The following is a 71,257-nucleotide window of genomic DNA, read 5'->3' as shown; positions in this document are numbered from 1 at the left end:
ATAGCAGGGCTATATTCTGCGAAAAAAAAATTGAGTTAGATTCCTTATATGTTGGAATAAGAAGGGAAAGATGAAAGGGCTGATGTAGTTTAAGTACCAATGGAGGGGAGAAAGGAACCAACAAGGATCAAAGCAAAAACTAATGAACCAGAAAGTCAGTCTACATTTATACTCACACTGCTAAGGAGAACAGCAGCCACTCTCTGCCTGAAGCCTGAGCCCTTGATGCCAAATGGTTTCCATGGCAATGGCAAAGAGATGAAGCTAACACACACTCTAAGGCATGAGAATGAGACATAAGTACAGATCAGATAGTAACAGAACTGTAAGGGACATACATACACTTGACACTCTGGCAACCGGTTTGAAGACGTGGAGGAAATGAGTTCAGCAGAGTCTCTTAAAGGGGGACACTGAGGTGGCATTCCTTGGGTGTGTGACCTCGGGCCAATTACAGCTTCCCTGTGCCAGGCCTCCCATGTGTATAATGTTCATATCATTGGTGGCTGTGAAACCTGCAATGTGCTCGGAACAGTCCGTGCCATGCAGCAAAGCCGCAGTACGGGTAGGTGGTGTAATTAGATTCTCTGAGTACAGCAAACTGTCTGTTTACAAGAAAGGAACCCGGATTACCAGTCACCTCACATGTGAGGTGAACTCTTGATGACTTGAAATTAGAAAGTGGAGCAGCCAAAATCTTTCAGGAAAACCAGAGAATTGGAGGAACAATTTAGGGGCAGAGAGGACCCTCCTAACCTAAGCTGGAACAACAAAAATAGTGTGTTTGAGTATATAAATATTCACCTCAGAAGACACCACAAAGTCCCTCACACACGAGAGCGTGAGGCCAGCAGGGGCTGTGGAGGCGGGGACACTACTGACAGATGCAAAGTGACAGCGTGCGTGGGAAAGTCCTACCCGGACTGCCACACAGGACAACACACCCCGGATCCAAGCCTCAGACTCTCGGGGTCAGCCGTAGTGGGACAACATCCGGCAACGCCACGGAGAATTAAAAATGAAAACACTCCCAGGAAACCCTTACATAAGCGTAAAATCTCCAGTAAGTTCAAGGCCTTTGGTAGAACCTTTGCCTTTGCAAACTGGTCTTCCACGAATTGGAGACACAATATACATTGCACGCGGTTAATACTCATAGGAGCGGTGCATTCTTGTCATCTGATGTTTCTGGAACAATTGTCCCCACACTCCAGAGTATAGAAAAGTGTGTATGAGAGCACCTCATTGTTTTCTCTGTGTATCTGCTGAGCCATGGCACTACCAGCTGTGCCCATCAGGTTACCACAGTGTTACCAGCTGTGCTGGCCAGGTTTGTTATTCTCACAAGGTGCCTGGGGTAACTCAGCTTGTGAAGAGACTTGACTTTGGCTCGTGCCCTACCTCTGAGGTTTCGGTCCTTGGTTAGCTGGCCCTGTTACTTTGGGTCGGTGGCTGCAGAGTATGCAGGGAGCATGTGGTAGAAGCAGCTGCTCAGATCATGGTGGAAAACAGAAGAGGAAGGAAGGAGGGGTGGGCTTATAATAGCTCCTTGAAAGGCATACGGATGCCAGGGAACACTTTCTTAAATCGCACAATCACACCACCACAGAGGCATTCCCCAGACCATCGTAAACAAGACATCCCCTTCCAGTCTCCTTACTTTTTGTTTGTTTGTTTATGGTATGTGTATGGATGTTTTGCCTACATGTATATCTGTTTGCCACAAGTGCCCCTGGTGCCTGTGGAGATCAGAGGAGCGTATCAGATCCCATGGAACTGGAATTAGATACAGTTGTGAGCCACCATATGGGCGCTGGGAATTGAACCTTGGTCCTCTGCAACAGCAGCCAATACTCCTAACCACTGAGCCATCTCTCCAGCTCCTGGGCCATTTCTCCAGTCCCCCAGAGGCCTTACAACTCTCCTCATGTCACGTGTTTTCATTTTTAGTGTATTATATAAGCATTGGGAGTGGAGGGTGGGGATGGACAGGGGTGTATTTATGAGATGTTGAGCCAAGTAAGTGTGAAAGCAAGGCTGAGCCAAAACATCTTATCATGGGTGTGTGTCTCTATGAAATCTCATCTGTGTAGCTGGGGAGAAATAAAGCTTGACGCGTCTTCCTGCTGGAGCAGGTTGGCTTGCAGTGATATGAGTGCGCTCATTGTATTGGTTATGATCTGAAGGAAACCTAAACCCAGAGAGATCATTAGGGCTGCCAATTCAAGTGTGCCCTGGCATGGCTTCCGGTGTCGGGCTGTGACTCAGGTAGGCTCTGCCTGGGCTGGGCGGGCATTCCTGCTGCTCGGTGGCAGGTGCCTAATGCACAGTGACTTTCATTTTGCTGCACCCTGCCCAGAAGGCTAGCTTAACCCAGGAAGTCCTGGCACTGCCCTTTCCAGCCCTCTGCTGTGTTTTCTGCCCCATTGGGCTAGGCTTTGACTTTCTTGGGGAGCCATGACCTACTGCTAATGGGAACTCCAAGGGATGGTGCGGGTTGGGAAACTCTGTAGCATACTTGGAGCAGCCCTCTCCTCCCTCTTTCCCCTCATCCTGCAAACCTACAATTTCTCCCAGCCCAAGGCAGCAAGGCAGTAGACAGTGGAAAGAGAGGAGGCCTCTGGGTCTTCTCTTGTTTCCACAGGCAGTGTGGATCCAGGCGGGAAAGTTCTGCCTCGTACAGCCAGTTCTGATGATTTGTACAGGGCTGACTGACGTGGGTTGGCCACCTGTGGGTTCCAGTTCTTCATTCACAGAGTCAATCAAACTCAGATGCAAAGATAATTGAAAAAAACTGTACCAAACGTGTACTGTCTTTATTGTTTATTTATGTATTTTTTTTAGACAGGGTCTTTCTATGTAGCCCTGGCTGTTGTAGAACTCACTATGAAGACCAAGTTGGTCTGGAACTCACAGATATCCACCTGTCCTTGCCTCCCAAGTACTAGGATCAAAGGCCAAATATTGTTATTGTTGTTCCCTAAGCCATATAGCATAGCAACTGTTACACAGCCTTGGCACTAGGCATTACTGTTGTGGGACATTTGATGGCACTGCCACACTCTGAGACTGTTAATAAAGTTAACCTTGTATCGGGGGTGAAGTCAGTGACTAGGTGACCAAAATTAGCCATAGCAAGGTCAGGACTATGAATAGAGAAGAGGAACAGGAAACAGAAAATTAGAGATTTTGAGCTCTTTGATCTGAGAAGGACAGCTGGTTGCTCCTCCGCTGCTTCTTGGATCTATCAGGATTTTACCCCAGTATTTGACTCCCAAATTTTTATTGATAATAGAACAATTTAGATAAATGCTTCACATAACAAATAATCTAGGGATAATTTAAAGTGTGCATGAGGCTTTTTGTAGGTTGCCTATAGCACTGTGCTCTTTATAAAAGAGATGAACGTGTGTGGGTTTGGTTATCAAGTAGAGTCCTGGTACCAGTTCTCTGGGGGTACCTATGGGATTACTGTGTTAACTGAATGATTAAAATCAATGTTTCCTCACAGCTCAACCCTAGACATTAAAAGTTGTTGAGCATTCATACACACACACACACACACACACACACACACACACACACACACTCACACACAAGCAAGCATACAGGGCTGCAGGCCTTAGTTGTTGACTGGGATCCCACCTGCTGACTGCAGAACTGGAGGGGACTTAGGAGAGTTCAGCCCAGACTGGAAGTCCCATGGGGCTGAATGAAGCCCATCTCTGCCACCCTCATCACCTTCATTCCAGTCCCAGCAGTCAGTCTCCTAGTTCAGCAAGTTCCACTACGGGTGCCTCAGCTGGAAGCTTCTATGGGAAGGACCCCTGCTCGGCTGGAAGGTGCTCCCAGCAACCTTGGGGTGTAGGAGGACCCTAGGGGAAACTGTCCTTCTCGTCCCACACATCGAGGATACACACACATAAGGACTGCACTTCACTGTTCACACCGATTGGGACCCCTGAGTGAGGTCACACCGTCAGGTCACACGCTGAGTGAGGTCACAACGTCAGGTCACACCGTCAGGCTCCTACTACACTGTTATTCTCCCTGTGCTCTCCATCGTGGCCTCTCTGCAAAGATGGTGCAGTGTGCAGCCCTCACTTAAGGACAACACTGATGCCCAAGTGTGGAACAACTCCACAAATCATAAAATCATAAACTGGGTTTGAGCAGGGAAGGCCTTAGCTTCCATCTCCAGCTCTGAAAAAAAAAAGTAAATAAAAACGTCAAAGAAAAAAATTAAAGTCATGAGAATATAATTCACACACCATGATGGTTGGAATAGGAATGCTGCCCATAGGCCCATATATTTAAATCCTTAGTCATCCAAGAGAGGCACTACTTGAGAAGAATTGGGCATGACCTTGTAGGAGTAGGTGTGGCCTTGTTGGAGGAGGTATGACATTGGGGTTGGGTTCTGAGATTGTAAAAGTCCAAGCCAGGTCTGTTTCTTCCTGCTCTCTGGATCAAGAACTTCTGCTACTTCTTCAGCCATGAAGGTACACCATGTCTGCCTGTGTACCACCATGCTTCCTACCATGATGATAATGGACTATACTTCTGAAACTGCAAGCCAGCCCCAATTAAATGCTTTCATTGATAAGAGTTACCTTGGTCATGGTGTCTTTAACAGCAATAGAACACTGACTAAGACATCCCCAATTTACTTGTTTATAGTATGTAATGTATTTTTTCAGTTTGAAAAATAATACCACAATCCACCCATCAACTCTCTCTCCCCTCTCTCTGATGTTTTAAGACAATGACTCTGTATAGGAGAGTTTTATGTTAATTTGACACAAGCTAAAGTAATTTGATAAGAGGAGCTTCAACTAAGAAAATGCTTCCAGAAGATCAGGCTTTAGGTAAGCCTTGCAGCATTTTTTTTAATTAGTGATTTATTAGGGAGAGTTCAGCCCTTGTAGGTAGGACCATCCCTGAGGTGGTGGTCCTGGGTTCCTTAAGAAGACAGGCTGAGCAATCCATGGGGAGCAAGCCAGTAAGCAGCTCCCCTCCATGGCCTCTGCATCAGCTCCTGCCTCCAGGTTCCTGCCCTGCTTGAGTTCCTGCCCTCACTGCTTTTAATGATGAACTGTTGTATGGGAGTGTGAGCAGAATGAACCCTTTCCTCCCCAAGTTGCTTGTTGGTCATGGTGCTTCATCACAGCAATAGAAACCCTCACTAAGACACACTTTAGTTCTCTATATAGTACTTGGCTGGCCTGGAACTTTCTATGAAAAGGCAAGGCTGGCCTCTAGCTTGCAGGGACCCTCCTGCCCTAAATTCTGGGGTTGCATCAGGATATATGTTTAAACACATGCCCATTAGCAGTCACCCTCTTTGTCTCTATGCCTCTGCAGGGTCTGTCAATCACTTCTCTCTTTTCTGTCTCTGTGAATTTGTTTTTCTGAGCATTTCCTGTAAGGGAACCAAGAAGCATCTGGATTCTTTCACTCGATGCTGCATCTTAAAGTTCGTTTGTGGCGGGCTTGTGTCCATCCTTCATTCCCTTTTGTGGCTGTGTGTTCATTTCAGGGCTATGTCAAAGCTGTTAGCTTATTGACTGTCAGGCATTTGGGTGGTTCCCACTTTGGGCATCAGGAGAAACTGCCCTGTGAACTTTCCTGTGTAGGTTGTCTGTGGACTTCTCATTTCTCTGGTGTGTATCTCAGAAATGGGACGGGTGGGTCGTCAGATAACTGCCTATGCTGTGCTCAGAGAAACAGCCACATCGTTTTCCAGAGGGGCTGTACCACCTTACATTCCCCGTCACAATGCAAGGGGCTCCCATCTGCCCACATTCTCACCCACACTTCCCACTCTACCCTTCTGCACTCTGCCTGCTGAGTCTTTGGTACCAGAGCCTCTCACCCTGCTTGCCTGTGGAGGGACAGCCAGTGGATCTCTGCATGGACAGAGTTACCTTTCTCATTGCTGGTGCAAAGTTCCTAAGAAACTCGGGGGAGAAGGATGAATTTTGCCTCATTGATAGAGGGATTTTGCCTCATCCTTGAAGAGAAGGGGTGGCGGGAATGACATCGTCTGTGGTCAGGGAAGGTGGTATAGTCACATGTGGTTAGACCTGGAAGACGAGAACTAGACAGGACCGGAGGTGAGTACAACCTTCAAAGGGTGGTCCCTCATGGCTTACATCTCCCAGATAGGCCGCAGGTCCTAAAATGCCCATAATCTCCCCAAAGTGTGATGAAGGCCAAATATTCAAACACATGAACCTGTGGAGGGCTTTTGCACTCAAACCATAACAGCAGACCCAGAATGGGGGCTACTGCATCCCACTAATTTTGAAAACCATGGGTCCTTTACCCATGAAGACAGGGGAGGAGCAATGCCAAAGTGACTGCCCGCTCAGCCACGGCTTGGTGTGGGGCCTTGCCAACACTGGCCTCTGCAGTACTTGTGGTTTTCCCTCAAACAAGCAGTAGCTGAGTTTTCACTTAGCTGGGTACCTGCCAAGCCACTGTGTTTGCCCCACTGTATATGGGTGGCTAGAATTAGCATTAGCCCCACTATTCACAGATACTCTCTGCCTCTCCTGGTGCATCAGAGATGCTTTCCTGTCTGCCTTAAAGCATCAAATGTCTGTGGGGTGCCTTGGGATTTTGTCACAGATTTTGCTGACTTTTTCTGATTCCAGGGTTTTTCTAACTCATGGCTGATGCCCATATATACAGATAGTCCTCTGGATATAGCAGGCTAACAAACCAACATGAGCTTAAAATATTATATATTATATATTATAAGTCAGGTCTGGGGAGTGTAACCTAGGGATTGGTGTTTGCCATGAGAGGTAGCCAGGGGTCAAGCCTTCAAGAGCTCACAGATTGGATTTTCTCCCAGAGAGCAACAAAAGGACAGCAATTAATGTCAAGTGGGAGGAGAGGCATACTCAAGCCTTCGTCAACAAAAGTCCATCTAGTGTGGTTGGAAGAGGTGTCATGGGAAGTGAGAGTGATCAGGAAGATCAGGCAAGTGGTAGCCCAGGAGCCAGACCAGGACAGGCCAAGCTGGAACCAGGTATTGAGAATGGATTATCAGGGCTTGCAAATGCTAACACTGAAGAGCAGGGGTTACACCCCAAGTTATCCCAGAACCGAAGCGTCCTTCTGTATAATGCTAGAGACTAGGAAAGTGCTCTACTGTCGAGCCACACTCCAGCCCTAAGACAAAAGTCTTAACCAAAAAAAATATGAAACAGCCTTGGAGACCTTGTTCTTCACTGATTTAAAGGCCTCCGAGACAACCTGACCTGTGCCAAAGAGTAGCAAGGTATCACTGCCTTTACTCACAACAGAAGCAAAAACAATGGCTAGATGTGTCTGCCTGACAAGACACTTGCTGGTCCCTATATTGTGACCTAGCCCAGTCCACAGGGCTCTGGGGCTTGGAGTGTGGTCCCCCTCCTCACCTCCTCAAGGCCATAGACACATCACCCTATATCAGTGGCAATCTTCAGATGACACACTCACTACTCTGCCTCCTGTATCTTGCCTTGGCCTGCTGTTCTGCCTGAAAGCCCCTCTCCACCCGGGGAGTCTGTCATCTCAGATTCATAGGCACACCCCATCACTATTTCATATTATTTTGAAATATTTTATTTATTTCACCATTCAACAGATGTTTACCAAGCATCCGGTTCATGGAATTCCAATGGCTAGTGGATCCAGCTCTGTTTGGTGGGGGTGGGACAGAGAGGGAGACACGTTGTAGTTAGTGCAAGTACTGCTGTGTGTCAATTAACGATGAGTGTGTGTTTTCAGCAGGCAGTTTTGCCTTTGTGTGAACATCTTAAAACACACTCAAACAGACCTAGCTGGTGCAGACCTACTACGCGACTTAGCCACTGCTCCCAGGGCCACCACAAACAAAACAACACAAGCAAGGTCAAGAAGAGGAAGTGACGTAGGAATCGTGGTGTGCATGGGGCAGCTGCTGGCCTCATGTGGCACACAGTTTTACGTCTCCCTTTTCTTTTCTTGTTATTTCAAAGGAAAGCACTTTGAATTAATGATAAAGTGTATAGAAAGTGCAATAGCCATTAACAGTCATTGGTGAGCATCAGGTCTTAGGGACCGTAATGCCTGTGTTATGATTTGCTACAGCTGCTGCTATGGCACAAGGCCGCCAGACAATAGAAATTTTCAACTCCATTATAATATTATTACCCATAACTGTAGACACAGCATTCCTGGAGGAAAAGACTGAAGAGGATGGTTGTGGAGAGGCCGCTAGTTAGTTCCCAACTGCTCACCCCAGAAATATTCACATAAAAACTATATTATTTAAGTTACTGCTTGGCCCATTAGCTCTAGCTTCTTATTGACTAACTCTTACATATTAATTTAACCCATCTCCATTATTTTATATTTTACCATGAGGCTCATGCCCTACCGGTAAGGTCCCAGCATCTGTCTCTGGTGGGGCTACACGGCTTCTCTCTGACCTTGCCATTCTTTTTCCCAGCATTCAGTTTAGTTTTCCCCACCTAGCTCTGTGCTTCCCTGCTCTACTATAGACTCAAAGCAGTTCTTTATTCATTAATGGTAATCACAGTATACAGAGGGGACTCCCACATCACCTCCCTGTTTCTGTTTAAATAAAAAAGAAGGTTTTAACTTTAGCATAGTAAGATTACATATAACAAAGCAGTTGTTAAGCAAGAATTACAGTTAGAATATTTATATCTATTTTATCTATTATAATAACTAAGGAAAACTATATATTCCTAAACACCATCAGAGACTTCCAGAAAGATATAATATTACCTAAGAAAACAGGAGGTACATTGTAAGCAACTTCCAAATCTCTAGAATTGACAGAGACATCTTGCTGCCTGGACAGTCACCCAAAGTTCTTCTGTACCATTGGGGCATCCAACTTTAGCCTACAGTCCCATAGTATCCAGCAGACATTTCCATAAAGCAGGAAATTTCAAAGACAGTTCTGCCTATATTGGCAATTTGTCAGTCACTATCTTCTGTGTCCTGCAGAATGTCCAGTAGACTCTTTCATGAAGCAGGAACCCTGAAAAACGGGCTCACCTTTAGGCAAGTTCAGCAGTTATTTCTCTGTGGGTCCTGCATGTCCAGTTCATCAAGCAGTACAGGCAAGAGCAGTTTCTTGCCCAAATGGCTAACCAACTCCATAAGGAGCCTCTTCAATGCCCATCTTCCTCTTGAAGTAGCTTGGTGCTGCCAAGAGCACATGTGTCTCATGGTCATGAAAAGTCCTAAGTTCTTAAAAAAATTTTTAAATGCCATATTCTGTAGTCTTTGAAAGATTTGAGGAATCCCAATCCATCTGGAATACATCTCTATACATCTAGAAAATCTAACTAACATGACTACAAGCTTGACTATTATAGGCAACTCTCTGTTTACCTATATTTCTTAATTATACATTACATTTTTAGATGAGCTATACAAATACAATATCTTAATTAAGAGTAGAAATATACATATAACAAAATTGACCTAAAATTTGTATCAATAGAGCAAGATCCATACCAATGCAAATCTCTATAGCATATCCCCATTTAAGTGTAAAGAAACATTTTTAAACAATATTTGGAAATATGAGAGTAGTTCTTCTTCAAACTGCTTCCTGCTGTTTATTGAGCAAAATATTTTGGGGGTGTTCACAGTGATCTTCCAGGCAGTCTTGGTCCATCAAACCACATTAGTCTAGAAGCAATCCACAGGTTTTCATCCTCTCTGGAAACAAAGAAGAACCCCTTTTCCAAAGCAGCATATCCTTAGACCCATATTTTGAATTTAAGATACCTTTAAAATATATATGTTAGCTTAGCTTAGCAGCCCATACAATGAAATGTCTCTCTGTACTTAGCTCTTTCACAGTGAAAAAATTCAAAGAAAACACAATAATATACATAATCCAGACTCTGTGTATTTTTCATCTTTAAGTGGCTTGTTTTTACTCTATTACTTTTTAATGTTTACTTTACTCTTTTAAACTATGACTGTCTATATTCTGTCTCAATAAAGAGTTTACCTTTTTTTTTTTAAACCATTTTTCTCTCCCAAGCCTACATACATTTATCCAACACTGTGACCCATTTAGAGGTCTTTTACATCTGGATTTGTTTTTATTGCATATCTGACCAGAAGTGCTTTTTAAAATGCTAAACCCTTCTTATGAACTTAATGGTGCCATTGCTCGGGGGAAATAGCAATGCTTGCCCTGCCTGCTTGCCCCGCCCAGTCCAGCATGGCAGAGCTGCTCACCCCCCCCAAGAGCCATGCACAGTGCCCCATCTCTAGGCACACAGCTAGTTCATGTTGCCACCAAGCAGCCATAGCACATTGCTTATAAACCCCATTCAAATTCTCGGTCTTCTGAAAGAGCCAGAGGTTGCATTGGCAGCATGGCCCAGGAAGCCAGCATTTCAAAACAGTGCCGCTTTTTTTCTGCTACTGCTGAATCAGGAAAACCTTTCTTAAAAGAGCTGCAGGTGCCGCCAGCAGGCAAAGCCCATTCAGGGAAAAAAAATGTAGCTAAACTTTGTTTTTTAGTGTCTAGAATTCCTTTGCAAGGCCTCTCAGGTTTTAAGGGGATTTTAGTTGGCCACGTGGGTGCCCATTTGTAATAAGGAGGCCACTAGCTAGTTCCTGGCTGCTCACCCCTGAAATATTCACACAGGAACTATATTATTTAGGTCACTGCTTGGCCCATTAGCTCTAGCTTCTTATTGGCTAACTCTTACATATTAATTTAACCCATCTCCAGTATTTTATATTTTCCCCACCTAGCTCTGTTCTTCCCTGCTCTGCTATATGCTCAAAGCAGTTCTTTGTTCATTAATGGTAATTACAGCATACAGAGGGGAATACCACATCAGAGGACAAAGTAGTGCTATTTGATATGACATTGTAGCAGAGTCATGGAGTGTGCAGATTCGGGAGAGACTAAGAGCACAGCCTTTGTGTCTCACAGCCATGGTGGGGACCTGTTTTCCTCCGAACGAACACCAGGTGCATAAGGGGGCAAGGTAGCCTGGTAGCGAGGGGCACTGAGAAGCCCTGGTCACAGTGAAGGAGTGGGATGTGGCTGACTGTGGTGGTCTGTGTGAACCTACACCCGCACAGTGTGGTGCAGGCCAGGGGCTCAGAGAACACTGCTTAAACACAGAGGAAGGGATGTTCAGCTTCTATCCTCCCTGGGGGACCACAGAGAGAAAATTCCTGGTAGTTCTGACAGGCCCTGGCAACATTCTCCTCTAATCTTTGAGAGAACAGATCCACATACTAGTACGGACCCTGTAGAAATCTCCAACCAGCCTGTTTTGAGTCTGTGCCTCAGTGGAACCCTCGTCCCTTGTATATGGCAGTGACAGAGGAATGTGTTTTTGACATGTATTCTCTGGTGCTGAGCACACACTGCGAGACTGTAGCTCACCCGCTGTAGACCTTACATAACAGGGGACTCATGGAACAGCATCTGGCAAAAGCATGAGCTTTATGCCAGGCTGAATCACTCAGTGGCCCCCACGCCCAGGGCAAACAGGCTCTTCTGAGGGTTGGCTAAAAGCCCATACAAGCTTTCACAGGCCCATCTTGCAGTTCAGAGCAGAACAAAACAAACAGCCTGAGACCTAATCTTCAAAACCTGTGTGGAGGAGAGATCCGGATTATGCTGCACCCACGTTTGAATATTGTTTTAGCTCATCACGCGAACTTCCTGGGCAAGGACTAGCGGGACCAAGTGGGAAGGAAGGAGGGTACTTAAATGTGTCCTCTCTTGGCTCTTGCTCACTCCAGGGATCCCAGCTGCTGGAGAAGGCTGTGTAGAAGGTAATCTTCCTCATCCTCCTTACTTCGTCTCTAGGTGGGAACATGGGCCTTGAGAATCCAAGGCTTTCATCTATTTTGAGGACAATGGGTCCAGACCCTGCCAGGCCAACATTTCCTGATTGGGTGCATTGAATGTCCAGCATCAGATTCCTGGAACTCTATCATCTGCAACACTGGGCCAAGAAAGTCCCAGAGACCCACAAAACACAGAAAGAGAGGTGGCCTTTGGGTGAGAGATCTTGGTGTACACAGTCAAGCTTCTCTGCCTCCTAGAAAGGCGGCAGGGCTGCATAGCTGAGTACGTGTCTTGGAGAGAGATGCTTGTGAGGTCAAAGGCTGACTTCAGTGCCTGTTACCTGTGAGGACAGAGGAGGCATGTTGAGACGTCTTCAGTCTTACTGTCCTCAGCTGTGGAACAAATGCTTAACTGACCTTTCTTTGTGAGCGCTATTATGGTGCATTTAAAAATTAATCTCTCCCTCTCTTTGTCTCTCCCTGTGTCTCTTTTTCTCTCTTTTCCGTGTGTGTGTGTGTGTGTGTGTGTGTGTGTGTGTGTGTGTGCGTGCGCGCCATGGCATATGTGTGGGCCAGTAGACAGCTCTGATTGCTTGGTCCCCACCTTGTTCAAGGCAGGGTCTCTACTCTTTGTTGTTGACTGTTATCCAGGTATACCAGATAGCCGGTCTATGAGATTCCAGGGATACTCCTCTCTGTCTCCCATCTTTCAGCAGGGATTGTGATATTTCAGAAATGTGCTACGACATCTGGCTTTCTATTGGTTCTTGGCATCCAAACTCAGGTCCTGATGCCTTCAAAGCAAGTCCTTTACCCACTGAGCCATCTCAGCAGCTCTACTATGGAGATTTTATGAGAACTGAGGGGCGAGTGAAGGATTGCTGAGAGTGGGGTGTGTCTAGAAGGAAGGTGTAACCCCCAAAGTGGGGTGGTTCTGAGAGAGGAAACCTAGTTCGTGTCCCACTCAGGTGCCAGGTGCAGCATCAAATGGCTTTCATGGATCTGTCAGTAACTCTGAATAGCCCCGGGATTAACTGGCTCACAGAGGAGACCCAGAGACCTAGCTTCTTAAAGACCATTTAATTTTGGGAGATGACATTGAGGGGTGATCTCAGCCCAGCCCATTCACGTGAGGCTCTTCCCTTCCTTGGTCCCCTACCTTGGTGATTTGTGGCAGAGGCCATGTGACTCTGGTTAGACCACAAGAGTAAGAAGAAAAGTACTATCTTGCTGCAGGGTTGCTTGGGTGAAGCTGTGGCCAGCAGGAAGAACTGGTCTACAGGCTGAGTCTACAGATCCCTACCCAGGGGTCCCAATGAAGGAGTTACCCGGCCTCCTGGTGGAGAAGGAACAGAGCATGGCATGTCCAGATCTGAAGCCTGGATGCCAACAGGGTGCCTCTCCCTAGGGAAGAAGTATAAGGGTCGACACCTATGGGTGAGGGTGGTGGGAGGAATCTGAATGCAAAATCAGGCAGGTTCATGCACCCATATCCAACATCATTAAATACTGTATTCATGTAATAGTATATGGGGGAAGGGCTTAGCAGGGGAACTTGCTGTATTTCTGTACAATGAGAATAACTTCCTCCACACCCCAGTGTTAAATGTTATACAGTGCTGGGCCAAATATCTCTGGAAGGAGGGTGAGGGATTGGCAGAAATGACAGCTTCTTGGGAGGAGAAGGCAAAGGGCTTTAATCTGTGTCCTCTTTTGTTCAGTTTTGCACCATGACCATGTATTCTCCACTCAAAGATCGACAAACATTCAGGAAAACAAGATCACTGCAAAATGTCAAGTGCCATAAAAATGAAAAGCCACATCGCTGCAGCTGGGGTGCGGTTCAGTGGTAGAAGCACAGGTCCCCGGACAGGGAAAGACAGAGGGAAGGGGGTGGGGAATGACCAATTATTTCACTCCCTCAGTAGCTCCCCTCCCCTCGCTTTTCTTTCTCTCATGCATGCATACATACCCCACCTGTTGTTTGGGAAACATGTTTCTTTCTTCCCCATGGCACATGTGTGACAGGCAGAGCCTTGGTGAATGTGCTTGGTAGTTTTCTATCTTATGTCTAAACAATCCACCACGTGATGCCATCAGTGCTAGGCTATTCCCAGTATGTTTGTCACATGCAAACAGTAGGTACTTTCTTGTTGCTTAGGGAGCTGCGGTTACTAGAATCTCCTGCACAGAACTTCAGTGTTACAAATACTTACTTTTTAAAATCTTTAATTATCTCTTTTGCTCTGCAAAGATTTATTTTTATTATTTTTTATTATGTGTATGGGTTTCTCTAAAATCTTTAATTATCTCTTTTGCTCTGTAAAGATTTATTTTTATTATTTTTTATTATGTGTATGGGTCTCTCTCTCTCTCTCTCTCTCTCTCTCTCTCTCTCTCTCTGTGTGTGTGTATGTGTGTGTGTGTATAAATGCTTACAAAGGCATTAGAACCCCCTGGAACTGGAGTTACAGGTGAGGGAGGGGCTGGGAATCAAATGTGAGTCTTTTGGGTGAGCACTGCATGCTCTTAACTGCTGAGCCATTTCCCCAACCCCTACAAATATTTTCAAGAGGCCTTTGCTGGATATGGTGTGGCCCCCAAGAGCCACACCAATTTGCGAGTTTTTTTATTGTACTGGAAGCAAGAATCACCTCTGCAATTTTGCACAAGAACCTGAGATACTGAAAGACCTTTGTTGGCACTGACCTATGTCATATGATGTGATGATCTAAAAGCTAAGCCTGGCTCAGCTTAGCCAGGCAACCAGCACATTCAAGCACAATGATGTAGCCAGAAAGGATATGTGTTAGTTTTTTTGGTGTTAGTTTTCCTTTAAATGGGTAAGAGGTGGAATCGTGGTCTGTATGTATTCAACCTAATCTAAGGAGTTGGTCGCAAGGCTCCTCCTCGAGTGTTTACAGGGAAGGAAGCTGTCCCAACTTGCAAGTGGTCGGACTGGAGAGATGCCAAGGAGGGTGCCCCCTTCCACCCTATGACAGGTTCTGCTTCGGATGGGTATAGTTCACTGCAGATTATTGTCATCTAACCTAGGATGTCTAAAGACATCAGAAAGGCCTAGCCATCTGAGTCAGAAAAAGGGACCTTCCAGCAGGAATGCATTTTCCAGTCTCTAGGAGAGGTCTTTATCCAAATAAAATTAACATAGTGGCGGAGCACTGAGGGTCGAGCCAGTGACAGGGAGCTGGTTCCAAAGCACAACCCAGAGCCGTGGATGTGGCCTTATTCTGCAAAATGCTCTCTCTGTACCTCCAGGTGCTATGAGCAAGATCAGTGACACTGTGAACCAGGCGCGGGATGCCTTTAACTCCGGCAAGACTCGCCCGCTGCAGTTCCGAAACCAGCAACTGGAGGCGCTGCGGCGCATGATCACTGAGCACCAAGCGGATATCATTGCTGCACTGGCCGGGGACCTACACAAGGTGAGGGGGGGGGAGGCGGCCACACAAAAAGAGACTAACAGATGTAACAGGCACGGGGACAGTGTAGGGCGTCAGTTGTACGCCGCCCAGCACTTCACTGAGGATTGCACTTATTCCCAAACGCTGCGCGTGTAGAGGCAATGTTATAGAGGGGAAAAGGAGGCTCGGAAAGGATTGGCAAAGATCGCAGGGTCGCCCTCTCCTTCCACCACCTCTAGACAGGGTCTTCTTCCCTCCACCTGTTGCTTTTCCACTATGGTCTGGCCTCTTCATCAACCCGTTTCAAGTACCTCTCCACCCCTACCCTATCCCCATCCCCATCCTATCCCACCGCCACAGCCACCTGCCTTTTCCCTCTGTCCTTGGTCCCTCCCTGTTCTACCTGGTTTGGCACACCAAGGACCAGCAAGGCCGTGCTCTCCAGAGGGATCGGACTTCACATGGCTTCTTCCTTATTCCCTTGGGTTGAGCAAGCTAGGAACCACAAGCCTTTTACTTTGAGGCCAGGACTCAGTTGCGACTGCTTCCACCTTCCCTGTGGTGCCCATCCTCTGCCCCATCAGTGCTCACTCACCTTAAGGCTTCCCACCATAAAAGACAGGAAGGAGAAAACTCACTCTTGGCTTCCCAAAATTCAGGAAAGAGATGTGTATTTGCCCCCCCCCCGTGCTCCCTCTTTCTTGTACCCCTACCATGCCAGGAGGCTCTGTTGTCCCCAGTTCCTGTCTCCCCACGCTGTAGTTCTGGCTTCTACCCTGCCACTCTCGGGCACTTCTTTCCTGGGTGGGATTTGTACCCATGTCTACTCAGCACTGTAATCTCCCAAGCTCTTTCTCAGGTTCAGGTCTCAGTGTGGTCTGTAAGTCTTCCAGACAATACATTTTCTCCCTCACCAATGACCCTCAAACCCATTCCTCAGGCCAGACCTAGTTTCATTCATTCCTTTACCAGCTCTGGGTCCTGGAGCACCCCCATCCTACAAACCTTGGGAAGAAGGGACCTTTCAGACCTAATAGCTCAATGGCCACTCTTCAGCTCAGTATCCCACCACCCTGATACGGACCCCATGTTGAACAGCCAACTTACCAGGGCAGCAGAGCCTTGGCTCTGCGGCTCACGTTCCCGTGGTGCCTCTCCCTAGAATGAGTGGACCGCCTACAGTGAGGAGATCGTGCATGTGCTGGAGGAGATTGACACCACGATTAAGAAACTCCCAGAGTGGGCTGAGGATGAGCCTGTGGCAAAGACTCCCCAAACCCAGCAGGATGAGTCCTACATCCACTCGGAGCCCCTGGGCACAGTCCTTGTCATAGGTGCTTGGAACTACCCCTTCAACCTCACCATCCAGCCCATGGTGGGTGCCATTGCTGCAGGTAAGAGTGACTGCTCCAGGAGGTTGTGGTGGCTAAACCATGTAGCCAGGCCTCCAGGATGACCTCTCCATATACCTGGGGGGTCAGGGTGGGCGTGGGGGTAAGGATTCTCTGTTAGTGTGTGACAGGAGAGGCCAGAGCTGCTCGCTCTCTAGTGTGGGCATCTCTCTGAGTGTCCTTTCTTCTTTCCTAGTCTCCCAGCACTGCTGAGGGGCAGGTGGTACGGCCCCTGAAAGCGTGTGCCAGTGTGTGTACCTGTAGCAGATGTTCCTGTGTCACCTGTGTGTGCTCCCTGCATTGTGTTCCTTCGTGTGTACCTGTGTTTCTCAGCGTGTGCCTGGGTGTTCTCACGGCATGCCCCCATGTCTAGCCTCTCCCACTGCCTTCCAAGAGTACAGATGATGTAACGGAATCTCGAGGCCTGGTCCTTGGGTAGGAAGAGTCTCGGAGGCGGTCTCCCCAGGATGACCCTGACCTTGTATTCTGCAGGAAATGCAGTAGTCCTCAAGCCCTCAGAAGTGAGTGAGAATACGGCAGACCTGCTAGCCACCCTTATCCCTCAGTACCTGGATAAGGTGAGGTGCCCTCTAGAGTTCAAGGATGACTGTGATGGGGGTCAGTTGTTTAAAGCTTGGGAGACAGGAGGTTATTAGAGCAGGTGGGAGGAGCCCAGCTTCTAACAGCAGGGAAAATGGAGTCCTTGAGCTAGGAGAATGACTTACCTGCTTGGGTACCCAAATAAGCTCAGAGCTGAAGGGCCAATCTCTTAGTGCCCACTCTGTGCGGGGAGTGAGGAGAGGCTTGATTTTTGCTGAGCCTCCTGTCTCTTTGCGGGAAGGATCTGTATCCAGTGATCAATGGGGGTATCCCCGAGACCACGGAGGTGCTTACACAGAAGTTTGACCACATCTTGTACACTGGGAGCACAGCTGTGGGGAAGATCGTTATGGCCGCCGCGGCCAAGCACCTGACCCCTGTCACCCTGGAGCTTGGAGGAAAGAGCCCTTGCTACGTGGACAAGGACTGTGATCTAGATGTGGCCTGCCGGTGAGGAGGCTTGGGCTTGGCTGGCTGCAGAGGCTTGGGCTCCTATCCACCTTTCAACACATGATGGTGCCAAAGATCTAAGTCTCTGCACCGAGTAATAAAAATGGTCCCTGCCGGGTGGTGGTGGCGCACGCCTTTAATCCCAGCACTAGGGAGGCAGAGGCAGGAGGATCTCTGTGAGTTCGAGGCCAGCCTGGTCTACAAGAGCTAGTTCCAGGACAGGAACCAAAAGCTACGGAGAAACCCTGTCTCGAAAAATCAAAAAAAAAAAAATGGTCCCTGCCCCCAAGGAGCCCATGGTTGGGGATGGGAGAAGTTGAATGGAAACCATTCATAGAAATCTTCCTAGAGGGGGGCCTCCAGAGAGAGCACTGACTCTGTGGGCATCACTAAGGGTGGTACTCCAAGGAGAAGCTTCAAGGAAAGCAAATGTGGGATACTCAGGGTTTGGAGACCTTTACCAAGCCCCGTTGCCCCTCAGCAGGAGATCCCCAACTGAGATCTGGAAAGCAGGCCCAGGAGCGCAGGGCCACTTGCTCAGAGTCCAGGATGGGACTCATGTCTGTACTAGATAGGCCTCTGGCCATCTCTGTACCCCATTAGAAGGGAAGAGGCTATGCAAGACTCTAAGAATGTGGTTAAAGGAACAGAGCTCTCACCCCAGGATAGCCTCAGAATTTCCTCCCTGACACCCGTGACATTAAACACTCTGGCTGCGGGAACCCCTGTGGTGTATGTGGGGGGCCTTCTCAGTGCCTCTGCAAGTGAGTGGTTGCTACCCACCGTGGTAGCACGCGGCCCATGGGCTGTCCTCCATCGCTCGCCCTTCAGTGCCTTGGCCCTGAGCCTGTGGCTAGTCTCAAGGGAGCGCTCATGATTAACAGACTGCATGTCCATAGGCGGATTGCCTGGGGGAAATTTATGAACGGTGGCCAGACCTGTGTGGCCCCAGACTACATCCTCTGCGACCCCTCCATTCAGAACCAAATCGTGGAGAAGCTCAAAAAGTCGCTGAAGGTGAGCATGACCCGCAGATGCGAGTCGGGAGCTGTAGCCATAGGGGGTGTATTTTGCCTCAATCAGCTTCTAGGACTTTGAGAAATACTAGGTACTTCTCTTCTACTCATGGAAGAAATGTGCTCACACACCGCAGACAACTGGGAAGGGTGCAGAGCATAACGAGGTGGGGGAGGGGCGCAACTCAGATTCCACCACCCACAGACAGTCACTGCCCAGAGGCTAGGAGATCAGGGTCATGGCAGGACCAAGACTTCCTTGAGGCCTCATCTCTTCTCAGGATTTCTATGGGGAAGATGCTAAGCAGTCCCGTGATTATGGGAGAATCATCAATGACCGTCACTTCCAGAGGGTCGTAGGCCTGATTGAGGGCCAGAAAGTAGCCCATGGAGGCACCTGGGATGCGGCTTCACGATACATAGGTGTGTGTTCTGCCTGCTTGTCGGGACTACCAGCGTCTACGGCAAGTTTACAGAAAGTGGGCACAGACACTCAGCAAGAAGTCTTTCCCAAGTGGGTCTGCAGAAAGCTCTGGGGGCCTCAGAAGAGTGGTGCTCAGAATCTGCCTTCTCTGGAGCTCCAGAGACCTCTCCCACAAGGCAGAGACAAGGCCTCCATCTTCATCTCCAGTCTGCACAAGGGAGCAGGGAATGGAGACAGCAGAGGCCCCCAAGAGTTCAAGGCAGGCCAGGCTGGGAGGAGCTCCCAGGGTCCTGGCTGGGGGCAACATCAATTGGTGTCCCTTTGGTCCCCAGTTATCAAGGAGGCTGGAGAGTTCTGGGATGGATACATGGGGTCAGCAGATGTAATGACTGTCCCTTCAGGGTTTAGATCTTGCTCCACTGTGTAGCTTAGTCTATAGAGCTCCCCATGGTCTGCCATGGTGGAGTGTGGGACTGGGGGTAGGGAGGAAGTGGGCATGAGAGGAGCACTTCAAGTCTTCACATAAGTTTGGCAGCTTCATTTGCAAAAGAATGGAAGCAGGAACTACACGTTGGCACTGGCGTGCGTGTATTGTACGTGCATGTGTGTGTTGGGGATGGGGGTGAATCAGCACAAACAGACTCTAGCTCACATCCTGCCTTAGCTCCCACCATTCTCGTGGACGTGGACCCCCAGGCCAAGGTGATGCAGGAGGAGATCTTTGGGCCGGTGATGCCCATTGTGTGTGTTCGAAGCTTGGAGGAGGCCATTAAATTCATCAACCAGCGTGAGAAACCCCTGGCGCTCTACGTGTTCTCCAACAACAACAAGGTAGGCCTAGGGTCCCCTTCCCAGTTTCCCGGCCTCTTAGGCATGGCATTCACATGCAAGGGGACTCAGAGATCCACAGGCCTGGGTTCAAGTTTGCAGCTTCCTCTTTCATTAGACATGCAGCCGTGGGCAAATCAGTTAGCCTAGCTGGACCTCGTTGGCCTTGGCTCTAAGGTTAGGACCGTTCCACCTTCCTAGAGCTGTGGATTGTAGACATTGCTACAGGCTTGTGGAACTGCTGCTGTTTCCCCATACAGCGCTGAGGATTGTGTGATATTTACAGAGGGCTGGAGACGCTGCAGGGGCTAAGGATGGCGGAGTTAGTGGCTGGGGCTCTGCTTCCATTAGTCCCTATTTTTGACGCTCCAAGACATGTTCAGAAAGAAAGGGTGGTGAGGATGCAGGACTGCAAGGTGGCTGCTTGGGTCTTCACACAGGTGATCAAGAAAATGATTGCAGAGACATCAAGTGGCGGTGTGACAGCCAATGACGTCATTGTTCACATCACTGTGCCCACTTTGCCCTTCGGGGGTGTGGGTAAGTCTGGTGCTGGGATCTTAGTCCTGGTCACTCTGGTCTTCCGTAGGGACCCCAAGCCTGGGGTCACACCACCGTTTAGTGGCATGCCTGGAATGAGACTCTTTCTGAGCACTCTTCTGCCGGGCCTAGGTGCCTAGGGGGCACTCTAAGGTTTGACTACTTCCCGTGAGGCTCAGTTAGACAGGGAGTTCATGAGGGTCGTTAGGACAAGATGGGCTGGGATCCTGGCCCTGAACAGGCCTCTCATTTAGGGAACAGTGGCATGGGAGCCTACCATGGCAAGAAAAGCTTCGAGACCTTCTCCCACCGCCGCTCCTGCCTGCTGAGGTCTCTAATGAACGAAGAAGCCCACAAGGGCAGATACCCCCCAAGCCCAGTCAAGGTGAGAGGCAAGGCCCTGGGGCATGGAAGAATATGGAGGACTACAAAGGACCAGGGCATGGGACCTTGGGTCTCATGTGGGCTTCCTGTCCTCACAGATGTCCCGGCACTAAGACAACTGTTATACCCGACTCATTTTTGCTGGCTGTCCTGTCCTTGGAAAATTGCTCTTGGAGCCTCATCTTGGCTTCTCACCCACCTGCTACCTGCATGTGCTCAACTCTCAGATGGCTCACCTCACCCCTGCACATTCTGCTGTTTGCTGGATGCAGAGATCAATAAAGCCTTCTGAAGGAAAGTCATGTGTGCAGTGCTTCTTTTTATACCCAGACCCCAAGTCCTTCAAGGGTTAATCACTCTGAGAAGCCTACAGAGAAAGCTCTCTCCCCTGACATTAACTCATGGGAGGTAGGAGGCCATGGGCTGGGGATGACGGTTAGCTTCCCCATGTCGTGTTTGGGATGCCAGCTCCATCCTGATGTCTGTGTGAAAAGAAATAAAGGAGACTGAGCCTTGATGACAAAGTGGCTCTGGAACTAGCAATACTCTTCTCAAATCACATTTGATCTGAGAATTGATCTATGAAAGGGTTCTCTCTGTGAGACAGCACAGTGGTCAGTGCCAACAGCCCCCACTGTCACAGAACCAGGCTTGTCCTACCCACCACCCAGTCCTCCAGTCACTAATTTCCAGTTCCAATCTGCTGTGGAGTCCAAAGATTCCTAGAGAGGGCTAGCCTTCAATCCGAGTCTGAGGCTTTGGGATTGTGACCTGGGCACGCCAACAATACACATTCCCTTCATCTGTGCCTTACACACACTCTCAAGACGTCCTTTGCTCCCCACAACCTTTTGATAACATTTACATGAGACACAAACACCTTCACAGCCTTTGCCCCTTTTGAGAGATCTCTCCACATACTTCTTCCTCAAAGGTCTTTCTCCCTGATTTTCCAATCCTGCTTTTTCCTAACCCCTGACCATCCAGCCAATCCACGGACTACAGACCATGAATCAGTGAACAATTGCACATCTGGCCATTTCTCCTTTCAAGTAAAATGTGTGACCGTGTGCCCTGCCCAAAGTTCTGCCCACTGGGAAGACTTCTCTTCTCTGGTATCCTTCAGGGTTGTCCCAGAAAGAAGCTGTAATGCTGCTGCTGCCCACGTCTGTGTGGTGCCTGGATATCATGCAGAACCATCAGTGCCAGGCCCTGGTCTTCTCTTCCTCAGTCAACTGATGATAAGGCACATCCCATGAAGCTATCGGTGCACACGTAGCAGCAGACAGCCTTGTAATGGGCGTAGAAACCATAGGCATTTGGGTATCTTCTTCATGTAACTTGCCTGTAACCTCAGGACCTGCACAAACCCAATCATATACGCACCATTTCCCTTCAATAATGGATTGCTGCTGTGTATCTACTATATTATGACTTGGTGGGTCAGATAATACTCAGGATGGGTGACTCAGATTGTATGGTACCTTCGTGGTCCATCGCCAAATGTTCAGTCTCCACCAGGGCCCAATAGTAGGCCAATAGGTGTCTTTCAAAGGGAGAATAGTTACTTGCAGATGATGGTAGAGTCTTGCTCCAAAAGGTCTATGATTCACAAGTCCAATTGTTCTGCTCATATATTCCTAGATGTGTGACCTCCCTCTGGACCATAGTTGACTCACTAGGGAAAACTCTTAAAGAAAATGGACTCGCTCTCCCAGCACCTATCCACTGCCAATAATTCCTCAGCTAGGGAGACATTATGCCCACTTCCCTTCTCCATGTTGGGGTTTGGTTTGCCTTGAGCTTGCTGTCACAATCTCTGTGAGTTCACACATGCTGATGCCCTGTTATGTCTGGAGGACACCATTTCCTCGTCATCATCCACAGTCTCTGGCTCTCACATTCTTGTTTTGTTTTGTTTTTCAAGGCAGGATTTCTCTGCATAACAGTCCTAACTGTCCTGGAACTCATTTTGCAGACCAGGCTGATGTCAAACTCACAGAGATCTACCTGCCTCTGCCTCCTGAGTGCTGGGATTGAAGGGGTACACCCACCATATAGTGGTGTATTGTAGCACCAGCACAACTGCAGTATCAAGTTGCAAACGAGAAGCTGAGGATCTAGAGCATGAAACCCTGCCATTCATGCTAAGAGAATGCTGTTTATTGAAGGGAGAACGTGGTCTATATATATGGACTTGCAGCACTGTGGAAAAACCCAGGGTTTGGAAGTTTATGTACTCAGTGCCGAATCAGTAAACAACTAAGCTGAACAAAGAACTTGGGGTTAGGCCAGGAGGTGCAAGATATACTTGCTAGCAATGGTCAGCAGGCAATAAACAGACATCCCGGGCAGAAGGGCCCAACAGGTCCCCCCTTTTGTATATAAATGAAGTTCTGTCTTAGATAACATAGGATTTTGGTACTTGCTTTACCTGTCTCAGAGAAGCTCATCCAGGCCTTGTGAGCCCTCTGTCTTAGGTTGATAAGCACCCCCCCCCATGTAGAACCTGTCATTGAATATTCATTTACTTTGTATGCTTAACCATGACTGTGCTGTGGGATTGCCTGTAGCTAGAGACAGCATAACTTATCACATATGAAATCGGTCCGGGGCCTGCTGCCTGCGAAACCGGCATAGGTGGAATAAAATAAATCCTACAATTCCCAGGGCCAAAAGACCCAGGGCTAAGGTGCCGCTCCCTTCCTTGATAAGCCGACTGGCAATTTGAAGGCTCTGCAAAATCTGGTCCCCAGCCAATGGGGGCACTCTGGTTTCATTAATTTGGATGATCTGTTGATTTAAATTGAGAAGACCCAATTGTATCATAGCATTTATATTGCTTGGGTGCTGAGTGCAGTAGCACCCTCACCCGATAATTTATCCACCGCGCTTGCCGTGACCACCGACTGGGAAAGGACAATGCCAGAAACAGCTGCAGAAGTCACACCGAGGGCAACGGCAGCAGCAATGGCTACAGTGGTGCCAAAGTCTCTTTTGTGCCGTCCAAGCACCGTCTTCTTCAGCCCCAGCGTTTACCGGCATGGGGACGATGCCTGGAACGCGCACCACCTATGCCGTGGTCTCTGCACCCCAGCATCCCCCCCTCCCCCCCCCCGCAGGCAGCAGTCACTGTAAGAACAATCTAAAGCATCTCTCAAAAGGGAATCATTAGTGACCACAAAAAGAATGGCGACAGGGGCTGGAGAGGTGGCTCAGCTGTTGGGAGCACTGACTGCTCTTCCCGAGGACCCGGGTTCGATTCCCAGCACCCACATGGCAGCTCACGGCTGTCTGAAGATCCAGTTCCAGGGGATCTGACGCCTTCACACCAATGCACATAAAGTGGAAGTTAAATAAACCATAAAAAAAAAGAATGGCGACAGCACACAAGGTCCAGTGGCAATACATATACATATATATTCCTACTATATCAAGTGTGTTGTGATTTTAAACTATGCTCAAAATAGTCTGATGTATTTCAGCTGCAGTGGTATTAAATGCAAATATTTTGCAGGCCACCTGCCTTACTGCATCCAGACAAGCGGAGGGTCCACTCAGAAACATACCACCAAAGGCTGGGACCACTCCAGTTTGCAGGGCTTTACGATAATGAAATGGAGGTGAATCCATGGTTTTATTTTTTTTATGGGAGGCCTAGGTCCATACCGCCAAACATCCCTGCAGCCATGGAGAAGGTAAGGGGTACTAACTACACAGTCTCCCCAAAGGAGTGGTAACTCTAAATTATAGGTTAATGGACCTGGCCAGCAGCGGGGTCCCATAATTTACTGGCCCCATAATATTCTGCAAGCCCAGGACTGAGGCATTTGTGGCATTGGGTGCAAAATCAGCAACTGACCAGTTACTTAGCATGAGACAATGATTAAGAAAAGAGGATTCAGCTCCACCCAAAAGACTACTATTCCAAATTTGAGTAAAACATAAGCTATCCTCTAATGTGAAAGTCATGTCAGTAAGATTTCCTTCTTCCAAATCCTCTGGGATAGAAACTTTTCCCAGACTAAGATTAGTTCCCACCACAGCTGGCCATCCCGTGCTTTGGATGCCCACAGGCATCAAGAATGGGGGCGTTCTTCAGAAAGGCCCAAAGTGGCTCTGTGTGGATGGTCTGGCTCAGGAACAACAGGGCCCACACAACGCTCAGGAGCCCAAATTGTGTGCTCGCCGTCCTGTGGGAAGACACAAACAGACCCTCGGCCCCACACCAGAACGGGATCTGGGCCACACCACTGTCCGGAGGAGAGGTCTTTCCAGCGAACCATTCTTTCAGACTCTATGGGTGGTTGTCAATGGCGATCGGCTGCAGACCATCCTAGAGTCCACAGTTAAAAAATTTTAAATATAAGCCGGGCGGTGGTGGTGCACGCCTTTAATCCCAGCACTCCGGAGGCAGAGGCAGGCGGATCTCTGTGAGTTCGAGGCCAGCCTGGTCTACAAGAGCTAGTTCCAGGACAGGAACCAAAAGCTACGGAGAAACCCTGTCTCGAAAATCCAAAAAAAAAAAAAATTAAATATATAAGATATAAGCTACAGAAGCATGGGGAGACAGAATGAAAGCCCCTGAGTCCCCCGTTTTTACTTTATCCAGGTAACTTTTGAGGGTATGATGGGTGCATTCCACCACAGCCTGTCCCTGCAGATTGTATGGTATGCCTGTCTTCAGGGTGATATCATATGCCTCACAAAATTGCTTAAACTCTGAGCTCGTGTAAGCAGGTCCATTATCTGTTTTGAGCTGCTTGGGCACTCCCATATATGCAAAAGCGTGGAAACAAAGGCTTTCTACATCTTTCACCTTTTCCCCGGAATGAGCAGAAGCAAATATGAGATGAGAAAATGTATCAACAGAAACATGAACATATTGTGATTTACCAAAGCTGGGTACATGGGCAACATCCATTTGCCAAATATGATTAGGCAGGAGCCCTTTAGGGTTCACTCCTGTGGTGAGCATGGGCAGAAATTCGACACAGGAAGGGCAGTCCTTAACTGTCTGGGTGGCCTGTTCTTTGGTGACTCCCAGTGTGGTGGTGCAGGGTCCCAGAGCTGAGATGGAAGCATCAGTGTAATAACTGCGCTTTATCAAATGTGGACATAGCTAGGAATGCATGTGTGCAAGAGTCAGCCAACTCATTGCCCTTGCTAAGATTGCTGGAAAACTGGGTATGAGTTCTCAGATGTCCTATAAACAGTGGGCAAGACCATTGCCACAAAAGTCCTTGTAGCTGAAGCAGGGAATCTTGGACCCTGGACATAGGGGCAATATAAGTGGCTGTTTCCAGCAGGGGAAATATTTGGGTAACATATTGACTGTCTGTGTAAATACTAAGCACTTCAGAGGGGAATAATTGTAGGGCAAGAACTAAGGCTGCAAGTTTCAGCAACCTGTGCTGATCGTGTTTCAATGAAAAGTCGCTTAACAACGGTCTGAGAGATGACTACAGTAATGCCTGAGGAGGAGCCATCTGTAAATACCACACGACCTCCTGGAGTGGGTTGAAGATTCACGATTCTGGGAAAAATAACCAGGCGCATCTTTAAAAAAGTGATTATCAAATTGACTCAATACATTGCTACAAAATATAGCCCAGTCATCACTATGCTGTTGAAGCCATAGAAGTTACTGGCTGAATAGGGGGGTAATGATTTTATCTGGCTCTTTATCAAAGATCAAGACACTAGTCTTGACTGTCTTGAATTATAAGGAGACAAGGGATTGGTGATAAGCCACAACCACCTTGGAGGGTGAAGCTTGAAAACAGAGCCATAATATGGGACCCTCCTGCCAGAAGACTCCGGTAGGTCCATAATCAGAGCTGAAAATGAGCAATTGTAAAGTTTAGAGTAATTTATATAATGTACATGAGCTTGCTGCAGCGTCTTTTCAATTAGTGTAATACATTGGCACCCTTCATCAGTCCATCTCTTGCATAACAATGAATCGGGATGTTAAAAAGCGGTTGCAATTGATCTGTAGAAAGCCCTAAACTGGGCCTTATCCAGTTAATGTCTCCCAGGAGCTTTCAGAAATCATTAAGTATTTGAAAATGGTCAAATCACAAGGTGATATTTTGGGGCTTCATACCATTTTGTAATAACGGATGCCTGAGATATTGATAAGGAAATTGGGTCTGAACCTTCTCAGGAGCAATCTGTAAATTTGCTAGGCTCAACTGATTTTGCATGTCACCAAAGGCATCTGGCACAGAGGCTTTGGTGGGTCCTGCCAGTAGAATATCATCCATGTAATGATATACAGCTGAGGGTGCTTAAGCCTAACTCTTTCAATGGCCGTGGCGACATATATCTGGCAAATAGTGGGGCTATTTGCCATCCCTTGTGGCAAGATCACCCAATGATATCTCTTATAAGGTTCTTTTAGGTTAGTAGATGGAACACTAAAAGCAAAGTGATGGCAGTCAGTGGAATACGGAGGGATAGTAAAAAAGTAATCATTTAAACCAATAACAATTAAATGCCAATCATTTGATTATTGCTATGGGTGTGAGCAATCCCGGCTAAGTAGCTCTCATAGCAATCCTAGTTTTAACAGCTCTTAAGCTCTGCAAAAAGTGCCATTTGCCAGATTTCTTCTTTATAACAAATATAGGAGTGTTCCAAGGAAATGTTGAGGGTACTATATGCCCTGCGGCCAATTGCTCTAGTACTAGCATCTGGGCAGCCTCTAATTTTTTTCCTTATTAAGGGGCCATTGCTCAACCCGGATGCTTTACTCACTTTGCCAAGAGATAGGAATGGGTGGAATGATCAAAGGCTGTTCAGCAATGACCCTGCTAAAAATGCCCCAGTCCCACATGATTTCCATGCTGGCATGTAATGTGAGTCTTTTCAGCCACAGGTTGAGGATCTTCTTGCAATCTCCTCCCTAGGTCATTGCTGGGGCAAAATCCCTGATCTTTTAGCATCTGTCTCACTGACTGAATGGTGAGCACTGCCCCCATACCTTTCAGCACATCCCTGGAGGTTCGACCAGCACTTCCTGCATACTCTCTGGCCCCAGTAAGCATGTCAACATTTCTCCCAGGGAACCCAGCCATGGTGTTGTGAGCTGCCTGACATCTGTGTGCAATGTTCCTGATACTTGCTGCACCAGTCCTGGGGCATAAGATTGAGGGCACCAAAAGACTCAAAAATAGAAAAACTAAAAGGGGCATGGAGCCCATAAGCAGTGACAACCTCCTTCAATTGCTGAATGTCCTTATATTGTAGAGGATTGTGTACTCATATAACCTGATATGGATTGTTTGAATCAGACATTTCAACTACGGGCAGGGCAAACCTGCCTAGGGGCACTGAAGGCTCAAGAAGTGACCCTGAAAGTCAGGATTTCTTAAAGGAGGACGGTTCTTTATAGAACATCCTTTTATTTTCTTCCAGAGGACTTTAATCTCTTGAGTTAGTTTTTTTCCCTCGCTATCTGTATCCCGAGGGGTGTCTGAACTAGAGGCTTCTGAAACCTTTAGTGACTTGAGGATTCCTCCTCCTGGACCTCCCTCAGCACATTGCTCTTTCATCTTCACCTTCTGACTTAACAATGCATCCTTAACCAACCTCCACAAGGAGAAGGCAGCAATGGGGATTTGATCAGGTCTCTTATCATGTAGATTTGTAAATCTGTCTTCACCTGTTCCCAATCAGGAATATTTAGCACCCCCCCCCCTGAAATGAGAAACCAGGGACTGGCCTGTTCAAGCATTTTCACGAATTCGTTGGGTTGTTCATGACTTAACTCTGGGGCCATTTTCTTTTAAGAGTTTCATCAATTGGTCTGTAAGAACACTCGTGGAACTTCCAGCACCCATTTCCAGTTCACCCCTATTCCTTACCTCTCTGTGGAGCTTAACTTGCCAGCTATTCCCTGGGGCGATCCTTCAACGACCTTCTTTCTTCCTCTATCTTGGTGGGACTCCACTTGTAGAGCCAGCACTACCGCTAACAAAGTACTGAGTTGTGAGCGAGGAGCTGAGGATTTAGAGAAACACCACACAGCAAGTCATTCGTGCTAAGAAAATGCCATTTATTGAAGGGAGAACATGGTCTATATATACACGGGCTTGCAGCACTGTGGAAAAACACAGGGTTTGGAAGTTCATGTCTTCAGGGTCGAATCAGTAAACAAGCAGAACAAGGAACTTTTTAAACAGACCACCAACAGCACAGAAACAAACCCCAGTATAACAATGAATGGTGTGAAAAGAAAATGCTCCCGTACAGCAAAGAAAATGATCAGCAGAGTTGACAGACAGCCCAGAGAGGGGGCGGGAATCTTAACCAGTTACACTTCAGAAAGGGGCTAATGTACAGAACTCACAAAGAACTGCAGAAATTAAATACCAAGGAAATAAACCAGCCAATCAACAGACAAGTAAATGAACTAACTAAATAAATAAAAAACCAAACAAGCAAACCAGAAATAGCTAATAACCATTTTTAAAAGTGTCCAATATTCCTAGCTATTTTATTCTTTGCTAGGGAAATGCAATTTTAAATGAGTTTGAGCTCCCACCTCACCCCAGTCAGACTGTCTATCATCAATAAGTCTGCCAACAGATGTTGGAGAGGATGTGGAGAGATATCTGCTTTTGAATGTTGATATGGGTACACATTAACACAGGCATTATGGAAATTAATTTGGAGATTTCTCAAAAAATTAAAAATAGAACTTCCATATGACTCAGCTATTTAACTCCTGGGCATCTGCCCAGAGAACTCCATACCTTACCATAGAGATATTTGCACCCCATATTAATTGCTGCTTAATTTACTGTAGCGAAGAATTGGAATCAATCTAGTTTCCCATCAAGAGATGAATTGATGATGGAAATCTGATGTATATACAAAATAGAATACTACTCAGCTCTAAAAAAAATTAAGGTAAAATATTTTCACAAAAATGGATGGACTTAGAATATTTATTAAGCAAGGCCACATGGTTTCAGAAAGATGGATTCTAGCCAATAACATATGTGCACATGTAAACAGATGTTCATGTGGGTGCAGTGTAACATGAAGAAAAGAGAAGAGAGGCTGGATGCTGGCGGGTGCAGGTGATGAACACAGGTTATGAAAGAAGATATTAAGCAAACTGTTTTTTCAGTTCCAGTTCTCTCGTGGGTGTCTTGTTGATTGTTTTGGTGGTGGGTAGGTGCAGAAAATATACTCGATACTGGAAGTGTGAAATTTAAGGTGATGCTCACACATTCGAAATGCCTGTTCTAATTGTATAGAAGTTCATTGAGTATAGAGACTTTGGGTCTGGTCTGTTTCTCTGTGTGATGTTTTCATTTACTTGCAAGGTTTTAAAATGATAACATTTATAAGATAATAAAAAATGAAATTATGAGATTCATAGGTAAATGAATGGATCTAGAAACACTTGTTCTGAGTGAGGTAACACAGACCCAGGAAGACAAGCATCTCGTGTTTCCTCTCATTTGTGGATGTAGCTTTAATCTGCAGACAAGCATACCTCATTTGAAATACCCATAGAGGTCAGGGAAGCTTTCAAGAGAGACCCAAGAGGTCATGGGGAGGAGGTTTTCAAGAGCGGAAAGACAGAATATCGTGGTTTCAAGGCTTAAAGAGGATTAATGCCATGTGTTGGTGTGGTTGAGGGAAAGGTGCGCTCTCCACCAACCCCAACCCCGCTTGCCCCTCGGCACCTGTGGCAGAAGGGAGAGCTAGTCTCCTGCACCAGAGCAGGAGAGCAGGTCTTGCCCCTATCCAGCTGCAGCACTCAGAAGAGAGGGCACTGCACCTCACTGGGGCAGCACAGTGGAGTTGGCCCGGGTGGTGTGGGTGCTGGTCAGCCAGCCTCGAGGGTATGAGAGCAGGAGAATGGGCCCCACCCTTGCTGCCTAAGGCATTGGGTGAGCTGGCCAGGGCCTGCTGGAGAGCTTGACTTGGTGGTGATGAGGAGGAAAGCTGTCAGGCTGGACAACCCAGTTACCACCCAGGCCCAGAACCAGGGCTATGAATAGCCGCACCCTAATATCCATTTCATTTAATAACTGCTGGAACACGTGAAGGGGCTGGTCCTGCAGACACAAAGCTACACGATCTCCAAGACACAGGGCAACAACAGGACATCCAAGAGGAGTCCCAGCGAGGGCCCAGTATTGATCGCGTAACAGAGGCCAGAGGCCTTGAACCAGACCAATGACTCATTGCAATGAACACTTGCAGATAAGGATTGTCTAGAAGTCCTTTTGTAGTTGAGGATGAACTTGTACTTTTGATCCTCGCTAGTGCTGGGATTGCAGGCAGGAACAGCCCCAATTGGGTTATGCAGTACTGGGGAAGAACCTCGTGCCCTGTGCATGCTAAGCAAGCTCTATAGCACTGAGTTACATTTCTAGTCCTCCATATTGTGTTCACTTCAGTATGTAGCTACCAAGGAGAGTGAATGGAACGCCTATGCTGAGAGGGAACATAAAATAAAACCAATTCACAGCAGGAGTTCTGAAAGGTTTCTTTTCTTAGAAATAAGTGAAACTTAGGGAAGGACATAATGAAACAGACACAATATTCTGCAACTCTTCGTTGATGAAATTCAAAGCATATTAAAATAATTTAATGCATTTTTATAAATGGAAGCCTATCAATAACAAAATTGTAGAGATAACATCTTGTTTAAATAGGAGGTACAATGTTAGTACTGTCTATTATTAAAAATAATTTAAAGGTACATCAGTTAAAGCTGATCTGGAGTGAGATTTACATATTTACGCTTTGAATTTTTCTTTTAAACAGGAACTGCCAAAAACTGATGTCAGTCAAGAGCAGATGGTATTAATTGATAAGTAACAACTGGAAGGCTGTTATAGAATTATAGCAAATTATTTTATGCTAATTGCAATCTAGCACTTCATTACATTGTACATTAATCAATTCCAAGTGGTAGCTAGGTGGGAGCTCTCCACCTGTACAGTTATTGTATTTTAGAATATGGGATATTCCTTTGCACTTGAATCAAGATCTAAAGACTTCCCTAGCACTGGTTTGAACTTGTGTGGCAATGGATATTGTACTTCTTGTTTTGTCAAGCACGGACGAAGCAAGTTGTATTATTCAAGTACTGGAATACCAAAACGACTCAGCATATCGTGTGTTCTAATATTGAACTAATTAGGGTGTAATTAGAGGTCATTAAACGCATTTCAAAATCCATTCTCTTTCTTTCTCTCTCTTTTAAAAAGAGGATTAATGGAACAAGAATGAATCAAGGTGAAGTTATTCTATAATGGGCTGACAATGCCCTGCTACACACCACAGGCTATCTAATAAAAAGGCCAAGGCCAGGAACGGGTTCCCTCTCCGTGAGTGTTGGCTGGTGAGGCTCCAGAGACGGCAGCCATTACAGGCTATTCATTGTCACTGCTGTTGGTTTCCCTCCAGAACTTCATGGTAAGAGCCTGTTGTTGAAAACACCACATGCTTGAGTCCCAGAACGTGGGGAAACCGAGCTGGTACTGACCTGGGGCTTCGTGCCTATCGCTAGCTTTCATGGTGCGGGAAAGCATGAGAACCACTATGTGAGAAAAGCGATCGTCAGTCCTGCCCAGCCCTGCACCCTGCACGCTGCAGTGACAACCAGCCTGGCTAGACATGCCCACTGGTGCAATAGCGGCGCGGATGTCATCAGAGCAAAACCCTCTATTTTAAGGACACCCATTAGACTAGGTTAAGGCCACCCATATGGCCTCTTTTTTACTGTTGTTCGTTCTTTGAGAGAGTTTCTCTGTATATCCCTGGCTGTTCTGGAACTTGCTCCGTGTACCAAACTGGCCTTGAACGCATAGAGATCTGCCTGCCTCTGCCTCCTGAGTGCTGAGATTAAGGCATGTGCCACCACCACCACCTGGGATCATATGACCTCATTTTACCTTACTAGTCACAGAAGATTTCAAGACCAGGAACATTCTGATTTGCTGGCAGTTAAAGACTTCATTACTTTTTGGTGGACAGACAGGCAATTGAGTGAGCTCTGACGATGATGTTTCAGGGTCCTCTCCCCGGAGGACTAGTTAGCTTCCACCAGGAAATGTGTCAGGTTACATCAGGTGGCTGTAAGAGATGAAATTTCTTGTCATCTTCGTACACTCTTAGCAGATGGCTTCATGCGTATGCAGTATGGGCATGAAGCCATCTCTCCATGAAGAAATAGAGGGAGGCTGGGCAAAAAATGTCACTTGTCACTGTGCCAGCTACAGGGCTTCTGCCTCTTGTTGGATCCTCAGCCCTGTACATGACCAGCCATTAACAGAGGTGGAATGGGGACCCCAGAGGTGTCACCCATGTGTTCTGGAGGTGTGGGGATCCCAAGGCATCACCCATGTGTTCTGGAGGTGTGGGGACCCCAGAGGTGTCACCCGTGTGTTCTGGAGGTGTGGGGACCCCCAGAGGTGTCACCCATGTGTTCTGGAGGTGTGGAGATCCCAAGGCATCACCCGTGTGTTCTGGAGGTGTGGGGACCCCAGAGGGGTCACCCATGTGTTCTGGAGGTGTGGGGACCCCAGAGGTGTCACCCATGTGTTCTGGAGGGATGCATGAGAGCAAACAGTTGGTGATCGTAGTTGCCTTCTCTCCTCCTTTTCCTGTTTACTGCTATTATTTTAATAAAATTTTAAAAAGTTTAGCATACAAAATGTTTCACTATGGCAACTCCATACTTATATTTTGTTCATATGCATCTCTATTCCTCGTCCCGTGTCCCCCCCACTCACTGGGTGCCTTCCTCGGGCTTTCATTGAGAAAACAGGACATATAGTAGCCTAGGTTCCACATAGGAGAGAAAACTTGCTGTGTTTGTCTCCCCCCGCCATTACCGCCCTCCTTTAAACCCGTTCCTCCGCATACAGAGCCCCTGCCTGCTTTCTTTCACTATATATATTTTTTAACCTAGCTTCTTGGGCTAGTGAGATGCTCAACTCAGCAGGTAAAGACACATGCCTCAGAAGTCGATGACCTGATTTCCATCTCCAGATCCCGCGTGATGGAAGAAGAAAGCCGACCTCTGCAAGATGCCCCCTGACCTGCATTTATGCACTCATGCACATGTACTTAATTAAGCATGCGTGTGTACACCCTATTCTCATTAAATCTACAATTAAGACAATTAAAATGAATCTAGAATTTGCATATGAGAGTCTGCCTTCTTTCTCTCAACATGGTGATCTCCAGTTTATCTGTTTTCCTGCAAATGGCATAAATTCTTTTCTTCTTCATGGTTGAATAGAATTCCACTGTGTATATGTAAGCCCGTTAATATGTTGACGGGCAGCTAGGCTGGTTCCTTATCTTGGCTATATGCTATATATGCTGGGTCACATATATATATATATATATATAGCCACAGAATGCTATATATTCTGGTATCTCTGTGACATGCTATATTTGCTAACGCCTCTGTGAGATGCTGACCTAGATTTCTTTTGTGACATACCCAGAAGTTTAAGGAATTTTGTAATGTAATTTGTTTTGTTATAAAGCCCCAAAGCTGACCAGGTCTTGACTAAAAGTATTTTTAGAGTATATCTAAATGCAAACCAACTGAAGAACAAAACACACACACACACACCCCAGTCTAGGTCCAACATCTTAATTCAATCTAGTTTTTCCATTACATGGGTTAAGTACTAATCTAAAAACAGTTACACAATCATGAGTCAATGTTTCCAACTATTGTCTTATCCAGCATATAAACAGCCAAAACTCATGCATTACCAGGGAGCGCAAGCTACATCCCTGGGCTCTCCAAAGCGGTCCACCATGACACGCAAGCCCTTGGCTGGGAGCCACAGTCTTAGCACATCTCCCTCAGCCCATTGGTGTCTGGACGCTCAGATTACATTCCTTCTATTTTGTTTTGTCTTTGTAATTATGTGTAGAAGGCACAGCTCACAGATGTATTAGAAACCCAGAACTGTCAAATACGCAGGCTTTTTTTCCTTCAAGAGAAGGGAATGAACGATGCTTGTTCAGCCAGAAGACTGGTGATCTTGCTATCTATAGAGCCAGCCTTCACCTGGCTCCCCCCAAATCCTGAGCATTGTTCAGGCCTTAATCCTGGACTTTGTCTCTGTGAATAGAACCCATTCCTATGAAAGAGGTTCCGGGTGCTTTGCGTTCTCGATGAACAGAAACTATCCTTATGCTTATTATAAATCCCCCCTCCTTAGGTCCTCGCCCTGAACACTGTCTCTCTGTGAATAAGAACCCATTCACGTACACAGGTGCTTCTCTAGAGACCTGTACTTTGCGAGGGAGTCTCCACGTAGCCATGCCCAACGCTTTGTTGTGCTCGTTGCCACACGGAAAGCTTTCCCAACGTTTTACTGTATTTAAATGTGTAAGGAAAATAAACTGCTTGGTCAGACTCTAGGAGCTTTGGGCCCAGCACTAGGCAATGTCACGCTGACCCAAGTTTCATTCTTAACTTCATGTGGATCATTTCCCTGCTGGCTGTGATGACCCCACAATCAGGGGTCTCTCCCAAGTTACTGTCTGTGCTGCACAGCTTGGCTCCATTGGCAGCTTCTGTCTTTGTCTCATTTGCTGTCTTACGACAGGACAGAAAGGAAGAGTTCACTCCCTGTTTGCTTGCTCACTCGTATTTATTGGGTGGAATGTCCCAGGCGCCAGAGATCACGGTGGAAGAACCGGGTCTGTGCTTTTAAGGGAGTCACGGTGTATGTGTTCTGAAGAGACTAATTTTTGCTACCAAAGAAAGCTTACCCCAAAATCCTTGGGTGGTTAAGTTGGCAGGGGTGGGGTGAGGAGGTGGGGAAATGGGAGCTCCACTTTCACCCCAGCAGAGGGAGGAGGAAGCAGGGAAATGCCCCTAGACCAGCCTCACTCACGCTCAATTGGCCAGAGCCAGGGTTCCTGGAGTAGACACGATGCTGGAAGCATGGGGAAGCAACGGTTACTGGTGAGCATCAAGGGTGTCTACCATACAGACAGAGAAGGACAAGCACAAATTAACAGGGAAGAAAACCCAAGACAGCGGGTCTTGGGTCTGTCCGGGAAAACAGACGTGTAAGAAGAAACGACTGGGGTGCTCAGCTCAATTGACAGAGCATCTGCTTAGCATGAAACCCTGAGTTAGATCTCCAGCACTGTGTAAAACCCTCACGATGGTGCGCACCAATAATCCCAGCGCTAGAGAGATGGAGGCAGGAAGATGGGATGTTCAGGATCGTCCACAGCCACAGGGAGTGTTAAAGCCAACCTGGGCTAGAAACCCTGTCTCACAAATAAGACAGGGAAGATGAGCTAGCTTTCCCTAGGTATGATTGGGTGTGTCTTCTCTTCGAAGATCTAAGTGGAGAGGTGGCAGGAAAGGTTTGGAGGCAGAACTGTTTGTTCTGGAACTGTATCAGCCAGGACAGCACCTGAAGTAAACCCGTCTGAATTTTCAGCTGATGGGGCAAGCCCTTGCACAGGCTTTTGGGAGGAGTCTCGGGGAGGCATCACAGGAACTGTGGTATGCAAGAGCTCATTGCCCTGGTCTCATCCAGAGGAGGATCAGACCATGGGCTGGGGAACTGGTTCAGTTGCCCTTGACTCCTAACAAAGAGGCGACTGGACACAGGTTTACTGGCTCACCTCCATTCCCCATCAATCAAAGCCGCCAGGTTTCGCATGTCTCTAAAGAGCAGGCCTTAATCCTTACATAAAGCACTGGCTCCAAGGGAGAAGGGGGATGTTAGTATTTCTGGCCAATGATGCTGTGAAAGCTGTAAGCAGAAGTGAGAATAGCTGTGGGGGGAGGGCTGGGGGGCTGTTTGGGCCATGTCCAGCACTGGGGGAGCAGGGAAAGTTGCTCAACTCTGTCTTCCACAACTGCTTACAGTGCTCATGCCTGCCTCCTAGTGCTGCCCTGTGGATCAGATGAGCTCATTGCTGATTCCTGCCTCAGCAAGGGGCAATTTGTTAGCAATTACTGTAGATATGCCTGAAGCTTCTCTTGTTCTGGAATGGGATCCAAGGTCGCTCGGTTGGTGGAAAGCTTGCAGAAGACTTAGAAAGAATGGCCCTGAGAGGGTGTTTCAGTGGCAGGCTGGGGACAGCTGAGATACACCCCCCATCCCCGCCATGTCTGCTTGCAATACCTGGACAAGCTGCTGTCCTGTGCCAAGGGAGCCATCCAGCAAGAGTGTTACATAAGCTGCATCTTTCCGTTTGTTTACGGGAAGTTCTGAAAACATCAACTGGGCTTGGCCTAAGCTGCTTAAATCCTCAAGGCAGCAGGATTGTCTGGGCAAGCCAGGCAGCCACATGCAAAGCATCTGCCCAGGCCCGTAGCCAGGCCGGCAGGATGGATGGTTGCTGACAGTCTCTCACTTGGCCACTTTCTCTGAGTCAGTGCTCTTGTCCTGGGAATGCTGTCAGGTCCCATCCCGGTCACTATCAACACAGAGTGTCGTTCTGGGAGCAGGTGCCAGATGTGATCTAACACGTCCTCATGCTACCTTCTAGGAAGTGAATGTCGGTGCTGGTAACTGTTTGGCTCGAGAAACACAGCTCTGCTTCCAAAGGTTCATGTGCCTGTTGGAGACTTAACTGGCTGGAAACTGGAGGACATTCCAGTCACCTATCATGGGAAGGCCAAGGGTGTAGACCAGGGAAGTTCTGGCCTCAGCTAGCAGTTTCGGCAGAAGAGTTGGGCTTTATAGTGTCTTGACACTGAGTTCTTTTTCAGGCCAACAGCTTCTAGGAAGGCAGAACAAACATTTTCTTTTTTGTTCCTAACTAAGCTCTCTAAGGCAGGTAGAGCACCCCTACTATGTATACGCACCCACACCCCGTACCCCACTTCCATAGCAGGCATCCCTAGTTGCTCTCGGTATACTTTTCTGCTGAGTTGTCTGAGGTCTATGTAAGGCTGTATTGTATTGCCGACCACTGTGGCCAACTAGATAGGGCTGGCTGGGCTGGAGAAATCCCATCTACCGTCTGACTGGCTAGGGTGCTGTGGAAATTTAACTGCAGTCAGCAGTGCAAAGGGGGAATTTTATAGGGCAATTAGGTCGTGAGAACCCTTCTCATGAATGGACCGGTGTGACTTTCAGGGCGCTGGGCTTGTTATCACAGAAGTGGGCTCCTTAGGAAAGGGGAACTTGCCCCGTCCCTTTCACTCTCTTCCTCTCCCCCTCTGACTCTCCATCATGGTATGACAAGCCAGAGGATCCTCCGCTGGCCACCAGACCCTCACTCTTGTGTAATAATTAGGGCAGCGGTGGCTGCGTTCTCAGCACCCCCGGCCGCCTGCCCGGCTAGCTTATGCCCAAAATAATTACACAGACACTGTATTCTTTTAATCACTGCTTGGCCCTTTAGCCCTAGCCCTTACTGGCTAATTCTCACATCCCGATCAACCCATCTCTAATAATCTGTGAGAACCGGTCTTACCGGGAAGATTCTAGCCTAGTCCATCCTGGGTCTTCATGCCGGGAGCGGGGCATGGCGTCTCTCTCAGGCGTCTGCTCCTGAGAGGAAAGCTGTGGAGACTCCGACCTCACTTCCTCTTCCTCCCAGTGTTCTGTCCTGTTTTCTCCTCCCACCTATCCTCTAACCAATAAAATGGGCCAGGGCAGTGCCTTTATTAGCCAATGACCTTCCTCCATCATTTCCCCTTTTTCGGTTTAAACAAAAAAAAAAGGCTTTAACATAGCAAAATTACATATAACAAAACAGTTATCAAGTAAAAGTTACAATAATCTTTATCATAACTAAGGAAAACTATAACTATAACTAACTATTCTTAACTCCATCAAAGACTCCAGAAAGATATATTACCTAAGTAAACAAGAACTAAGAAACTTAGTTCTAGAAATGACAAAGACATCTCGCTGCCTGGACAGTCACCCAACGTTCTTTTGTACCGTTGGGGCATCCATCTTCAGCCTTCAGGCCCATGGTATCCAGCAGACATTTCCATAAAGCAGGAAAATTCAAAGTCAGTTCAGTCACTATCTGTTGTGTCCTGCAGAATGTCTCGCAGACTCTTTCAAAATGAATCAGGAACCCCGAAAGATCATCTCACCTTAGGCAAGTTCAGTAGTCCTCTCTCTGTGGGTTCTCTGTGTCCAGTTTATGCAATAGTCCAGGCAAGAGCAGTTTCTTGCCCAAATGGCTATCAAACTCCATAAGGTGCCTCTTCGATGCCCATCTTCCTCTTGAAGTAGATTGGTGCTGCCAGGAGCAGACGTGTCTCATTGTCATGAAAAGTCCTCAGTTATTAAAACATTAAATGTCCTATTCTGTAATCTTTGAAAGACATGAAGAATGTCTATCTAAAATATATCTCTATATATCTAGAAAATCTAACTAACATGACTATAATCTTTACTATTATCGATGATTATCCATTAACAACCTATATTTCTTAATTATACAGTACATATTTAAATGAACTACACAATCACAATACCTTAATCAAAATCAGAAACACTTATACATATAACAAAATTGACCGTAAATCTCTATCAATAAAGCAAAATCTATACTAATGCAAATTATTCATACCTATATCATATCCCCCTTAAAATGTAAAAGAACGTTTATAAACCATATTTGGGAATATGGGCGCAGTTTTTTCTCTCCAAACTGCTTCCTGCTGAATGGGGGCGTCGTTAATTAGGTCTTTCACGGTATAACCTGTGTGCTAGCTTCATCTCAGTTGGCAGTTGAGCGAAGCAATTTTCTGAAGGTGTTCACACCAACCCTTCAGGAGGGCGTGGTCCATCATACCAAATCGGAATAGAAGAAATGAACAGTGTCTCATCATGTGTGAAAACAAAATAAGAAACTCCTTTCCAAAGTATCATATCCTTAGACCCAAACTCAAAATATCTATGTTGGATTAGTTCAGAAGCATTTATAAACAAATATCTTTTAGTAGCTTTTGTTCTTTCCTCAGCATTCAAATAATTCAAAGAGAGCATAATAACATACAGTATCAAAATTATCTGTGTATTTTCCATCTTTGTGCAGCTTTGTTTTAACCTCTATTTTGTTTATTTTTACTTTTAACTCTTTGCTTTTTGAGACAGGTTCTCTGTATCTTTGACCTGAAGTAACTCTGTAGACCAGGCTGTCCTTGAACTCTCAGAGATCTGCCCGTCTCTGCCTCCCAGGCACTGGGATTAAAGGCGTGTGCTACCACACCTTGAAGTCACAGAGGTCTATCTCCCTCTGCCTACCAAGTGTTGGGATTAAAGGTGTGTACCACACACAACAACTCTCTTCCTTTTTTTTTTGTTACTTTAAGAACTTTAAATTTTAGTCTGCATATATTTTTAACACACTTCAAACCATTTAGAAATTTTCTTTGTCTTTGAATCTCTCTTTACTGTATATCTCTCTTTTTCTGACCACACGAGTCTTTACCAAGCAATATCAGTAGGATTAAAGGCGTGGCTTTGCAGGCTGGAATCCAGCCCATTCCTTAGCTTTCCAGCCTCATGACTTCCAGCAAGCAAGCTTCAGCAGCCTTTGCTTGCACACCGCACAAACCGCCTGCGTAAAAGAGTCAGAGTTTGTCCTGGCAGGACAGCCCAGAAAGCCGGCATTTTTAAACGGCGCAGCTTTTTTCCTGCTATGGCTGAAAACCGAAAAGCATGTGTTCAGCTTTTCGTCAACACCGTTTAAGTGTTTCGTGGCAGGACCTCTTAATGAGCTGCAGGCTTTGCAGCTAAAGCTGAGTCAGGAAGCCTCTCTTAGATGAGGCGCTTGCTTGCCTCTAGCAAGCAGAGTAGAACCGAGAAATTGCTGCTACCAAGAAACCAGGCACAATGCTTTCATTTTGTTCTAGAATTACTTCCCAAGCTGTCTCAGGCTTTATGTGGAAGCAGTTGTCCACGTGGGCGCCATATGTAATAATTAGGGCAGCGGTGGCTGCGTTCTCAGCACCCCCGGCCGCCTGCCCGGCTAGCTTATGCCCAAAATAATTACACAGACACTGTATTCTTTTAATCACTGCTTGGCCCTTTAGCCCTAGCCCTTACTGGCTAATTCTCACATCCCGATCAACCCATCTCTAATAATCTGTGAGAACCGGTCTTACCGGGAAGATTCTAGCCTAGTCCATCCTGGGTCTTCATGCCGGGAGCGGGGCATGGCGTCTCTCTCAGGCGTCTGCTCCTGAGAGGAAAGCTGTGGAGACTCCGACCTCACTTCCTCTTCCTCCCAGTGTTCTGTCCTGTTTTCTCCTCCCACCTATCCTCTAACCAATAAAATGGGCCAGGGCAGTGCCTTTATTAGCCAATGACCTTCCTCCATCACTCTTGGACCCCCCAACTTTCCTAACTGTGAGAAGACCAATTTTTCATTACATCTAACCTAATCTCTACAGAAATTTCCCTTCTTCCTGTCCCCTCTTTCTCCTAAAGGCAACTGGCCTAAGGCCAAGCTGCAGTATTGGCCTGAGAGGACCTCTCTGGGCTTCTGGGCCCTAGAACATTCCAAGGCTTGGGTCTGGCCTCAAGGACCCCTGCAGGTAGAGTGCCTCCTGTAGCCCCTAAGTAAATCAATCTTCCTGCCACCCACAACCCCCCTGCTGGCTGGTTCTTGAATCCTCCTGGTTGGTGGGTCTGGAAGGCCCTTCCTCGCCATCTTCTGTGGTTTCCCCACACACTTGCTGGTCCCTGTGACTCTGAATCTGTCTCAGCAAGGGCAGAAGGATGACTGCCCTGAACCCACAATGAGTAAGGCTGCCTCAGCTTACCCACTGAAACTGCTGGGCCTGGAATTGTCCCAACACTGTCCTTTGTGGTTGTGCACACAACCTGGGAAGTAAGCCCTACCCCCATTTCTTAGAGTGCTATTGGGATAGACTTCATACACTACAAGGACCTTTTTCAGGCATACAGTGAATAGCTTTAGTGTAGTCATAGAGCCATGGTGGTTAATACTGAGTGGCATTTGATAGGAGCCAGAGCCACCTATGAGACAAGCTTATGCACACACTTTCGGAAATCATCAACCTAGGTTAGCCTCTGGTCATGCCTGCGAGGGACTTTCTTGATTAGGTTCATTGAATTGGGAGGGTCTTCCCTAAATGTGGGTCTTACTTTCCAGAGGTGCCCCGGACATAAGGAAGCTCAAGAGGGAAGCTTTTTTTTTTTTTTTGATTTTTCGAGATAGGGTTTCTCCATAGCTTTTTGGTTCCTGTCCTGGAACTAGCTCTTGTAGAGGCTGGCCTCGAACTCACAGAGATCCACCTGCCTCTGTCTCCTGAGTGCTGGGATTAAAGGCGTGCACCACCACCACCACCCGGCTAAGAGGGAAGCTTTTTGATCTACGTGCTTTCCCCCTGCTGGTGAGCGCATCCATCCTGATATGGCCATCATTCTTGGGCATCAGAACCCATCTTCTTCCGCCTTCTAAAGTATCTCAAAGACCAATGGTTTTCTAGCAATCTTCTAGGCCTTCTGCACCAGATGCCAAGGCATCCAGTCTCTGGAATCCAGCAACTCTGCATTCTCAGCCTCCCCATTATAAACGTGGCCACTGATGGACTACACAGACTGTATTGTGTAAGTCAGTCTGCTTGTACTACACAGCCATTATCTGTTCTGTTCCTGTAGAGAACCTGACAGATACACAACACAGTCCATGGAGAACAACTTTACTCACAAAGGAACCCTAGCTCCTTGGCTGTCACCCTCACAGCTGCCACTGCAGCCCCTGGAATCACTCATATCCTTCTGTGTCTTTTATGTGTGTGGTCATGGGGAATGTAACCCTTTGTGTCTTTTCTTTGTGGGATGTTTTCCAAATTCTATGCTATAGAGGGCATCAGCAGTTGATTGAGCAGAGCTGCCACTGTGAAGAGGCAACACTTTGTTTATTCTTTCATGAGTTGATTGACATTTGGGTCGTCTCCACTTCTGATGTTTTTAAGCAAGCTATTACATTCTTGAGCCAAAGAGACATATATGCAGGAGGAATGAATGGGGTTTTTCTTAGTGTCTTAGTTAGGGTTTCCATTGCTGTGAAGCGACACCATGACCATGGCAACTCTTAAAAGGAAAACATTTAATTGGGGTGGCTTACAGTTTCAGAGGTTTAGTCCGTTATCATCATAGTGAGGCATGGCAGCATGCAGGCAGACATGGTACTGAGGAATAAGCTAAGCTCACAACTTGATCCATAGGTGACAGGAAGTGAATTGTCACTGGGAATAGCTTGAGTATGTGAGACTGCAAAGCCCACCCCCGCAGGGACACACTTTTTCCAATAAGGCTATACCTCCTGGTATTACCACTCCCTATGGGGGCCACTTTCTTTCAAGCCTCTATACTTAGAAACTTCTCAAATATTTACCATATTTATCAAATATTTAAATAGACTTTATTATAATTCAGACTGGCCTTTAACTCACTAACTAGCCAAGACGAACCGTGAATTATGGATGCTCCTGTCTTCACTTCCCAGGTGATGGGATTGCAGGAATGGGTCACCAGTCCTGGTTTCTACAGTGCTGGACTAAGCTAAGGATTTTCTTCATGCATGCTAGGAAGGCACTCTGCCAACTGGGCTACACCCGCAGCCCCTAAATAGACTTTCTATAAGAGTGGCTTTAGGTTTACACAAAATCACACAAAATATAAAGTTGTCTTGCCTCTTTATTCATCGCCCTACTATTCCTTTTATTAACATAATATTTTTATTGATTATTTGGGAATTTCACATAATGAACCCAGATCACCCTACTTCCCAATCCTCTTAGGTCTGCCTCCTCCCAGGTGGCCTCCCCCCAAAAAGATTTTTATACAGTCCAATTTGTGCTGTCTATATAGCCACTAGAGCTGGTCAAACTCCCGCTGGCCAGCCCCTTAAGGAAAAGTGAGTCTTCCCCCGCCCCTACCAGTAACCATCTATTGTGGAGAGCTACACTTCAGCATCCTTACTGCAATTTTTAAGAGTTGTCTTCAATGGCTTCCTGTGCATGCTTTTACGATGGGGGCCGGGGAAGGCTGTCACAGAAGCCTTCTATGTCTCTCTTTCTCAACTGCGATTCTGCCTTCTTCAATGCTACAATCAGCAGAAGCAAAGATCATGGACTTCCAAATGGTATCTGGTGTCAGCATGTGCCATGGACCTCAGCATGGTCACTGATGGCAATACAGGCCACACTAACACAGTTCCCAGCAGCAGCCTGGCCCGTGGGAATCAACACGGCTTCAGGTGGCAGCACGGACCACAGGCATCCATCAGGATGTATGCTTGCCCTGACTGGGCAAAGTTGGGAAGTGCGTAGTCTTGTGGGGTTTGCCTTTATAAGCCTCCAACTAATGTAGTTTGGTGTCATACTCTAGAAGTCCCTGATATGGACCTGACCAGTGCCTATCATCTTCACCGGCATTTAATAAAGCTTGCTTCAAATTTGCCTTAAAAATTGTGGTAGCGGTCTTACGCTCACCTGGTAGGATTAACAGATGAAATCATAAATGCTGGCCTGGGAGCCAGAAGACCATGTTTTGTGGCAATCATCACAATGACAATAACACCTGTTCCCTTTTCCTTTTGGAGGGTGGCCGTTGTTAGATTGACTATGTTGTGGTTATTTTGTTTGCCTTTGAGACAAGGCCTTCTGTATCCCAGGCTGACCTCAAAGTCGCTCTGTAGGCAAGGATGGCCTTAGATCCTCCTGTCTCTGTCTCCCAAATGCTAGAGTCATGGGGATGTGCCGCCAGGCCTTTTTATACAAGGCTGGGGTTGAACCCGTGTAAGCACTCCACTGAGCTACAGCCACAGGCTGAGATTTATTACTTAGTGCACAGGTGGTAGGCCATCTCCGGTCAAGGGGAAGAATGGGCACCATCCAGACCTCCTGTGTGCAAGCACCGCTGGAGCATTTTGGAGTCTCATGCAAAACCAGGAGGGGGTGCTTGTGCAAGGCAGCTGCACAGTGGGTGTGGCACGATGGGTGTAGTGTGCACACATATTCATGTTTTATTGCTTCATCTTCTTCTCTCAAACTGTGTCACTGGGTTCTGCTGCCCACCCCTTCACTGTGAATCCAGGACCCATCTCCTACTGTCCAGCTCGCTCCCTCTCTTATCCCCTCTTACTTATTCTTCTTTCTTCCAGACTGAAACTGGCTAAGCAACGAGTTGTTTCGAGCATTCCATGGTGTCCCATTGCCTTGCCTGTCATCGGGGTCACAGGCTACCTGTGTGTGGAAGAGCAGAGATGGCTGTGGGACAAGAGAGGACCTTGCTGGACAAAACAAGAAGGCAAGGGGGTTGCTTTCCCAAGAGGGGTCACTTCTGTTCATGGGGATGCTACAAAGGAACAGTGGACAGTGGAGTTCCAGCAGGGAGCAGTTAGGACCACAGGGCAGCAGTTCTTCCAGCACCAACGCAGGGTTTTGCATGGACCCACGCTCTGCTCCTGTTTGTTCTGGGCCTGCGCGCAGGCTACCCAGCTCTTTGAGAAATGGGAGTTACTGTAGTTGTGATCACAGCCAGGTGCAAGAGACCTGTAGCTTTTGCCCATTTTGTCTGCATCCTGTAAATCTCCAGGTGAAAGCCAACAGGAATCTGGCTGAGGGACCTAAAGGGGTGAGAGTCGGGGTGGGGAGAGAAGCACCGAGCCATATGCTGCTCCAGCTATGACCAGCAGGGGGCAGGCAGCCAGTCAATTTTTAACGGGAAAAATGAGCATCTCTATGGGTCTGTGTTCAGACACATAGTCCTGCTTCATAGATGATTTTGAAGAAATGAGCTCCAGCGGGAAACCGGCAGCTGACTTCATGTCCAAAAGCTTACAAAAACATCCTCTCCCTAGGCTGCCTTGTTCGTAGATTATGTACATGTCATTTGGCTGTTTTTAAAGCATATATAAGCTATGGGGTCCTATGAGTGTTTTATTTTACAAGCTACACACCACTCTATATTCCAGCTTCCTAGTCATAAGGCTGGGGAGGTCTGTCCCTGGGCCCTGCCTTCTGGCCCCTGCATCTGGAAACCACAACTCTGCATTTTAATGTCAGAGATCCGCAGGGTCTGGCAAAGCTCCTCTTCAAAAGAGGGGCCAGGAAGATCTAGACTCCCTCCCGCCCAGCTCCAGCCTGAGGCGTGGCCAGCTCCAGAGCATCTTCACTTCCTGTTTTCTGGGAACTTCATGATTCCCCTGAATTCTGGCTCTGCTTTTTTTTCCCCATCTGCTGCTGGCAGAAGCCACTGGCCTGCAGTGAATTTCTGTAGTGTGAGGGTGGCTGCTCGGGCCAGAAATGAAGTTCTGGTTCTCACCTGTACAAACTGGAGCTTTGAAAACACACACAGGGCTGAGGATACAGCTCACAGGTCGAGGTGGTTTAGCACACTCACCACTCTGGGTGGATCTCCTCCGTACAGGAGCAGGACCTCTTCACAGACAAAAGTCTGCTTTTTAAGATTCATTTTATTCGTAAGTATGTATATGTCTGTGCATGTGCGTGTGTGTGCCCACAGAGGCGAGGAGGACACCAGATCCTCTGGAACTGGAGTCCCAAGCAGTTGTGTGTTGCTAGAGTGTGGGCACAGGGAACTGAACTTGGGTCCTCTGCAAGAGTGTCTTTAAAATATGAGCCTAGTCTCGTCATATGATTGAAAAGCCTCCCATAAGGATAACTCCAGGACTTACCTAGCATCTTAGATATATCCAGAATATCCAGGACTGAAAATGAAGTATGTGAGGTGCGGGGTGGGGTGTAGCTAGGTGGCGGACAGCTTGCCTAGCATGCAGAAGGCCCCAGGTGCCCACAAGCTATGCAGTAACATTCTTACGGAAAACCTTCCTGATCTTTTGTGATAATTTCCTTAAGAAATCATCTGCACTACTGGGGGCAGTCTCTTGATTGCTGTACTGATTCTTCTCCACCAGCAAAACCTCACTAGCATGTGTCATTTACTAATGTTTTGTTTACTCTTACTACAATGTTCCCAGTTGTGAATAAGTTGCTCTGACGTGTATTTCTCTTATTGCTTACAAAATTAAAATTGTTTTTATGTGTTGATGGAAATTTCCTTTTGCGAGTGGTCCGTGTCCTTCACTATCTTGGGTATCTTGAACTTGCCCCCCTCATTATAATTCTCATTTAACAATATAATTCTTTACCACATACATTGAAGACAATTTCTGGTTTGCTAGTTCCCTTCTGATCTTTTGACACATCAAAGGGATCTTTGTTTTGTCTGGGCTCATGCCTCTCCTTCTACTCACACCAACAAAGTGCACAACCTCACGGCTGTGGGTGGGAACGGTGGGGAAGCAGACTGGCAGGACCCTCAAGGAGATGTCCCTCCATCACTACCAAGGCCACTCGGGGTGCTCATGGCGGTCCTGTGGAGCTGATGATATGGGTCACAGGTATTCAGGTGAACATTACAATGTGTGTTTCCGTGGTGTGTCCTGGATAGTCTGTGATTTGTTGGGCCATGGAGGTCCTTGTGCTCACAGACAACGCTAGGTAAACCAGGAGTGTTAACATGTGGGGTTGTCTCTTCAAAGGGGAGATACAGAACCTGTTCCCCAGGAGGCTGGGAATGGTTAATAGCCCAGGTGACCTTCTGCACTATCTGCCTGACTGAAACCACACAGACCCTCCCGGCTTAGGATAACACATGTAGTCTATCTATAGAACCAGTCTTCAGGGAAGAAGTGACATGTGCCTTGAGAAGAGTTTGGAGGCGATTATGCCTCCTAGTGCATAGGGGATTGTGTTACACCAGGAAACTTTTACCCAAGTTGTACTGCACTTACATATGAACTAAAATAAACTGCCAGTGTCGCTCTGGATGTTTGAAGCGACACTGTCTGCTGAGTCAAGATGAACTAGACTTTCTTCTTCATTCACACGAATGGCCCTCTACTTTACCCTCCTACCCTGGTGTTTGTAGAGACCTCCAGTGTTTGGTGGCCCTCCCCAGGGTAGATGGCCTTGTCCAGGCAGTTGAAGGACTAAGAGGGAAAGGATGGTTCACACCTTCCCCTCTGCAAGGTGAGAGAAGCTTCCTCCTGCTTGGTGGTCTTGGAACACATTCATTGTTCTCCTAGCTCACAGAGCCACGCCACCAGCTTTCCAGGGCTCCTGGACTCTGGTGTGGGGCAGGGGCTGTGGAAGTTGGTAAATGCCAGCTTCTGGATTTACACGGGCCAGATTTCAATCATGATGGCTCTACAGACAATTCTTTTCTCAACTTGAGTATGACACATAAGTGTAGCCATGTACCCACTGGGTTCTTCACTCTCAGCCCAGGGTGTCAGAGGCTCCACAAGGTTTCCACACTGCATCACACGCTAGCTTTGCGTGGGGTATTCCTTCCAGCCAAAGACCGATGTACGCAACCATGAATGTGACTGCAAGGCTGAACTGGGAAGGTCGGCAGGCTAGGGGTGGTCAGTGTGTTGGTAGCATCCATGATAACAAAGCTGAACTGGGAAGGTCGGCAGGCTTGGGGTGGTCAATGTGTTGGTAGCATCCATGATAACAAGGCTGAACTGGGAAGGTCGGCAGGCTAGGGGTGGTCAATGTGTTGGTAGCATCCATGATAACAAAGCTGAACTGGGAAGGTCGGCAGGCTAGGGGTGGTCAATGTGTTGGTAGCATCCATGATAACAAGGCTGAACTGGGAAGGTCGGCAGGCTTGGGGTGGTCAATGTGTTGGTAGCATCCATGATAACAAGGCTGAACTGGGAAGGTCGGCAGGCTAGGGGTGGTCAATGTGTTGGTAGCATCCATGATAACAAAGCTGAACTGGGAAGGTCGGCAGGCTAGGGGTGGTCAATGTGTTGGTAGCATCCATGATAACAAGGCTGAACTGGGAAGGTCGGCAGGCTAGGGGTGGTCAATGTGTTGGTAGCATCCATGATAACAAAGCTGAACTGGGAAGGTCGGCAGGCTAGGGGTGGTCAATGTGTTGGTAGCATCCATGATAACAAGGCTGAACTGGGAAGGTCGGCAGGCTAGGGGTGGTCAATGTGTTGGTAGCATCCATGATAACAAGGCTGAACTGGGAAGGTCGGCAGGCTAGGGGTGGTCAATGTGTTGGTAGCATCTATGATAACAAAGCTGAACTGGGAAGGTCGGCAGGCTAGGGGTGGTCAATGTGTTGGTAGCATCCATGATAACAAAGCTGAACTGGGAAGGTCGGCAGGCTAGGGGTGGTCAATGTGTTTGTAGCATCCATGATAACAAAGCTGAACTGGGAAGGTCGGCAGGCTAGGGGTGGTCAATGTGTTGGTAGCATCCATGATAGTTTCTATCAAGTTTTGACTATCTTAAGATTCTTATTCATATTATTTAACCATTTCATGAATGTAAATAATGTGCCTTGGCCATTTCCTCCCCATTACCTTCTCTCATCCCTCCTACTCCTGTTGAGCCCACCCCGCCTTCTTTCCAACAAGCCTACCCCCTATTTTCCTACTTTCTGACTGACTTTCTGTCTGCGACCCCTGAGTTGGATCAGCGTTGCCTGCAAGCTCAGGGTGGGGGTAATTTACTGGAGCACTTCCCATGCCTGCACCGATGAGGAAAATGTCCTCCCTTCTCCAGCGTTAACCACCAAGAGCTGACCTGTACAGTCAGCTCCACCTTAGTCTAAAATTTTTCCAAACATAAATCATTAATAGTCTCTTCTTTTGCCGTTAATTTGGTATCTGCAAAGTTAACGAGTACAGTCCGTATTCTGGGGTTTCTGGCCGATCCAGCAGAGGCAGGTCTACTCTGGGACCCAGTGCTGTACAATTAGACTCCGAGCTCACCAACACCTGTAACTCCATGGCGACACTGTCTTACGGAGACCTTAACCGCATGCCCTTCAACCTCCCATCTGGAGTTCTCTGGCAGGAAGCTGGCAGAAAAGAGACTGCAAAATGTCCTGAGCCTGCCCAAGCTTGGGAGACTACACCCCATCCATACCACCCAGACAAAAGGCCAGCGTCATTGCTCTCTTCGGGGCCTAGGCAACAATGGTTTTGTCTATTCCATGGAAACCACTAGAGTGGACTGCTCTCTCCCAATACATGTTCCCTTCAGACTAAGCTAATAGGGTCTTCTCAAATAGGACATTGGGAGCTGGGACTCGGAAACACCCTATTACAATCACTGTAGTATCTTATGCAACAAGCAAAGCAAGGTCTTTCTGTATAAACCAATGCGAAATCTGACTGCCACTAGCAATGTCAGTGAATAGTACTCAGACAGTGCTGGACACAGGGAATGCTAAAATGTGCCCAACTGTTTTGAAAACATTTTATAATATAAAAGTTCGACATGTGTTTTCTACAGTAAGGTATATATATATATATTCCCAGTTATTCCCAGTACCTATGCAGAAATGGAATCTTAGCTTGCCCAAGACAGAGCCAGCTATCTATCTATCTATCTATCTATCTATCTATCATCTATCATCTATCAATTTCTTTATTTTTTCAAGACAGGGTTTCTCTGTGTAGCCCGGGCTGTCCTAGAACTCACTCTGTAGACCTGGCTGGCCTCAAACTCAGGAATCTACCTGCCTCTGCCTCCTGAGTGCTGGGATTAAAGGTGTATACCACCACCATCCATTAAATTTTATATAAAAACTTATATATTTTGATTATATTCTTTTCCTTTCGCAAGTCCTCACACTTCACTACCCACCTAACTTCACCTTCTTTTTCTTTCTAAAACAAAAATAAAAACAAGAAACCAATAAAAACAACAAAAAATCCTAAAAAATCAAAACAGACCCTCGCCCAAACAGTAAGACAAAAAAATACCAAATAAAAAGTGCACCAAAAACCATGGAGTTCACTCTGTGGCAGCCAGCTGCTTTTGGGCACAGGGCTTGCCCTGGAGTGCGGCTGATATACCCAATGACACTCTTTTGGAGAAAATGAGCTTTCCCTTTCCCAGCAGATACCAACTGCAAATAGTTTCTTGGTCAGGGGTGGGACTCTGCCCACCTCTCCTCAGTGCTGGGATTGTGTCTGCTTTGAACCTGTGCAGGCCTTGTACATGCTGTCAGCTCTGAGTTCATATGTGCGTCAGTCCCGTCGTGTCTGAAGATGCTGTTCCGCCAGGCGCTTTCTCTAGTGAGGGGCTGAGGACAGAGAGCAGACACACAGCCCAGCCAGAGCAGCTGACCTGGACTCCACGCTGTCTGGTCTGAAGCTTTTCCCTGCTCCCTGCACTGTGGGGTTTACTGTTTGCTTCTGCAGTGCCTAGAACAGCTCCTCCAGAATTAACTCCCATGGCAGCAGGTGTAACGGGAATGCTGGGGGACGGGGTGCCCTAGGGGAAGCATCAGCCCACAGGGTGGGTGACTGTCAACAAAGTCCTCTAGACACTACAGGAGCTGGGAAACAAAGCAAGCAGCCATCCATCCCAACAGACACCTGCGTTCCACTCACATGAGCTCAAGCGCAGGTGGACCCTGGATACTTTATGTGGCATCTGCTAGTGCCGCTTTCAGAGATCTCAAGTGCACAGTGACGATTACGCTGTGGTCAAACTGGCTTTTCCTTCTCTGACTCAGACTGCGCTTTGGAACATCAGCCTATCAGAAGAGTGAGAATCCAGGAATGGCTAGTCTTCCTCAAGAGTAGAAAAGATTTTAAGTAAAATAGAATTTCAAAAGCACTGGTAACATTCGTGTTTTTCTGGGCATAGCGTGCCAGTCTTCGTGGAGCTGTGAGAAGGGCCAGCAAGCCCTAGCTAGGTGGCACTGGGGACCCTGCTGGCCACAGGCCCTTCTTCCCCCCTCATCTCACTGGGCTCAGACTGAGAAGCATTTGCTCTGCCTTTCAGCAGTGAAATGGTGTGAACCAGAGCAGCAAAGCCCAGTTTGTCTGGTCACACACACTGCCACGGATGGCACATGACAGGGATTCAAATTCTTGGTTGCTGTGGACCTGGTATTGGTGAGCATCTCCAGGCGCAATGGTGAGACATGGCACGGCGGCCTTCATCCACACTCAGAGAACAGATTGCAGAGTCTGAGAACCATGATGCCCACAGTTAGCACTACCATCTGTGGGGGCTACAGTAAAAAATGGATTAGTAGGGAAACCTTGTAATCAAGGAATTTTATCTCCATAGCTGAGGTTGAAAATAACACTCACAATAATTTATGAAAAACATTTATTTTGAAGATTAGTATAGTATGTAAGTATTCTAGTCTAAGTAGAAGTTATGATTTATAATTTAACATAATAGTAAGAGCAAATTCTACATTGGAATTTTGTGCAAAATATTTTCTGATTAGTCTATGACAATTGTCACGTAAGCAACTACTTGCTAAATAGGACAATGGTTTGTTTTTGTTTTGATGCCTCATCCTTTTGTAGAGACGACACCCTTCAGACAGCTTCAGTGATGGAGCAGGTTATTCAGCAAAGATGGCTGTACAGTCAATAAAGCAAGCTACATTCTCATCGAGTGGGATCAAGTCTTAATCTAGATCCCAGGAAGGCAGCGGGAGCCCTGCAGCTTGGGGTTGGAGTGCAGCCAGGCCTGAGCAGAGAGCTGAGCTCCACACTGATCTCTCTTGCCACTTCCCTGCTTGGCCACATCAGGATCTGACTGAGAATAATGCCCCACGTGCTCGGGAGCTCTTCTTATCGTCCCATCCCTTCAGTGTGTCCCACCAGCTCACAGCATTCTCCCACAGTCTCTGTCCCGTGCCTTCCGAAGCCTCGAATCCTAACATCCCCCTTTTAGGACAGGAGCTGGACCACACTTTAAGATCTGTAGGCTAAATTTATTCAGAAAGGGATCCCTCTAAAATTTAAAAAGTGAAGTTTCCTTCATTGTGCTATGAAAACAAGAAAATATTTATCCTTGAAGATCTATGTGACATTCAACTTTAGAATCTCAAAGGGTCTTTATGGATAATGGGGTGGGGTGGGGTCTTCACTATGTAGCCTAGGCTGGTCCCAAATTCCTGGGCTCAGGGATCTTCTAACCTTGGCCTCTGGAACAGCTGTGACTACAAGATGTTCTCACTGGCATTCACAAAGAAAGCACTTCTTCCTGACAAGTGGCTCGGTGTAGCCCATGTCATCATAAAGGCACTGTGGACAGTCACGACAGACTGTCACAAACACACACACTTTAGGTGATGAGCAACGAACAAGAAAGGACGTTTAAATGGACAGCCAGTTCCTGAAGGTCAGAGTCTCGGCACAGTGGATGAGGTGGACATACCTACTTCCCCAGTTTAGGACTTCAACCCCTAACACGAGCTGGGAAGACCTCTCCAGACAGCTGGCAAGCCTGGGCCGAGGTGACCGGGAGAGCTTTGCTGAGGCCTGAGAGCAGAAGACACAGGAGTGGGAAGTGCTATGAACTGAAGCAAAGAAGTGACGGGACAGCTACCGTTCTCCCTGACACTGCCCACGGAGCTGGGACTTTACAAGGCACGTTCTCGCCCAGCACAGTCTATGTCCTCCCAGTACCTTCACTGCTGACAAATGCTGGAAGTTGGCTCAAACAGTGAGTTTCATTAGCAGTAAGTGACAACAGCTTAGGTTTGATTGCAGTACATCTGTAATTTCCTGGTTTGGGTACAATTTTAAAGGTATTGGTTTGTCAAGCATTTAGTAGAGGAACGATTCAGCAGTGGTTACGAGGAAGTCATTACAGATATTCCTGGAGAGAGGAGAAAGGGGTTCATGTTATTCTGCTATGAGAAAAGCCTTAGAACATAAGTCTGGAGGCACTGAGACTCTCACAAACACTTTCTTTCTTAAGAGATTCAAAATAGAAAAGAAAGCTACGTGTCCCTAAGAAGCCACAGTTTGGTTTCAACTGAAAATACAGGATCATGCCTTTCCTCATTAATAACAACAAGACAAGGGAGCAGACTGTATACTGTCCAAAACCAAGAGCTAAAAGCAGAGCCACGAAAAAAAAAAAAAAAGCAGAGCCACGTACCCAAAGCCATGTAGCAGGAGACCCAGGGTTGGCATGAAATCTAGAGACTGCGAGCTTGTTCTTAAAGTCCAAGAGCAGTGATGCAGCTGATCCAGCCTAAGCTGAGGAGAGCCGCAGCAACCTCCAGAAGACAGTGCACTGACCTGTGATTTCTCCACCTTCTAAAACTCTGACCAGGGGACAGAGGTGGTTAAGAGCACTTGCTGCTCTTACTGAAGACTAGGGTTCAGTTCCCAGCACCCACAATGACATTTAACTCCAGTTCCAGGGGATCTGACACCCTCTTTTGGTCTCTGTGGACCACATGCAGGAAAGCACTCATACATATAAAACAAAAATACAGAAATCTAAAAGACCCAGGCCAGCCTAACACTTCCTGTAGCCTACAGGTTTTGAAGGAACTTTCCTTTGTGGACTTTATTCTATATTCACTCGAACTCCAATAAATTAGCAAAACGACATAAAAACATCTGACAATGTAAGTAAACCACGAAGTGCAAAAAACGCCACTTAATGCAAAGGTCTGTAATTATAACAGACTCAAGTGTGCAGGAGGACAAAGGTCTGTACCTATAACAGACTCCTCGATGTACAGGTGGAGACAAGCAATGGTCTGTCTCAAAAGACCGGTCACATAAGTGCTGAGATAGCACGGGACATGCGCCATTGACCCAGCCTGCCCATCACGCGGCACGGCACGATCACTACGTGTCTTTCAAAAGAAGTTCATTTTGCTTGGTGGTGTCGCGCTTACTGAGCATGTACAAAAATGTCCTTAAAAAAAACAGCCTTCAAAAATGTTTTCAGAGACCCAAATGAGCAACGCAATCTACATTCTGAATCACTGTTTGAATTAAAATGAGATTTGATACAAAGAGGACAAAAGGTCAGGGAAGAGCAGAAGCAGGCAGCAAGGAGCCAAAGCCAGATCTTTGCCTGAGCCCACACTGGCTAAAGAAGCCATGAACGTACTGCCAATAGCAATGAGATGGGAGAAGTTGAAAGCGGCCCGGGAAATCGCAAACTCCTCGCACTCTGCAGAGGAGATTCAAGTAAAAACTCAAGGAGAGGCTTTGCCAAAATCTCAAGTCAATAACCAAGCTGAGGATCAAGCCCACGTGCTCTCGTTCCCACCAAAGACCTGGCTAAGGAAGACCTGTCTGCCAAACCCCTGTGTGGTGAGTGTGGTGCCCTAGGTGCGCCTTCCTGGGGACAAGGCAAGCCTGGTCCTCATGTCACCTAGAGGTTGAGAAAGTCTTCCCCAACCAAAAATATGCACACTAGGCTAAGGGACAATGTCAAATGAAAAACACTATTGACCAGAGACCCAAGCCTTCTCCAACCAAATCTTCAGTCTCAGAAAGATGTAGAAGAGGAAAAAACCCTGAATTGCCACTGTAAATTCCTAAACTGTAGAGTTTTATTTTTAATTAAAATGAAACAATTCTGAGACTTTTAAAAAATATTCTCCAATTATGAAATAAAAAGTTAACTGTCTAAATGGTGACTTGGACTGGAATTGCTGGCATGCCCTCCTGAACCGACAGAGGGACAGCGTAGCTCAATATGCGGCTACTCACTTTTAGAAAGGCCACAGATTTCACCAGGCCCAGCCCAGAGGTCTGCTCCTCTACCAGTACCCCTCCCCATCCCTTTAAAATGATGCCTAAATTGAATTTAAGTAAAACATCCTTTGTCAGTAAATCTAAACCTTCAGCTGTAGAAACAACTAAATCCAAACAGAACCCAACCTGGCCCACCTCACACACAGAAAGAAAACAGGAAGCTCCTACCTCACTCTCAACAGACAGCTGAGATCTGATCATGAGTGTTTACTGGGCCAGCGCAGTCTGTGAACTGCCAGAGAAGCCAACAGGGCATTCCCCCTCGACAGAGCTTGGTATTTCTGAGAAAACCCAAATGATTTCAAATGCAGCTGTTATCATCAGTCCACCAGTGCGGTGCTAGTGAGATGAACGACTTTTCACATTTATACACCACAGATAAACATGGCGTTTCCACTAGATGCTTCCGTCTCTCATCCACACCCACTCTTCATAGACATTGTCACACTTCTTGGTCAGCTGTCTGAGGAAACCCTCCCCCATCCCATCTTGACACTCATCCCATGAAGGATGATTCCCTCCTCCATCCTGAACACGCACAGGCCACCCAGAGGAGGCTATCTCAAGCGCCTTTTTGCAAACCTCTATGATGACCTGTGGCCCAAGACAAACTTTCTCTGGCAATCCACTTTGGAGGAAAAATATACCTAATAAAAATGATGCCCCTTGTCTATTTCCTTCCATTATTGTCATTTTTAATGCCATGATGACTTCATGCATATTCAAGAACAAACTGAAGCAGATAGTGAGGACCAATATCCAAGGGAGCAGAGGGCTGAGCAGCTCTGGAGCCTTCTAGCAAGCTCTTTGGTAGTTTAGATTCTTAAAAATGTCAGTAAACTCCTACAATAATTTCGGTAAACTCCTACAATAAATTTGAGTTTGCAGTCCATTCAGACTTGGTCAGAACTATTGAACTTTGACTCAGCAGCAAAAAAACAGTTAAGACAGGAAGTAAATAACTGTGTTTACAAAAACAGGTAGCTAGCCAGCAGGCAGGAACATTAGAAGCTGATGGAGTGTCTCGACAGACAGACGCATAGCTACAAGCAGCCCACAGACAGGAAGAAGGGACAGGAAGGAGGGACAGGGACTCACCTTGATGAACACGGCCGCAACCACAGCCAAGCACGTGACCAGCAGCGTCAGCAGCCCTGCTCTGTTGAACTTTTTCAGCAGCAAGAACTTGGCCCAGCCGAGCTTGGACTGGCTGTTGGGAGGGTACCTGAGCTTATTGGCACTCTCTCCCTTTAATCCTTTTAATAAGCAGGGGCGCTGATGAGAAAAGGTGTCAAAACTATATTTCCCATGATAAGCCCCCATTCCGCTGGCACCTGAAACAAATGGAACAGATGAAACAATTTCAGTGTAGCTGCTTCCCATTTCCACGCTGACGGTGAAAGCCTGAGCGTGATGCTTGGGGTGTAGAAACCCAACATATTTGCTTTTTTTTAAAAAAAATCTCTTCCCAACTTGGTCCCCTAGCACAATCATCCGCCCTCTCAGCCTGGATACTTTCCATGAGCAGGTTCAGGATCTGCAGCCCTTCTAGGGTTGTGCTGTCCTTTATGTCGGAAATGTGCTAAGAGTTTCAGTGAGCTCTGTGGGGGACACCTACCTCCAACCCAGTTTTCAGACAGGAAAAAAGAGTTTACGGAACTAGCTGATCTGCCTGAAGTCACATGTCTGTTAAAGAAGGAAACTAAAATATGAACCCAGATTAGCATGATGCTAAACGCTATGTGTGTGCTTTTTCTATCAGTCCACATGGCCTTATTTATCTGTGGCTTCTCTCACTTGCTTCCTCTAAGTCCTTGAAGAGCAACCAAGAACAGGGTAACAAGGCTGCACAGACAGGTAAGAACAGCAAGTAAAACAAGATCAGGGTAACAAGGCTGCACAGACAGGTAAGAACAGCAAGTAAACCAAGAACAGGGTAACAAGGCTGTACAGACAGGTAACAATAGCAAGTAAAACCCTGCCTTCCTGGAAGTCACGCCTGCATAATTCGCAATGCATACAACAGACTGGCGAAATGTTCTGTGAGTGGCGACATGTACAATGCAATGACAGAAGGCAGAATGACTGGAGGCCAGGGGACAGCTGGAGGAGGCCAGGCCACAGCTGACTTAACTGTTTTGATGGAAGGGGTCACTTCAGAAGGCAAGATTGATTCATTGGGAAGACAATGAAGCCAGAGAGAAAACACCACGACAGTGAGGGAGGAGAGAAGAGGGCCAGCTATAGCCACGACCATGGTAGGAAGGACCCAGCAGAAAGGGGCAGATCGTGTCCACAATGCTTCCCCAAGAACAAAATGCCTTTGGCCCAACCCCTGGAGAACAGGGGACCCAGCCTGACGGCAGAAGTCACAGCAGTAGACGAGCCACTGGACGGTCGTACTTACCCACACCTCCAAAGGGCAAAGAATTGACAGTGAAGTGCATGATGACATCATTGCCTGTGACCCCACCGCTGGAGGTTTCCTCGATCACCCGTTTGATGAGCTGAGGAACAGACCAAAGGCACCCAGGTCAGAGCTAATGTCCTGTCACCCCCGTGTGCTTGAGTGTACTCCCTGTGGGCTCTACGGATATGCATCCTGGTTTTGTGTGCTGGTACAAGTATTTAAGTTTGTGGAGACATAAAATTCATGCCAAAAATTACTAAAAATATTGTATAAAATTACCTTTAGACTTTGTGTATATTGCCTCGTGAAACACAGAAAATGCTTAAACTTGGGTCCCAACTCCAAGGCAGCTCATTTATAGGCAAATATTCTAAAATCTAAAAACTATCTGCAGTCAAGCTGGGTGGAAGATAGCACATACTTGAATCTCTGCATTTGAGAAACTGGAGCAGGAAGAGTATGAGTTTAAGGTCAGTCTAGGATACACAGTGATATTGCTTTTAAAAAATCTGAAATATTAAACACTTCTGGTCCCCAGTTTATCAGTGTGTAGATCAAGAGGGGTGGCCCTGAACCTTTGGGTCTGTTTCCAAGATCTATACTCCAAAGCAGTACCAACAAGAGACAGTTTAGAAATTACTACTTCTCTCAAGGTGGTACTGGCCAGAAGCCTTCTGCCCTGCTAAATAGCTTTTATAGTACCAGGAGGTGCAACACATGCTGCTGTGGGAAGGGGTAGAGGGAATCTACCCAGCTATGAATGCTGTGAACTGCAATAATGACAAGATATGCTTGTTGGTGTAATAGTGGCATGGATGTTATTGGGGTACCAACCACTTTCTGTAGGAGGAAATATGCCTACTATCAATCTGACCAAGAATTCCTGGCTGGGGCGCTCAGAGGCCTTAATGATGAATATACTACCAGTATCTTGTTAAACGGCCTTAGTATCAAACCACCCTCTATGTTTGCAATTTCTATATCCATAGGTTAACACACTCCTCAGGCCTCATGAGAGGTTTCTTTGTGCAGTGGACAGCAGTTAGCACGTAAACTCTCGACGGGTCAAAGTGAAGGGAGTAATTGCCTACAGCATGCTCCGTCTCAGATGGAACATTTCCATCACACTCCTCCCTCCGAGGCTGAGGATTGGCAGGAGGGAGAGAAAAGACTGAAGAGTCAGAAGATGGGAGGAAGAAAACAGTCTTCAGAAAGACCGCCATGCTCCTGGACTCGAGCCAGCTATGGGCGGCCACAGATGGCAAACCAGTCACTACTCCGGCCTGGACAGGAGAGGGACTCATGAGCCCTACACCGATGAAGAGACACTGGCAGTTCGACAGCTCCTGGGAGAGGGAGTCAGTCTCCTTACAGGCATGCCCCTCATATCCCAACCATGCTCTAGCGGATGACCCCACACCCTTGAGTAAGCAGGAAATTAGAATTAGGGCAAGACTGGGGAATGACCGTGATCAAAATACATTGTACACACACATCAAAGTCTTGCGGTAAATAAAAATAGTATATTAAAATTATTATTTCTCAGCTGGGTGGTGATGGTGCATGCCTCTAATGCCAGCACTTGGGAGGCAGAGGCAGGAAGATCTCTGAGTTTAAGGTCAGCCTGATCTACAGAGTGAGTTCTAGAATAGCCAGGGCTATACAGAGAAACCCTGTCTTAAAAAACAAAATAACAAAAAGGTTACTTCTCAATCCTGATCTAAATTATAACATATGATTGACAGGTATGAAATGCAAAAAAATGTTAGAATTATTCTATTTTTGAGGAAGTAAATAGCTAGTTGGCCTAAGATCAGAAAAGCCTCAATGACACTGAGCTAATCAACAAACATCATTTCACTTAGATACTAAGAAGCCTTGGGAACTCAGGGTGGATGTCGAATGGGCCTGCAGTGACCACAGGGAAAGAGCTGCCGACCCATCTGCACGCAGCCAGTGGGCCTTACTGAACCATACACACTCCTCTCATTTCGAGTGCCTGGAGCTATGTCAACTTCCCGGTGCTGCCAGCTCCTGAAGCCACCACGTGACTACAGCACCTCATCATCAGGAACTGCACATGGCACCGGGCCAATGACCTCTGCATACCGACTGGTCCCTTCTTCCTCTTTCTCATTTTCATCTTTCCAGATGGACCCTGAACCTATTTGTCCACGTGGAGCCATGATCTGCTAAGAGCTGCAAGTCACCTAGCGACACAAAGGACAGGCACACAGAAAGAGGCTGCAGAGCTGCTTGCTACCCTTTGGGAGCCTGAAGTCCAAGTTCTCACGACTATCTTTACGATGTGCCAGAGGTCTCTGACTTCCCCAGCCCCACCTGAGTGGCTATGACGGCCATTTGAATCACAGGGGCAGGCTCTATGGATTCAGGCCACAAAAAGCACTACATGCTAGTACATGGAAGAGTTCTCATTATTCAGGAGGTGTTTGTTATTCAAAAGCCTGTGACATTCATCCCTGTGAACTCAGCTCTAACTCCAGGGAGGAAGGGATGGGTACAGTGATAACCAAGGCTCCATTAACCAAGAAATTAAGCTATGAATGCAGCTGGTCAACTTCGATATATAAACGAGCCATCTATTCTTTACGGCGATAAAGAAATCTGGCTCCTGAGAATGAACTATTCTCTACAAAGCTTACCTTGTTGTTATGAGAAAACACGTAGAGGGCCAGGGGCTTTTCACGATCATTTATGAAACTAATGGCTTCATCTACATTTTTCACAGACACTATTGGGAGAATTGGTCCAAAAATTTCTTCCTGCATCACCTTGGAATTAGGATCAACATCAGTAAGTACGGTTGGAGCTAAAAAATAAATAAAATAAAATAAAATAACACAAATGGTCAAGTTGAAGACAGAAAAAAAAAGCAACAGTCTCATCTTCTCTTCATTTCCTGGGACAGGCCCCCCACGAGGCACTCCTACTGGTTTGTCCTCTCTCAGTGCGCCAGACTTAGCTTTGGTTCACGGCAACCTTTCCTCCCCCCAAAATCTGCTTCCAAACCCACTGTCAAACTCAGGGAGAAGTTCTACCTAGACCAAGCTAATCTCGACAGTTCTTCCTTCGTTTTTGTCTTTGACTGGCTTAGAAATGGGTCACACTGCCACCTAGGAGAAGGGAAGAGTAGCAAGACAAAAGAATTGGGATTCCTGTTTTGTTTTGTTGAACAATTACTGAAACATTCAACCAAGGAGAATTTCTATGAATTCTTAATTATTTGCATTCTTTTATGTTTTTTAAACAACTGATGAAAAAAGAAAAGTAAATTAATTTTGGGAGCAGTTTCTTTTTTTTTTAAAGATTTATTTATTTATTATGTAGTGTTCTGTCTGCATGTCTGCCTATCTGCCAGAAGAGGGCGCCAGATCTCACTACAGATGGCGGATGCTTTATCACAGCAACAGAAAATTAAGATACTGTGGTACACACACACACACACACAATAATAAGTATTAAAGGTGCGTGTGTACATACACTAAAAAGCAGTACACGGAAAAGCAATATTTAGTTTATGTAAGATCAGTAAATGTTAGTAAAAATGTCGAACTATCTTCCCACAGGAAGGGCGAATTTCCTTACCTATGTAGCGTGTGACCTCATCAGTCTCCCCGCCGAAAGCTATTTTCTGTCCTTCAAGCAAACCTTGTAACCTCTTAAAGTGACGAAGATTGATGATCCTTTCATAATCGGGAGACTCTTTTATATTTTCCCCATAAAAGTCCTATTGAAAGCAACAGGAGTCACTTAAATGTCAGAAAACCCACACTTCAATTATTTTCTGGTGCTCAATTAACAGAAAATGATCTCAGCAAGGTGGCTTACTAGTCTCCGTACCACTGAACTCAGCATCCCTGGTCAAACACGCTCTGACAATGAAAATCCCACATCTCTTCAAGCCTTAGCTTATTACCAGACACGGTCTTCCTTAGTTCCTTTATGTACCCTAAATGATGGAGAACCTGCTCCAGCAACAGTTCTCAACCTGTGGACCACAACCCCTTCACAAGGGTCAAATATCAGATGGTCTGCATATCAGAGATTTATATTATGATTCATAGCAGCAACAAAATCACAGATGAAGTAGTAATGAAAATAATTTTATGGTTGGTGGTCACCACAACCCGTGGAACTGTATTAAAGGGTTGTGGCATTAGGAAGGCTGAGGACCGCTGCTCTACAGGGTGCACTTTAAGTAGGTATTTACTTCACGCCTTCAAACTATTGGTCATCTGGCCCTCTACACACACGACAACTGATAACCTTCTCCAGTGAGAACCAGTATGCCACAATATGCCAAGGGCTCTCTTCAAGTAATTTGGAAATATTCTCTCAAAACCACAGAAAACATTTTGATTTTTAAGTATATGCCTCAACTAATCAACAAATGAACTACACCATTTAAGTGGGCTTAACATCAATTTGGCCTTGTTCCCACAGATGCAGAGTGTGTGGGTTTTTTGTTTTGTTTTGTTGTTTTTTTGAGACAGGGTTTCTCTGTAGCTTTGGAGCCTGTCCTGGAACTAGCTCTTGTAGACCTGGCTGGTCTTGAACTCATAGAGATCCACCTGCCTCTGCCTCCCGAGTGCTGGGATTAAAAGCGTGCGCCACCACCACCCGGCTGCGTGGTGTTTTAATTAGCCAGGTGGTTCAGTCACATATGTTTCAGCGATTGTCTGGGTTGGGGTAAAAGTGAACAGAGATGCTGTCAGAAAGCACTCTGACTTTCATCAGTGGGACCAGAACTGCAGAACACAGACCTTCACCGTCTCCTTAATCTTCTGTACTATCTGATCCTGGAGCGAGGCTTCGCAGAGGACGTAGTCTGGAGCTATGCAGGTTTGACCACAGTTCATGTACTTTCCCCAGGTTATGCGTCTGGGGAGACAAAACAAAACTCAAACCAGAATACCTATGCAATTCAGTCATCTTTTCATTGTCACTTTGTTTCCCAATGTATTAGGCACTTTGCATATTGCTATGATAAAACATCTGGCAACAGCAACTGAAGAAAGGAAGGGGTGATTTTGGCTCACAGTTGAAGGGTGCTACATTGTGGAGGAAGGAGGTCATGGCAGCAGGACCACGACACTGTGGTCACATGGCACCACAGCCAGGGAGGAGAGAGCAACCAATACTTATGCTCAGTTTACCTTTTTTTCCCACCACAACTCAGGTTTAGGTTGGGTCTTCCCACCTCACTTAACCTAATCTAGACAAATCCCTCACAGACACGTCTACAGAGTTGTTTTCATAGTGCTTCTAAATGCCATCAAGTTGATGACAAAGATTAACCATGATGCCAAACATATGATTTTGTATATTTAGTTACTAATTATCAAAAACAAAAGAAATGAAAACTCTGAACTGTAGATCATCTAGTTAGAACTAGTTAGTTGTAGATCATGAACTTAGAATGCATTTCCAGATTTCTTTTTGATTTGGGGTGTGTGAGTGTGCACATATAAGCATGCATGCCACAGTGTGTAGGGGAGGCAGAAGACAACGTTTGGGGATTTGGGAGTTGGTCCTTTCTGCCGTGCTCAGGTGGGACCTCTCTTCTGTGTGCCCGTTGCATACTCAAGCCCTCCCTCCCATCTACTCAGACTCTGGCTGGGTTTTTTTTTTTTTATGGTTTTGTTTTTGGTTTTTCAAAACAGGGTTTCACTGTGTAACTTTGGCTATCCTAGAACTCACAGAGATCCACTTGCCTCTGCCTCCCAAGTGCTGGGATTAAAGGCATGCGCCACCACCTCCCAGCTAGAATCTGACTTTTTAAAAACACAGGTTCCAGGCATCAAACTCAGACTGCCAGATTTGTGCATCGAGTACTTTTACCACTGAACCACACCACCAGCCTTTAGCGCACATTTTCAACCGAGGTAAAAGATTCTAAATAGCAAGAAAATTCTCAGAGCCGGCCTGGTAAACAGTACAAGCTATGAAGACACAGCCTGCAGAGAATGGGCACAGCCCCCCAACACTCCGTCCTATCTGAGCCAGCCAAAGGTCACTCTGGATGCCGAGCATACAATTCAGACTCCGGCTCTCCCAGGCTGTAGTTCTGTTGACAGGCACAACCAACATCCTCAACCATGCTCCCTTGTGTGGACCCATCCCCTTCCTACATACAGACAAAGCTCACAACCTCAGCATTCATTGCTGCTCTCTTTTTCTGGAAGTCACGCTCTATTTAAAGAGGCCAAGCAGCAAGGCTGACCCACCTCCCCAGTACCAGCTCTGAAACCACGCTACCCGGAGCATACTTGTTTCCTAGTCGTCAAACCTATCTTAGTATAGAGAAAAACTCTTATTTTCTGGTTCCCAGATGCAAAATGCTATTAAAATATCTCTCATACTGTCTTGTGAACAAAGGATCTCAGCTACGAAGTGAATACGACACCCTTTCAACTGAGCGTTTTTATTCATACACACAGCCCTTTGGATTATCATTCTTCTAAGCTACAGGCTCAGGGCGTAGCTTAATGTGGATCACAAGCTTACCATAATTTGATCCCAACACTGGAAAAGAAAAAAAGAGCATCCCTGGGAAAATTTCTCTCCAGGTTTATCCATAAGAATATTTCCAAACTTCCTGAGGAAGACTACATGCTAGCAGGACCTATGTGTGGCTCCCTATTCCAGCAGTGACATCAGAAGACAATTTGAGAGGCTCTGGCTACTCTCGAGCACACCAGCCACCAAAGTTGATGAACCTTGAAGCCGTAAGTCATGAGGTTCACGTGTAAAGAATAACAGCCATTAGAAAAAACTTCCATCTGCTGGAGGAAACCTCAGGAAAGCAAAGCCAGCCTCACCTGCAAGCGACATCCAGATCACAGTCTCTGTCAATGTAGCATGGGCTTTTCCCACCGAGTTCCAGGGTCACGGGGGTCAGATGCTTGGCAGCAGCTTCCATGACAATCTTTCCCACCGCGGTGTTGCCTGTGTAGAGAATGTGATCGAACCGCTGCTTCAGGAGCTCTGTGGTCTCTGCAACACCACCATTAACTACCGCATACAGGTCCTCAAAGAAAGAGAAACAGATTCTTGCACTGTCAAATTAATCTTAAGGCCTCACATCAGCAATTCTTCAACACTGATAAGGTGTGGTCAGGAAAACCAAAAGATCAAGATCATCTCCTGCGAGGGACAGATCAGGAGGTGACCCAAGACAGAGGGAGGATGACGGATCTGCTGGTGACCAGGAACCATCAACCTACACAAGCCTCAGAGTCCAATATTTCCTCCATGAGCTTGGCAACGAGAGCACAAAGGAGAGCAAACAGTTGGATTCCACGGGGAAATGTGCAAGATGCGGGGAGGGGATGGTGAGGTTCTTTCGCTGCTGTTCCGTTGTGTTTTGCACAGTGCTGGGGATCCAACCCAGAGCCTTGTACACATTAGACCAGTGCTCTACCTCCTGAGCTGCATCTCCAGCCCTGCAGTTCATGTCTTAATCCCAATGTTCTCTCTCTGCCCAGTACAAAGTACAGCAGGGCTAAGCCCAAGGTACCTAAGTCCATATCTGCCCAATGAACAGGACCCAGAGCATCACCGCTGAGGGCACTTGCTTTTGAAGTAGATCTGGACTGAATCGAGGCTCTCCACTTGCTGGCATTTGTGACTTTAGGCAAGCTGCCAAACCTTAGGCAATGTCTGAACTTGTTACCGGGAAGTCTCATAACATCTGTACAACGCCCATCATAGGTGCTGTGCTGCCTTTAGGTGGCTACTTAGAAAATACTTTTAATAATAACAGCAAGGGCAGAAAGTAGTGGCTGAGAAGAAGTGGCAAGGAAACAGTGAGGTGTGTGCGAGCGCCTAAGCTGTACGATGGATAAGCAGGTGTGTCAACCTCTGGTCAGCAATTGATATCTTGCTCCTTAGAAGACTAATTAGTTCCTGGTCACTTTACAGTTCAACTGACTCACGTACTTTAAATTTTAATTTTTCTGTGCTTTAATCCACAGGTAAGTTAATCCACCAGACAACTGAAGCAGGTACATTATCATCCTCCCCATTTGGACCATCAACTATTAAAGAATTTATACCTGGGAGGGACAAATCGAGACCTTAATCGTCTACCTTCTGGTTCCAAGTCCTACTGAATCCATGACACTTACTCTCTTCCATTTAGACTGGATAACCAAGCTATGAGAACCAATTGTTCTGAGAGCTATGATGATAGTGGTAAGACAATAAAGGACAAAATTACTCTAAGAGCTACAGCTGGGCACGGGGACACTGCAAATCAAGAAACATAATACTAATTGGGTGTTTTAAAGCTGCCTTTTGATGAAAGTTAAATGAATAATCTCCCCTGCAAAACTGCATGTGGAACCCAGCAGCCACAAGCAATCAACTTCCTCTCTAGAGGTCACGGGAACTTCTGGATCTGATCCCCTACCGAAAAGCTGAGTCTCACGCTCCCTAGTCAGCCTTTGATACTCTTCAAGGCCTACACGCTAGTTAACTCAGAGTGCTGGTTCGGGAAGGCACTTTCTTCCAGCCACAAGCATGCTTTTAAAAAGCAAGTGTACTCATGGAATAGCACACATGATGTTCTGTTAGGAAAACGGAGAGTGACAGAAACATGCTAGCCTCTCATCAACAAGTTCACTACATGAGTGATGTCTAAAATCGTATCCTTGGAAGTGCCAGATGGTAGAAAAGAGACACGTATGAAGCCACAGCCTCAACACTCTGTGCAATCATAGTTGCTGGGTCATTCTACAGTGAATTTTGCAACCTGGCTTCCTTTATTAAACCAACTGTTGGAGACTTAAGGAAGCCCCGCTGATCTGCAGCCAACAATGACATCACTAGCAGAAGAGTCAAATCTGTGTTTTCCACCATAAACAGATGGGTTGAAGATGGACCGAGATATTCTTACCTGGTCTAAATACTGAGGGAGGAGTTTAGCCAAGAGTTTAGCCGTGTTTTCACTTAGTTCTGAAGGCTTAACAATCGCAGCATTTCCTGAATAAAGTGGATAGCAGAACATCATCATCCAATATTAGGGTAACTTTAACGGCTACCAAAGCAACACTCATGCAGGGCACAGGCTGGTTCATGTATTTCTGCAGCTCTTAAGTCCATCCTGCCTCACATCGTGTGTCCTCTTTTTTTCATGTCTTCCTTCCCAAGCGCTAACCTGTTGGCTCTCACATCCCCAGGCCACTGACAACAGTCTCTCTAGCTTCCCACACTCCCCAGATTTCTATCTCTTTTTCTGCACTTCTACCATGGTTCTCTCTCTGCCCTAGAATCACTGAGCAAACAGGTTATATCAACCAGAGCTTTCAAAGTAAGAAATCAATCTGCTGAGATTTGCTGTACACTTGAGCTAACATTACACCATTATTTGAATCAATCTGCTGAGATTTGCTGTACACTTGAGCTAACATCACACCATTATTTGAATAAAGAAACTGGTCAAATGAAACTAAATGCTTTTTTTCCCTGAAGGCAAAGCCATCAACAAGAATCACATTAGAATATGGAAGCCTGACTCTGAGATCTTGGGACTACTAACTCAGATGTCTTTGACTCTTAGATTCACCCCTAAGTACTTCAGCATTCGTAAGTACAAGATACATATGAATGCTTAGTAAGTTGCTGGTGTCAGCCAAGGCAAACCACCAAAGCAAATGTATTTAACTAGACACCATCCTTAACTTACAACCAACATGACACAGTTAGACCCTTGAGACAGGAATAAAGCCATCAGCGGGCACCAGACCTGCAGCGATGGCTCCCACCAGAGGCTGCATGATAAGAACAAAAGGGTAGTTCCAAGCTCCGATAATCAATACGACTCCCAGAGGCTCTGGCTGAACATAGGCCTCATCCAACATGGTAAGCAGATTCTTCTTAGCTGGTTTAACAGAAGCCAATTCAGGAAGATTTGTGAGCATAAAATCAATTTCCCCAAGGATGGTAATGACTTCATGGCTGTAGGCATTGAGTTTGCTCTGGAAAAGAAAACCAGTCACTCTTACACAAGAGTACAGTATAGTTGGCCAAGGACAAGGGTCCTCGACCTGTGCTCACGACCCACACAGGTGCCACACATCAGCTAATCTGCATATCAGATATTTACATTATGATTTGTAACAGTAGCAAAATTCCTTTTATGAAGTAACAGTGCAAACAATTTTATGGTTGGGTCACCACAACATGAGGAACTGTACTGAAAGGCCGCAGCATGAGGAGGGTGGAGAACCACTGGCTTAGGGTGTCCCATGGCTCAGACCCAGTGTATCTGCAGTGACAACCGGTGTTACTAGACACCCCCTCCCCAGTTTGCTATCAGATTTTTTTCTAGCCCTCCAAGTTCTCAATAAGACACACCCTGGATACTCTTCCTGGCTCTTCCTCTCTAAGATGGCCAATGCCTCTGAAAAGAAATTATCTCTTTCAACAACGCCTCCCTGATTGATAGCAGCCTTCCTCAGTCACGATTTCACTACCATGGCAAGTCTGCTTTTGAGCTGTTTCTTAATACTTCATCCTTAGCACACTGGTTTGTAACCATGTTCCCACTTTATCTATATATGTTCTACTTCACAGCCTGGTTTAAAATTCTTCAGTAACCCTATGTATGTACAAACACACACAAAATAGCTGATGCTTGCAGAACAGCTGGCTCACGGGCCTTAATATTCATTATCTTATCTTTGTTTACCACCACAGCCGCTCTTTACCAAAGTACTCTGAAGGAAGGCTTGTAGCTACTACTCTCATTACTACTACAGCAGTTACCACTTTTTGCAATAGTCTTTGGGGAAGGGTGGATTATAAATCTAAAAATAAAGGTCATACTATGCCTGGAATACAGATAAAAAGTAAAAAGAAAAAAATATTACTAGAGAGTACAGGAGAATATAGTTATACCTCCAACACTACTTAAAACCTTGGTATCCAAAGCTTGCTTCTAAAGAGGCCATGTGATATCGCCTGGGACCTCATTAGAAATCTCAGACACTGTCTCAGACGGACTGAATCAAGATTTGTATTTTAAAAGTCCTCGGAGTGATTGTCAGTGTACTACCGTTTAAGCAACACATATCTAATGATACACAAAGTCATGAAGGAAAATATGAGTGTTGAAGATTACTTAAAAAACAATATTGTCTACAAGAAGAACCTATTAAAGAAAAAGTTAAGAAGTAAGACAGCGAGTGAAATATCTGAACTTTACCAAGCGAACAAGCTACTGACACTCAGAATACCCAGAGAGTTAAGAACACACTGTAAGGAAAGAGCCTATAAATGCCGTAGAAACGGGCACGCCTATAAAGAGCATTCGCAGAAGAGAAACTGCGAGCATCAGGTAAAGCAAACACTTCAACGTGTGTAAACACAACGTTCAGGGCTCTAAGCAGAGCTGGAGTCCGGAGTACCTCTGCTCCCTCTTCACTGCTGGATAAACAAAACAACGTGCTATAGCACGGGAATAAGGGCTCGCGCCCGGTCCCTCCCACCCCGCGGACGCTCACCTTGCTCAGGTCCGCCGCGATAGCTGCCAAGATGTCCTCCTCGCGCTCCTGCACCATCCTCCGCAGGGCCTCGAGTTGCTGCTGTCGGAAGCGTAGCGGCCGCGATCGGCCGGACCGGAACGCCTGGCGAAGCCGCTGGACCTGACGCTCCATGGTCGGGCTGCTGAGAACGCGGAGCGGGGTAGGTGTGGCCGCACCGACCCGCGGCGACGCGCTGACTGCACCCGGGCTCACCCTGGCCACCCGCCTACCGGCCCAGACCAGGCCTCCAGGTAAACCAGCCCCACAGTTCCGCCGCTAACGACGCGATGCGCGCTCATTGGCCGGACCGCCGCACGTGACTGCGAGGCCCCGCCCCCTACCTCTATCAGAGCCGCTGGACCCTCCGCGGGTGCCGGGAGAGGGCGAGCGTCTTGTGGCCGGCGGACGCGCGGAAGGAGGGCTCTGGCCTCAGAGAAGGGCGGAACGACCTCGCGGAGGAGGAACTGAGGCCCCGGGGGCGTGCTCGCCAGGCCGGTAGCGGACTCCCCCCCCCCCCCCCCCCCCCCGCCCCTCCCCGGCGTCTCAGACTCAGAGGCAAAGTCTCAGGCCGGATGCGAAGGTGGAGCAAGCCAGGCGGCCGGCCTGGGTGATGCGATGCAGCGAAGATGGATCCAGTGTACACACACCAGCTTTGTCATCGCTGGTTTTTAATTCTCCAGTGTTTCTGTTCCCCTGTCTGGCAAAACTGCTTCAGAAAGGGAACCCGCACCCAGGTTTCCCCAAATTTCCTCTCCGGACTGATTAGCAATGGTGGACATCCGGACCCGTCTGGAGCTGCACAGTAGTGGTGGCCATTTAGGGTTGTCCTTCCCATCCTCTGGAATGACTAAATGTTGTTCTCTGTTTAGATTTAGAATGGGCGCCTTCCTTACCGTTAAATTCATTAGAACTTTTGATTCTCCACCAAACATACTTCCTTCAGTGTTCCCTATCTCTTTAACCTTAACTTCAGAATAGATGTTGAATCCAATAATTAATGGTTCAAACATATATATATATATATATATATATCTGTCAAGTTGGGCATAGGCCCCAGCCCCTCGCATCTATCCCAACCCCCCGGGCCTGGTCTGGACTCCAAATCCCAGCAGGCCAAGTCCTGACCCCCTCCCTGGGGATGGGGTCAGGACCACTCCCCAGAGTATTTAAGTGATCTCCCAAAACAGGAACACTTGGTCTCCCTTTCTTCCTCCCCGGGGTCACATTTCCCGGGCTTCCCGGTTCCCCCTCGGAGCCACCCAAGAGTGCAGAACTCCCATTAAACCTGGATATTTCTTAATTCGGCTTGTTTTGATTTGGCTCGATTGGGAGTTTTTGCGTAGGCAGGGAGCTCATGTTAGGAAATATTCCTAACAATATCTATCTAGCTAGCTAGTTAGCTATCTAGCTAGCTAGCTAGCTATAGGTATCTATGTATCTATCTATCTATCTATCTATCTATGTATCTATCTATGTATGTATGTATCTATCTATGTATCTATCTATCTATCTATCTATCTATCAACAGCATCCTAATAGACTCCCTGCTTGATTGCTTGGATAATGTTACTTCTTAATCCTACACTATTCTGTACTTCAGGGGCCCATAGGAGGTTCTCCTCCCTTCTCAACCTCTCAGGAAGTCCTACCGGAATGAAGGACCACCAGGAAAATCAAAATTTCTGTTTCTCTTTGTATTCAGTTATGTGGCACATGCTAGCATGTCTGTGGTGGAAGGGGAGATAAGTGTATTCCTGCCTCCAGGAGTGATGAGATGCAGCTGAGAACCTTTCAATCTGTTTCTGGTCT

The 71,257-nt window shown here is 46.8% G+C and overlaps 2 protein-coding genes across 4 annotated transcripts; one reads left to right on the top strand and one right to left on the bottom strand.

The window, feature by feature from the left end:
* The first annotated feature begins 11,722 nt into the window (after positions 1 to 11,722).
* On the top strand, positions 11,723 to 21,015 carry Aldh3a1 (aldehyde dehydrogenase 3 family member A1). Its single transcript, XM_041664429.1, has 11 exons — positions 11,723 to 11,832; positions 15,124 to 15,290; positions 16,432 to 16,663; positions 17,153 to 17,238; positions 17,502 to 17,710; positions 18,610 to 18,727; positions 19,008 to 19,149; positions 19,815 to 19,981; positions 20,419 to 20,518; positions 20,773 to 20,903; positions 21,001 to 21,015. The coding sequence occupies exons 2-11, from the start codon at positions 15,129 to 15,131 to the stop codon at positions 21,013 to 21,015; spliced, it is 1,362 nt and encodes a 453-aa protein (XP_041520363.1). The 5' UTR covers positions 11,723 to 11,832; positions 15,124 to 15,128.
* Positions 21,016 to 52,056: 31,041 nt separating this feature from the next.
* Aldh3a2 (aldehyde dehydrogenase 3 family member A2) lies at positions 52,057 to 69,719 on the bottom strand. Of its 3 annotated transcripts, XM_041665124.1 has the most exons (11): positions 69,428 to 69,719; positions 67,669 to 67,900; positions 66,820 to 66,905; positions 64,742 to 64,950; positions 62,684 to 62,801; positions 61,506 to 61,647; positions 60,563 to 60,729; positions 57,897 to 57,996; positions 56,588 to 56,823; positions 55,658 to 55,770; positions 52,057 to 53,579 (listed from the first exon to the last, which is right to left on the bottom strand). In XM_041665124.1, exons 1-10 carry the CDS (start codon positions 69,578 to 69,580, stop codon positions 55,687 to 55,689), a joined length of 1,527 nt encoding a protein of 508 aa, XP_041521058.1. In that variant the 5' UTR covers positions 69,581 to 69,719; the 3' UTR covers positions 52,057 to 53,579; positions 55,658 to 55,686. The 3 variants fall into 3 exon arrangements, with proteins under 3 accessions (XP_041521058.1, XP_041521059.1, XP_041521061.1); XM_041665125.1 differs by lacking the exon at positions 55,658 to 55,770 and having other exon boundaries at positions 69,428 to 69,718; XM_041665127.1 differs by lacking the exon at positions 67,669 to 67,900 and having other exon boundaries at positions 69,428 to 69,452.
* Positions 69,720 to 71,257: the final 1,538 nt, after the last annotated feature.

The sequence above is a fragment of the Microtus oregoni genome, unplaced genomic scaffold, assembly GCF_018167655.1.
Source record: "Microtus oregoni isolate MIOR12 unplaced genomic scaffold, Mior012 000015F_ref0000493, whole genome shotgun sequence".
NCBI lineage: Eukaryota > Metazoa > Chordata > Mammalia > Rodentia > Cricetidae > Microtus > Microtus oregoni.
Note: the sequence above shows the minus strand (reverse complement) of the source record. Positions and strands in the feature narration are given on the sequence as shown.

Coding starts and splice junctions, on each gene's coding strand:
- Aldh3a2 (XM_041665124.1), bottom strand. CDS start 69,580: ATGGAGCGTCAGGTCCAGCGGCTTCGCCAGGCGTTCCGGTCCGGCCGA. Junction 61,648..62,683: donor AGATTAAGGAGACGGTGAAG/GTCTGTGTTCTG, acceptor TGCTTTCAATAG/GACTTTTATGGGGAAAATAT. Junction 56,824..57,896: donor TTTGCCCTTTGGAGGTGTGG/GTAAGTACGACC, acceptor CATTTGTTTCAG/GTGCCAGCGGAATGGGGGCT.
- Aldh3a1 (XM_041664429.1), top strand. CDS start 15,129: ATGAGCAAGATCAGTGACACTGTGAACCAGGCGCGGGATGCCTTTAAC. Junction 17,711..18,609: donor GATCTAGATGTGGCCTGCCG/GTGAGGAGGCTT, acceptor GCATGTCCATAG/GCGGATTGCCTGGGGGAAAT. Junction 18,728..19,007: donor AGCTCAAAAAGTCGCTGAAG/GTGAGCATGACC, acceptor ATCTCTTCTCAG/GATTTCTATGGGGAAGATGC.